General features: G+C 35.7%; 7 protein-coding genes and 2 long non-coding RNA genes across 17 annotated transcripts; 5 read left to right on the top strand and 4 right to left on the bottom strand.

Moving 5' to 3' along the window:
- The first annotated feature begins 2,026 nt into the window (after positions 1–2,026).
- LOC106445651 lies at positions 2,027–5,083 on the top strand. Of its 7 annotated transcripts, none has more exons than XR_007339206.1 (8): positions 2,027–2,365; positions 2,470–2,727; positions 2,948–3,358; positions 3,447–3,539; positions 3,625–3,748; positions 3,828–3,890; positions 3,957–4,130; positions 4,239–4,541. It is a non-coding gene; the product is annotated as an uncharacterized LOC106445651 (long non-coding RNA). The 7 variants fall into 7 exon arrangements; XR_002662842.2 differs by adding an exon at positions 4,811–5,083 and having other exon boundaries at positions 2,056–2,727; positions 2,937–3,358; positions 4,224–4,312; XR_002662839.2 differs by having other exon boundaries at positions 2,056–2,365; positions 2,937–3,358.
- A 1,375-nt stretch (positions 5,084–6,458) lies between these two features.
- Positions 6,459–10,201, bottom strand: LOC106445653 (receptor-like serine/threonine-protein kinase SD1-7). 3 transcript variants are annotated; one of them, XM_048778040.1, is made up of 8 exons: positions 9,732–10,201; positions 8,835–9,650; positions 8,171–8,308; positions 7,894–8,075; positions 7,605–7,815; positions 7,292–7,529; positions 7,047–7,197; positions 6,459–6,955 (listed from the first exon to the last, which is right to left on the bottom strand). In XM_048778040.1, the coding sequence occupies exons 1-8, from the start codon at positions 10,144–10,146 to the stop codon at positions 6,635–6,637; spliced, it is 2,472 nt and encodes an 823-aa protein (XP_048633997.1). In that variant the 5' UTR covers positions 10,147–10,201; the 3' UTR covers positions 6,459–6,634. The 3 variants fall into 3 exon arrangements, with proteins under 3 accessions (XP_048633997.1, XP_048633996.1, XP_048633998.1); XM_048778039.1 differs by having other exon boundaries at positions 8,835–10,201; XM_048778041.1 differs by lacking the exons at positions 8,171–8,308; positions 8,835–9,650; positions 9,732–10,201 and having other exon boundaries at positions 7,605–7,810; positions 7,894–8,076.
- Positions 10,202–13,774: 3,573 nt separating this feature from the next.
- Positions 13,775–16,371, top strand: LOC106445654 (probable envelope ADP,ATP carrier protein, chloroplastic). The gene is made up of 9 exons (XM_013887244.3): positions 13,775–14,179; positions 14,286–14,342; positions 14,579–14,698; positions 14,867–14,950; positions 15,132–15,200; positions 15,299–15,411; positions 15,494–15,663; positions 15,755–15,833; positions 16,034–16,371. The coding sequence occupies exons 1-9, from the start codon at positions 13,829–13,831 to the stop codon at positions 16,134–16,136; spliced, it is 1,146 nt and encodes a 381-aa protein (XP_013742698.2). The 5' UTR covers positions 13,775–13,828; the 3' UTR covers positions 16,137–16,371.
- A 1,460-nt stretch (positions 16,372–17,831) lies between these two features.
- LOC125608134 (glutathione S-transferase T2-like) lies at positions 17,832–18,916 on the top strand. The gene is made up of 3 exons (XM_048778079.1): positions 17,832–18,363; positions 18,405–18,695; positions 18,897–18,916. Exons 1-3 carry the CDS (start codon positions 17,832–17,834, stop codon positions 18,914–18,916), a joined length of 843 nt encoding a protein of 280 aa, XP_048634036.1.
- Positions 18,917–20,244: 1,328 nt separating this feature from the next.
- LOC125608119 lies at positions 20,245–23,950 on the top strand. Its single transcript, XR_007339205.1, has 4 exons — positions 20,245–22,330; positions 22,420–22,496; positions 22,576–22,656; positions 22,763–23,950. It is a non-coding gene; the product is annotated as an uncharacterized LOC125608119 (long non-coding RNA).
- A 3,964-nt stretch (positions 23,951–27,914) lies between these two features.
- LOC106445655 (clathrin light chain 3) lies at positions 27,915–29,720 on the bottom strand. The gene is made up of 3 exons (XM_013887246.3): positions 29,017–29,720; positions 28,475–28,628; positions 27,915–28,384 (listed from the first exon to the last, which is right to left on the bottom strand). The coding sequence occupies exons 1-3, from the start codon at positions 29,352–29,354 to the stop codon at positions 28,106–28,108; spliced, it is 771 nt and encodes a 256-aa protein (XP_013742700.1). The 5' UTR covers positions 29,355–29,720; the 3' UTR covers positions 27,915–28,105.
- A 4,071-nt stretch (positions 29,721–33,791) lies between these two features.
- On the bottom strand, positions 33,792–43,050 carry LOC106445656. Its single transcript, XM_048778038.1, has 4 exons — positions 40,290–43,050; positions 39,914–39,971; positions 39,771–39,838; positions 33,792–39,064 (listed from the first exon to the last, which is right to left on the bottom strand). Exon 4 carries the CDS (start codon positions 35,931–35,933, stop codon positions 34,755–34,757), a length of 1,179 nt encoding a protein of 392 aa, XP_048633995.1. The 5' UTR covers positions 35,934–39,064; positions 39,771–39,838; positions 39,914–39,971; positions 40,290–43,050; the 3' UTR covers positions 33,792–34,754.
- A 920-nt stretch (positions 43,051–43,970) lies between these two features.
- LOC125608118 (heat stress transcription factor A-7a-like) lies at positions 43,971–51,947 on the top strand. Its single transcript, XM_048778037.1, has 2 exons — positions 43,971–44,549; positions 50,029–51,947. The coding sequence occupies exons 1-2, from the start codon at positions 44,295–44,297 to the stop codon at positions 50,569–50,571; spliced, it is 798 nt and encodes a 265-aa protein (XP_048633994.1). The 5' UTR covers positions 43,971–44,294; the 3' UTR covers positions 50,572–51,947.
- On the bottom strand, positions 51,789–53,046 carry LOC106445657 (calmodulin-like protein 9). Its single transcript, XM_013887247.3, has 4 exons — positions 52,785–53,046; positions 52,507–52,667; positions 52,343–52,420; positions 51,789–52,152 (listed from the first exon to the last, which is right to left on the bottom strand). Exons 1-4 carry the CDS (start codon positions 52,858–52,860, stop codon positions 52,012–52,014), a joined length of 456 nt encoding a protein of 151 aa, XP_013742701.1. The 5' UTR covers positions 52,861–53,046; the 3' UTR covers positions 51,789–52,011.
- Between the last annotated feature and the right edge of the window lie 17,041 nt (positions 53,047–70,087).

Genomic DNA, 70,087 nt, shown 5'->3' with positions numbered 1-70,087 from the left:
CATCGGTTTTGTACAGTACCGGTTACCGTTTTTACTTGATGTACAAATAAACCAGATTGATAGTTTATTTTGATACAATTGTGGTTTTAGAGGTTTAAAATGTTTGTGAAATACTCTTAGGGTTTAAAGTGTAAGTTGACTGCCACCTTAAAAGTTTTTTATGCGATTTTCCCCTGAATAATATACCAGTCAAACATCATAACAAATCTATCCTATTAACCAGTTCGTTTTGTCAGAACATATTGACATCAATAATTAGTCACCTAATATATACATACAAATTAAATAATACAGTATCACATTACAGAAATCAAAATCTGTCATCATGAGTGAACTCCTAACGATGCGAAAACTTTGAAACATATATGAACTTGTCGTGCTCTCTAATGATCCATCGTTCATCAATCATCACCCAAAAAAAATATTATAACAGAAATATTGAATCACCTAATAAATACATACAAAACCATTATTAATGAATCACCTTAAATATTTTAAAATCTGTCATCTCAAAATGAATTCTTTATGGTGCCGCAACCCAACACATAAGAACTTCGTGTGATCTCTAAAATAATCCCACCTTTTTTAAGGGCGGATCAAATCTACTTTAATGCTAATTGTGATAAACCTACGGAATAAATGAGTTGGTTCTCTGATAAACCAAATCAGATTAAAGAATTCATTATGTTAGTTGATGGATAATGGTTCTAATTGTACCTACCCAGCATTTGTAACTAAATATGAGTTATGTGCTCTAAACTATTGTAATGGATCTTGTAGCGGTAATTTGGATAACGGATATCATCCGGAGTTAGGTTTGAGCTTAAACGGATACCTCAAAACTATTTGAAAACCAATGGTTTTAAAACTGAAGTGACAACCACACCGGAAAAACTCTTGTCATACAAAACTTCTAGAAAAAGATATAAAAATATGAAATTTGTTTTTGTATTGTTCTCAAAAAATAAAAATGTCAAAAAAATTTATATAAAAAACTATTTAAGAATTATTTATTTTTATATATCTCTAGAGTAGGGGTATAATTACCATTTAGCTCTTTAGTGAAATTTTGTTTTGGTCATTTTGACTCTTGGAGTTTATTTTGTGACACAATTATTTTTGAACTATTCTAAGGTATTTCTCATGATATAAATTATTATTTATAAATCTTCATGTTGTATATATTATGATTATATACATCTAATATTCTTTATGTTAGAAATGTTTTGATTGTTTAAATAATAGTGTCTTCTAATGATGTGTTTATGTTGGATCACCACCATTCAACTATTAATTTTTAACTTTACCTTAAATTTAGTACTATTTTAAAATTAGCTTTAAATGATAAAAAATTTTCATAAATACCTGTGGTTTATTGTGAAAAAGATAAAATTAACCCTCCTAAGAATTTAATTAGACGATTATGCTATTTAATACAAAATTATTAAAACATTACTTAAATTTGATAAATTTAATCTCCTATACATATTATATGAAGATATTTTTTAAAAAATATAACCTCCTAATATGTATTAATTATATTTTAATTTTGGTGAGTTGTCAACATCTTACATCACTACCATGCTTACATAACAGAGTTACAATTAATTTAGGCAAACCTTAAACCAACCTTTTATTTTTTAAGGAAATTTATTAGCCTCGTATATAATAAGTGATGTCTCTCCTTATGACCACTAATTAATTTTGGTAAGACCCATTAGGGAAAAAAATATTTCTCAACATCACAAAATAAAATATATAAGCATCAATACTAAATTGAGTATTATGTACAAGATTTTCCGTATGTTTGTATGTTAAAGAATATATATATATATATATAGATATAGATATATATCTTTATATCTTATACAATAAAACAGACTTGCCTCTCTCCTCGTTAAGCCACGTCATCAGGTAGGGGAAGGCAAATCTCGACACGTGTCGACACCTGAGTGGTTCCGTGTTTTTTCTCCTGCTTTTGTTTCTTGCGTTGTTGATTACGAGAGTCTGATGTGGGCTTTATGGTATTTGCGCATGAAGCCCAAACCACAATTTCATTAGGGTTTTCTCCATTTTCTTCTCGCGGCGTGAGCTCACCAACGAACCCGCGTATAGGCTCAGATCGCCGTTCCGATATACATAACGCCTCAGATCTTCATAAATGCGTTCTTACCTTCGTCCTCCAATTACCGGCTGAAGGTTCAACTACAAATATCCCACCTTTCGACGATGAATACCACAACTCAAACGAGATCCACAAAAATAGTTTGTTTAAGCAATCGATTCCGACAATGGCGTCTTCATACACTCTCCTTGCCGATTGGAAAGCCAGACGCTGCTCCCGGAGGTTCGGTCGTCTGCTGAGGTTTTGAGAGGCCAGAACCTTTGTTTCCCATTAACCTTGTCGACTATTAGATTCATTCTGATTTACTAATGTTTTATTTTACTCCTTTCCAACACTTATTCAAGGGTCCATTGGTGCGATTCGACAGCTGAGATTTAGATAACGACTTGCAGAAGGCTCTGTGTTCACGCTAAGTGGATTTGATGTTTCGCGCAAAAACCCCAAATTCCGGTTATCTGATGCCCTCCTCTCCATATGGTTCAATGATGGAACTTCTTTCGAAAAGCGAGCAATGACCGTGAGGACCATTCCAACGGAAATGTTTCGATTTCCATCATACGACCAGTTACCAGAACTAGCAAACACCGGCAAACAGCTCCCTGGTATGTATTTGAAGTTTCAGTGTTGAAGTTGGTTTTTGTTAAAGCATGAGTTGACGTAAACCCGTTAGATAATTTATCAGACATCATGGGGGAGCTTAGTGCAATTAGGAGCACAATAATGCTTACTTTGCGTCTAGAAAGGCACTTTAGATTGTGTAATCTTCATTTATTATATATAGATACTTAACAAGTCTGACTTTGTAAGATAGTTTATGTGCAGGGATACAAGCGTTTGTGTTAGTATGTTTGACTCTCTGGCTCTTGCATTCCATAGCAAATTCGATAGCTACGGGAGAGAGCCAAGAATTTTTGCTGTAATAGATATAGTGACATCCTCTGTTGTGTTGATATCAGTGTCGTGGTTGTTGTTATATTAATCATTCAAGCATAAGTCGAGACCTGAATCAGATGTCTGGAGTATGGGTGTCATCACTTGCATTCTTCTCTGTGGAAGAAGACCCTTTTGGGGTAAGACACAAGACGTGATACTGAATGAGTTGTAGACAATAAAACAGGTAATGAGAAGAAAAAACATGACTTCGAAACAAACACACGGGCAACGATTACAAGGAAGCCAAAGATCTTGTGAAGAAGTTGTTGGCAAAGGAGTCATGAGCACGGTTAACAGCAGGTGAAGCACTATGAATGTGATTCTTAATAGCCAATGTTTATGTTTGTAGATTTACAGTTTTTGTATTTGGTTTGTTGGCGTTTTGCAGCACACGCATGGGTGAGAGATTGTAATAGACATCTGTTCTTGTCAACATACATCAGTTTCTGAAGTTAGCCGGCTTAAGCAGATTGCTCTGAAGGTAATCAAAAAGAAACAAAGACAGAGATTGTGTTTCATATTCATGAGTTTTTTACTTAACTGAAGTGTGTTTTTGAACGGTTCAGGAGACGACTAATGATGATGATGAGCTGGATGATCTCATAGACCAGTTTGGAGAAGTTAATATGTAGAGATTCCATATCACACAAAGTCAAGAATGATTCCATTAGTCTTGTGGAGATGAGGCAGGTAAGAAGAAAACAAGACTTGCGATGCAAGTAAGCGATTCAAGGCAATAGTGCGTAAACTCATTAGCCATATTTCACAGGTTCTTGTGAAAGATAGTCCTTGGAAGCTCAATGATGCAAGATTAGCTGCGATTCTTCAAGGAGTAAGTCTGCTCACTTTCCACGTTTTGTTTTAAAAATATTCAAAAATAAAATATCCGTCTTTGCAGATCGATAGCAACACTTATGGGTTAGTGAACTACGCTGAGTTTGTGGTCGTTACTTTACATGTTAGTCAACTGGAGGAGCATGACTCTGACCAGTGGGAGTAGTGGTCATGAGCAGCTTTCGAGAAGTTTGACATTGCCAGAGATGGGTTTATAACATCTGAGGAACAAAAAATGGTCAGGCTCACATCTCTTATATTCACCTCGCTTTTAATTATCGTTTAATCAAGTTTCCACCTTTGCATCAAACGGGTTTGAAACGCTCTATAGAATCACTTCTTGCAGAAGCTGGCGTTAATGAAGATCGGAGAATCAGCATTCATGAGTTTCACAAACTCTTGAGATCTGCAATCCTCCAGGTAAAAAATAGTCAAAAACCATCATGGTTACCAGCTTTCTCGAAAAATGTAAATCACTTTCGCAAATAGAAATATGAATATTAGATTTTCTACTCATAGACACAAAACATTTGTAACAATCACCATATGATTCAAGAAGATCTTATACAGACTAGATGTTATTTTGTATTTGTTACCAAGGAACACCCATGTGGTCAGAAGGTTTGGGATTGTTTTCCCGACTTGAGCAGATGATTTTGTATTTTTTATTTGCTTGTGATGGTAAAATACATAGTTACACATAATTCACATCATCTCAAGTTTGTTTTACTTGAAAGAGAATTTCAGAGCTTATGAACTTAATATGTTACTTACGTTAGCAAAGGAACTATCTTGAATAGCTTGAGATGATGAGTAACTATTAGATGAGATTTCAGTGTTTCCCGAGTTATCTTTCTTCTCTTACGAGAAACATCCTGCATGAAAGCAACTAATACCAGTCCCTGAATATATATATAGGGATGTTCATAGCACATGAAGAACTTGCTGGTCAAACCTAATGAAAAAAGCACTCACCTCTTGATCTGAAGAAGAGGCATGTAATTTAAGCTCAAGCTCTAAACAAACACCATCTTTTTAATCTGATTGGTTACTGTTCCTCATAATATCCAAACCTAAAGAGTTTATTTTACAATCTTGTTTGTTTCAAGCATACACGACCATCGTTTCATTAACATACAGTTTTGGATATTCATTTAATTTTCAAAATAAAAATATAAATATTTTTCCTCATTTCCAAATATTTTCCATAGCCAGAATTAATTTCTTCCCAAAAATAAAATAAGAAGAATATATGAACAAAATTTCGTTACACATTTAAATTCAGTTTAGTGACTTTAGTCTCTAAAATAAAATTTCAAATAATATTCCTTAGATATATTGTCCATATGGTACTTAATAATATAAATATGTTCTTTAAACTAAACATCAGCTTTACTTTATGCTTAAATTCTAACAAAATTAACTCTTATATGTTTATCATCTTTTTATTTACTTTTATTGAATCAATTAGTCACGGCCACTTAGGCTAATCCACTTTCAACTAAGAAACTTCAAAAATAGTTAATACACTATGATCGCTAGCCAAAATCAAATAAATCGGAGGAAAATCATCTTCTTTCAACATATTTTAATTTTCATTTTCTTGAATATATTTTTTTTACTAAAAACATAAAAGAATTATAAATTCAGGTAAAAATAAAACATACAAACCCGGCGCGTAGCGCCGGAATACCACTAATATATAATAGAGTTCTTTCTCTCCTGGTAAGGATATCTAGGATTCCAAGTCAGAAATTCTGTCTCTGTACGCGTGACACGTGTTAAAGGAGAATGAAACTCATCGTTTCATTAATTCTGTATTGTGATGGACTCTGTCGTGGGCTTTAAACGTGAAATTGTGTGTACGGCCCAGACAAATGGATTTTGTCTCTAACCCTAATTCTACAGACGCGAAGCCATGGAGTTCTGATTCCCCCCTTCCTTTTATGGCGGGCAGTGACGCCTGATATATATATATCAAATACTAAGTTTCTTTATATTCCGTATGTTCTTAAAATTCTTTTTCAACCCAAAAATCATTCTTTTTCGACATTACTAAAAAATATTTTTACTCAATTTGGTAACACACACACACACACGAGTGTAGAATCATGTTTCGTCTATATTATTTACAATTTGTTCTCCACTCTCTATTGTATATGTACCTGCAATTCACTCCATTCTTTGTCACATTCACAATCGTAAAGTGATCCGTATGTAAAGCAGTTAGCTAACTTCAATGCTTCGTCACCTACATATAGATTTTTTTTTTTGTTAAAGTCCTACATATAGATATAGTAACAACTAAAGGTTATCATCCTTACATAAACACAACATTAATCAAAATTTCAGTCCTGATATGTTATAATTTCCTTCTCATAACATACGAACATAATGCTTTAAACAGTATATAATAGGTATTATCAGACTTGAATGGATATTGGACAACACGAACGAGGACCTTTCTCGAATTTGATTTACCAAATATGTATTTAAAGTTTTCGGCCGACTATTTTCTAGAATAAAGTTTGGTTCGGCCCATCACTAAGCAAAGTATTTAATCAGATTAGCCAAAAATAAAAAATCATTCGATTTGATAGAAAATTGTATATAATGAACGATCAAATATAGTGTTTGTTTTTTTTAATACAGTGTCCATTATATATTGTTTGCTCCGCTTAAAGCGTGGATTTTGTCCTAGTATACTAGCATATAAACAGATCCGCTTAGTAACTTTCAAATTTACCGAGCGTCGATAACCGAGAGAGTGATTTGGTTCACTGTCCACTCATCGTCACCCAGTTTACTTAATTCAGCGCCAAGAGGACCTCTGCCAACGCAAAATGCTGGCTGTTTAGGCTCAGGAAGAGTCGTAGTTTCGCTTCCAAGCATCACCATTACAGACGACATGGCTGGTCTGTCTTCAGCACGTTCTTGAACACACAAAAGACCGATATGTACACATCTTAAGATTTCATGCATCTTGAACGTTGATGATGCCGAATCTATTATGATTGGATCTATGATGTCTAGCCCTTTTCTTTCCTTCCAATTCCTCCACACCTGTGCATAATAATGGGATCTTTTTTCTTTTTGTAATAATCAGATTAAGAGTACAGAAAAAAAGATCGAATTCAAGAGGTTCTCAGCTTACACAACCGAGGAGACTAAGGTCACCACTTGAGTTGTAAAATCCTGTACTCCTCTTGCCACTTATAATCTCAAGAAGCAAGACCCCGAAGCTAAAGACATCCGACTTCACCGAGAATATCCCATTCATTGCATATTCTGGAGACATGTAGCCACTGCATAATGAAGATTAAACTCATATATTATGAGGTTGTTTTAAGTTTGGATTAAGAAAAAAAATCATTGTTGTTTTGGCGAATTATTTCTTACTAAGTTCCAACCACCTTCCGGGTATTAGCTTCTGTCTCATCCCGTCTAAAGATCCTGGCCATCCCAAAGTCCGAGATCTTTGGAATCATATTTTTATCAAGCAAGATGTTACTTACTTTCAAGTCTCTATGGATGATCCTAAACCGTGAATCTTGGTGAAGATATAATAGTCCTCTTGCAATACCATTTGCAATATCAAATCTCAGTTGCCAATTTAAGTTGGAGCGTCGTTTTTTGTCTACAAATTGGCACAGCGGGAAAACGTGTTAACTTAGATGTTGAATTGTTAAAATAAGATGTTTCAGTCACAAACCAAAGAGATGAGAATCAAGGCTTAGATTCTCCAGGTATTCGTAGATCAACATCTTCTCCCCCTTATCGACGCAACAACCAAGAAGCCGGACAAGGTTTATGTGCTGCAGCCTTGCAATTAGTCTAACCTCATTCTTGAACTCATCTGTCCCTTGCAAAGACATTTTTGATAATCTCTTTACCGCAATTTCTTTCCCGTCAAGTAACCTTCCCTATCACCAGACATTTGACTATGCAATGAAACCTTGTGCCGTGATAATTCTGAATAAATTTTGAATTACTTTTTTTACCTTGTAAACAATACCAAAACCACCTTGTCCAAGCTTGTTGGTGGTAGAAAAATTGTGTGTTGCGGTGGCAATAGCTTCAAAATCCATCAATGGAAGCTCTAGATCTTCTGTTTTCATATCGCCTGATGTGTGTCTCTTGCTTGATATTACCACCTCATTCATTATCGAATCTTGGCTTGTTACTTAATCAAATGTTCCATTCAGACAAAAACAAAATCAAGACATGACTATTAAAATTGACAGATATAAATAAAGGAAATGAAAGTTGTTGACTTACCAATAGGCTTTGGAATTGCTATTGATTGCTTCTGCTTCCTTTTCCAAAAGCGGAAAATGATAAAGCTTAGAAGAAGCAAAATGCTCACCCCAATACTCAAACCTAGTATTATATTTCTCTTTTTGGTTCTCTTGTCCTCTGCAACAAAAAACGAGGCATGCATTTTCTTCTGAGTAGATGTCAACACAAAACGAAACTAATTAAAGAAACAAATCCTACCCAAGTATAGTTTGTTATATTTAATAAAGAAACAAAATACTGCTTTAAGACTTTTCTATCAGAAACAATGGTAAACCTAAATAAAATACTTGTTATTCGATCTAACTTACACCATACTAATCTTAGTTTTTATGAATAATATAGTAATCAGATGTTTTGCTAAGCGCCTCAATTAATATTCATACGTCAACTTCTTGAGAACTTTAAGAAGTGTGTTAGAGGGAGAAAAGAAAACTATAAAACATTTGATTAAATTCAAAGTCTGATAAACAAACAACATTGCAAAATTTAACTCATGTTAATATACTAAAACGTCTTTACTTTAGAAATAATGCAATAGAAAAATGACCAAGCATTAGCAATATACTTGGTTGAGTAAAGCGTTCGGGATCTGGTCAGACACCTCTTGGCCAAAAAATGAAAGAAAAAGAAAAAAAAAACTAACCTAGATCAGCAGCTGCTAGTCTGACAAAGAGATCCTGACCTCCCTTAGCAAAGTTTTTGATATCAAAAATCTCTCCTGTCCAAATCACACAGCCTGACCCGCCATTACGGATATCCGTATTAGCAAATGCCGTACAGTTACAGTCTTTTAGACACCTCTCTTCACATTCTTTCAACCCAATTCCTCTGTCCACAGTTGTCGCCGTGGTATCCGGCAATTTCATCTTCTTTAACCGCACAAACCCATCTCTACCGTCACAGCTCAGCCTTGTCTTTCTAACACAACCAGCGGAATCATCTCTCAAAGTCCAAGGTTGCTCATTTCCAGGGCCAAACCCTTTGATACAATTACAAATCGGTGAAGTGTTTGAATCGCAGTAACCGTAACTCCCACATTCTTTGTAGTTGTCGCATAGATCTTTTGGTGAGTACCATAACTGTTTCCAACTCTGTGCTGTCTCAATCCAAGTTAGTCGTTCAAGTAACCCCGCGGAGCTTAGTCTTACTCTCTCGTAAATATTGGTTTTGGTAATCAGGTATGAGTAACTCACTTCTTCATTAGTCGCTGTGAAATTGTAAATTATGTAGTCAAGTGGTTTTGTCTCAGCTGAGCTGCTAAACCGGACTCCATTCCAAGGACCGCTCCGGTATATTATGGAGTCTTTGCTGCATACGTAAAACTCAGGGAATCCTTTGGTTTTCAGTTTGGTAAAGAAATCTCCGCTTGATGGATCATCTGGAGTTTTCCAGGATCTCAAAAACCTTTCGCGTCCGGTTTTATGATCCCAACCCAATCTCATCTCCGGCAGTAAAGTATCTGTCGGAAAATCGAAACTTTGCCACAAGAACCCATTTGGATTGTTATTAGTATTATTCAAGTGTCTTAGAACAAAATTACCGTTATCGAGAAGCTCGGCAACCACTGGCGATCTTACTTCTTTATCGGTCAGATTGGTCGACCATACAGGTGTATCGGATTGGTCGAATATGACAAGATTATTGTCGGAGATGTTGAGAGTTCCACTGGAACTAAGGAGAGGATTGTCTCTGTTCGCAACCCATACGTAGGTTCTTGTGGAGACTTTCTTGTACCAAATCCCGAGATACCAACGAGAACTTGATGGAGGATTGAAGAAACCAAGCTCGAAGATTTCACTACGAGATAGAATGGTTTTGTTGCTTGAGACAGTGAGAGATTCTGTAGCCGAAAAAGTGTTGGCAGAGACAGAGAAAGCATGAAACAATATTAAAACCAAGAAGATGAACATGAGGACAACGGTGTATGTATTGTAGTAGGTCGATACACTTATCATCTCTCTCTACACCAATTTGATTGTGTTCTTGCCTTTTTTTTCCTTTCAACAAACTTTTATGTACATATATTTGAGAATTTTTATCATTGGAGATTTCGAACATGTCAAATGTGTGAACGTTATTCTCTTTGTAATAATGCCAATAATATTTCCCTGTCAGCTTGACTAACTATTGGTCTTCTTGTTGGCATTTATAATATCAATGGTGTTGACCTAGCAAATGCCGTGTAGTTTTTGTTATTTTTAATTTCTTTCAAACCTTTTTTTATCTAAGTCAAATTGTTGGCATTAGATACGCTTTTTGTGCTTTTAAGAGATAAAATAACTTTACAGATTAAATGGAATGATGGACAGATGGCTATCTAAAAGGGGAAAATAAGTGCTAACTAAATCTATTTTATTAGTGTGAGTGCCATTGCAAAGTCCAGGTAGAGCGTCATCAATCCACCTAAAAGAAGAATGCATTGGGCGTAGTGAAAAAACTTTGTTTGCCAAAAGAAGAGGGTGAAATGGTATTTCGTATGATCTATGAATTTAATCTTGCGCTTCTTGCAAAACAAGTATGACGCTTGGTTCAATTCCAAGATTAGCTAATAGCTCGTGTTTTGAGAGAAAAGTACTCTCAGTACATCATTGCGATAAAGTTCGACAGAAAACCTTTCTTATGTATAGACAAGCATATCAGCAGCAAGGAATCTAATACTGCTCGGAATCAGACACAAGATAAATTCTGGATATGCAGTTAGAGTATGGAAAGATCCTTGGATTCCTACAATACCAGCTAGACCTGCACGGCCAAATGTCCCGATGGCACATCGAAAATGACAATAAGTGGTTCACCGGTTTCTGTTTTTCGGTCTAATGTGGTTTTAGCCAGTTTGATTTCCCTTGGGTTTAATCGTCAACCCAAACCGGCCATGTATCCAGCTCATGGTTGAACCTGGTTCGACCACTACCGGTCTGGTATGGTGTTAAAAACACTGCTAAAACCCGAAGATGGATCCATTCGTGTTTGGATTTTGGTAAGATCACATATTTATGGTGATCAAACCTCTCTTCTAAAGATTGTAAAATATCTATAAAATCCTTTTTCATAATATATTCCTATTTTAAACCATCATGTATGTGGTGTCGTACAAATATCATGGCTTTTACCCTTTCCTCATCCGATAATACTTTTGATTTATTGATGGTTTATAAAAGCCCATTTTCTCTTAGGTGTATTTTTTTTTATCAAACCTTACTTTTAAAAAATTCTTACTCTCTATCAATGGAGAAAGTTATTACAAGGAAGCTAATACAACATAGAAAGATAGGGGCATACAAAGCGCTTAAACAATTAATGATGTCGAGACATCCTCTAATCTCAGCGACCATCGAGCTGTAAAGTGAGATGAAACCTTAAAAATTTGAGACCACAATCAGTGATATAAATCCCAAAATTGAAGCAGCAACAAGTGCACAATCAACAATCTTCAACATGGCTACAAATCCTTTGATTAGAACTTCAATGTTAAAAGTATCTCTAATCTTCAACAGTACATTCCCTACACCAAAGCCACATAAAGTAGATGATGAAATTAGGAGAAGAACAAATTCCATAAAAGCGGAAACCGGGCAGTAAATAACCCGATTCACATGATGATTGAATATGTGAGGAATCAATCCATTAAGCTGCCACTGAGCACAAAAGGACTTCAATACCACAAAATGGAACTGCATACCGCAGTAAAGGCACTGCATACTGCAGTAAAGGGGTGCACCAAAGCGAGAAACAGAGATAAATCAAAGGAGAGTTCAAGATACCAAAGCATTGATATCAACTCATCTCCCAATATTAAGTTAAAAATCTCTGAGATAACACCTGGATTGGAAGAGGAAGAGATACATAGATGGGGATGGGGATTGAGCAACCAATTGTTGAGCCAACAAACACAATGACAAGCATAGTGAACCAAAGAGGAGGAAATATGAAATTGCTGAGAGAGAACCGGTAAGGACTCCAATCAATGCACCAGTAAAGGAACACACTGCATACTGCAGGAGACAAGCACTTTGATACAAAACTTGTGTCATTAACATACATAAGATAAATAACTCCATCAGGTACGTCAGGAGGATCCGGTGGTTTTGGCAGAGAGCGAGCTTCAAGCAGAACAGGGGAAGACGTACTCGGTGGCGGATCAGGAGGAGGACGGAGCTGGAGTCGCGGCGGAGGAGACGGAGGGCGGAGTCGAGACAGAGGGTGGAGTCACGGCAGAGGAGGAGAAGACGGAAGGTGGAGTCGAGATGGAGGGCGGAGTCGCAACAGAAGAGACAGAGACCGGAGTCACGACTGAAAAGACGACATCACCAAAGGAGCCATGAGAAGGTTGAACTGTTTCATACGAGCCTTAGATTGGAGCGACAAGAGGACCGAAGGCAACGACGTTGGCTTCGAGAGAGGAGATCTTCTTCTGCTCCATACATAGTTCAGATGGAAAAAGAGTAAAATGGGAAAAAGATTCAAAATTTGAATCTAGATATAAGATCTGCAGAGAGAATTCTCTCTCTATATTTCCTCTCTTCTCTTTGACTTTTCTTTCTCTTATGTGTATCTTTGCACCTACTGCCTGTCATATAGTCCTATTCAAAAAAGCGGGTGCCTAGCCGATTATCCGGACGCCTAGGCCCTCGACGTTAAGGCACCGTGGAAAATAAGACCAGTTCGGAAACTTAATCAGCCGCTTAAACTAACTAACCGGCCGAATAAAGCAACTAATTGGTTTAATACCACTTCATTTTGACTTTTTACCTATTTGTAATTTTAACTGTTGACAAGTTTTTGGGCTTTTTGAGTTGTCATCATTAAGTTGTAAAAAACTAGGCCTCGCGTACTCTCCAAATATTCTCCGATTTTTTGGTAATTTGCTAGGCCTACTATAGCTGCCCGACTAGCCCCTAGCGTGATTCAGAATAGAGATTTCCAGTAATATTAAAAGAAATTATTTTAAGCTTTGTCAAATTTTAAATGATAATTGTATTCATAAAATAGAAATATAAATATATAATAATAAAAAAATTATATTTCATAATTAAAATGAAGAATTTAAAGGCAGAAATTTAAAATCAGAAATTTAAAAACATAAATTAAAGGTATAATTTAAATAAAAATATTTAAAAGATAAAATTTAAATAATATCTCAGGCAGAATCTACCATATGATCCAAGGAGATATAGTCTATCATATTGATCATTTAATAATTTGTGGAGGCAGAGCCTCCCCTATGATCTGAAAAGAAATAGCTTACAATATTTTGATCATTTCATAATTCACAGAGGAAAAGCCTACCACGTAATCTTTTGATCGTGAAGGTACCTATCATTCCGAAATAATAAACGAGAAGGCAGAACCATCACTCTGTTGGTATGAGACCGTTCATGCTGATAATGTATTATATCAGGTGAGAGTTTATAACTTTTTGTATTTACGAAACCTAACTGTATCCGAACGCCATTCCAATTACTAATCATGCGAATTCTATGTTGGTTTAAAAGCATAGAAGAAGCCCATGAAAGCCCAGTAGAACGCTCGAGCCCTAATGGCATCGCGCCATTTGACGTAACAGAGCAGCCATTTTCTTATTATTTGGGGTTTTTTGAAACAAAACCTTTAGCCTTATCTCTTTCCCTCTTCTACGCCATGGGAGACGAAGACAGAGCTATTCTCACATTTCACCGTATACCTTCCCTAAACTCCTCCATACTCACCTCTTCTCCGTCCAAATCCAACACCGTACAGTTTCGCCGCCGTGTTTTGCGGACTTCAGCTCCGGGAGATGTCGGTTTCGGGAGTAAATTCGCCTGCATTACCATGGCGGAGAAGTGCGAGCAGAGGGAGTTCTCTCCCACGCCGGCGCAGCTCTTGAGCAATCCCCTTGCTATCCTTGCTCTTGTTCCCAAAGATGCCGCCATCTTCGCGGCCGGTGCTATTGCCGGAGCCGCCGCTAAAACGGTTACGGCTCCACTTGACCGTATCAAGCTTCTTATGCAGGTTTAGTGTATTAAATAATTATTACAGTAATAGTTACGGTTTTACGGTTTTACTTATAGCTTAAGTCCGTTCATGCTTCTAACGGAACAATGGTTTTATCTTGTAGACACATGGTATACGAATTGGACATCAGAGTGCAAAGAAGGCAATAGGTTTTGTCGAGGTATGTTCATGTACTTCCGTCTCTGTCTCCTTGACATAGTCTAGTGAAAAATTGGTCTTTTGGCCTAAATGGTTAAATTTACAAAAAAAACAAATTATATATAGCCATTATATTATCTTTAAAAATTATAAAATTATTTATGATCACTAAGATCTCAGGGTTTACCCTGCTCTGTTGCTACTTAGTATTTTCATATTCTACTAACTGATGCAAGAGTTGTTGGAAGTGATTTTCAGGCAATTACTCTGATAGGCAAAGAAGAAGGGATGAAAGGTTACTGGAAGGGAAACTTGCCTCAGGTGATAAGAGTATTGCCTTATAGTGCGGTCCAGCTTTTGGCTTACGAGAGTTACAAGGTGCGTCTGTGTCATCACGAGCTTATGAGCTTCTGTGAGAGTTAATTTGTTTTGTAATTGAAACTAACAACATTCAGTTTAAAGCAAGAAATATACACCTTTTTTGGCTCTTGTCTCTGTAGTCACTTGTATCGTTATACTGATGCTTCCACATTTTTTGAATATCAGAAATTATTCAAAGGTACAGATGATCAGCTCTCCGTGATTGGAAGACTTGCAGCTGGTGCTTGTGCTGGCATGACATCTACCTTGGTGAGTTATTGTTGTTGCTCTTATTTGTTGGGGCTAAATTAGCTGTCATGAATAAGTATATTCTTCATTTTAGTTTTGGCATTCAAGTAACATTTGGTTAAGAGTATGCAATGCTGCATGCTCCTTAAATATAGATATGTTAACTTATCATTTTGATTATTGCTTCTTGATTCCTATGCAGTTGACATACCCACTAGATGTTTTGAGATTGAGACTGGCAGTTGAACCCGGGTACCGAACAATGTCTCAGGTGAAATGGTTTTCCATTTTATCATTCCTCCTTAAGCTCTCATTCTCTAGTCCTTAACAGTCTTGCTCTCTTTTTCCTTGTTGTGCTGATAAATGCAGGTTGCTTTGAGTATGCTCCGGGAAGAAGGGCTTGCATCTTTCTATTACGGCCTTGGACCTTCTCTAGTAGGAATAGCTCCATACATTGCTGTTAACTTTTGTATTTTCGATCTGTGAGTCTACTAAACTTTTCATTCCATATGTGTCAAGTTTAAACCGTGGCTAATATACTTGTTTCTCCATAACTGAGAATAGGGTGAAGAAGTCTTTACCGGAAGAATATCGACAAAAGGCACAATCGTCATTATTCACAGCTGTTCTGTCGGCTGGTATTGCAACACTAACATGTTACCCTCTCGACACTGTGAGACGCCAAATGCAAATGAGAGGAACTCCATACAAATCTATCCCTGAAGCATTTGCTGGTAAATTGATATGTTACAAGCATGTTATTATATATGGAGCAAAAGACTTGAGTTCTGAGCTGATTCAGTTGTTTTACATCTGTCTGTGCAGGAATTATAGACCGTGATGGGCTTATAGGCTTGTACCGTGGCTTTTTACCCAATGCATTGAAAACTCTACCAAACAGCAGGTTAGACATCTTGAACACATAATTAGCAATTGTCAGTGCATTTATTTTTATGCTTCTAGGTTTTGTAGATTGGATCATATTTGGTGATAATAGTTCTGATCATTTCATCATCAATATATATGATATGTCTTAGGAACCTCACATTGCTAATAAGAACATGCCTACTAATTGTCCATTGCCGTTTTATGTTTATTTTGCAGCATTAGGCTTACAACCTTTGATATGGTGAAACGCCTTATCGCCACAAGCGAGAAGCAGCTTCAGAAGATCACCGATGATAATCGGAATCGAGACCAAACTTGACAACCATTTTCTTAACCTTCATTGGAATATGAAAGTTTTGGAGCCGCTAGAATATTTTTCGCTGAGAGCGACTAGTTTTACATTGTATTTTGGCTTTGTTTTTTTTTTCACTTTGCTAGTTCATGTTTGGACCCTGCAGTTATACTTCTGCTTCTAGACCTGTTTTGTTGGAACAAAACTAAGAACTGTTTCGCTTTCTTAGGAAAAAGGAGGAAAAACACACACCATTTCGATCTATAGTTGTCCTTCTCTAGCTGCTCTTCCTACATAGAAACATTAAGCCAACCATATTATTCAGAAACCTAAGAGCACAATTATCGCAGGTGCTTAAGGCCGTTGCTTAGAGTTAATTTCAATTAAAAAAAAAAAATTAAGAAAAGAGAAAACACGGCGCTTAATTAAGCCCGTGAAACAAAGCTGCTTAGTGTGCACGTGTCAAGACAGGGGAGGGATGAGTGAAGGTTACGCGTGAAACAAATCAAACTTGGTTCTCTCTCTCTCTCTCGAATTCTCTCTCGAATCCTCTCTCCCGAAAGGCGAATCGCAATCGTCTCGGTGGCTCTGCTACCCTCGTCTCCCTCGGTGGCTCGGCGTCGACGATCTCGATGGTGGTTCTCCTCGACTGGGACGGAACTCTCGCGACACTGGCTCTCCTCAAATCGAAAGGTAAGCGTCTCTTGTGTTCTTCGATTTTGCATGTGTTTAGATTTTGAATTTTATTGTTCTGATAGGCTATTTTGTGTTTGTTATATATTGGTTAGGTGTATTGCTGGTGATGGAGCTCTCTCTCGGTGGAGACGAAGCCTTTGTTCTGTCTCGTCGATTTGGTGTATCGGTGGCGACGGAGCTCTCCTCGACGGCGACGGAGCTCTCCTCGGCGGCGACGTAGGTGCCGTTCGGCGAAGGTAAAGCTTCCTTCTTTCTCGTTTATTTGTTTGATGCGGTCTGTCCTGAAACGGGTGATGGTTTCATCAATTATGATTGGGTTGCAAGTTTGTTTCAATTAATATGGATGGATTAAAATAGATTTGTTTGTAACTTTGTTTCAACTTGGATTAGTTTCAATTTAGATGGAAGGATCAAATTTTATGTTCTCTCTTCATAAAGTCGTTTAGATATGTTTTCACTCTGTCTATTTAGATATGTTTTGGTTGCAAGTTCGTTTCAATTAAGATGGGTGGATCAAAATCTTTTTTGATTCTGTCTGTTTCAGTTATGAAGCAAAGTTTATTTTTAAGAGTTTTCCATAATTTTTTTTTTGATTACTTTCTGTGTGTTGTGTCTTAACATGCGGAGTAAATTTGGTCGAGGGTAGAAGCATGGAGTACATTTGGTCTTCGCAATACAGGTAAATGTCTACTTCCCATGAATTGATTGCAAGCTTTACGGTTGAGTTAGATAGTTAATGTTTTTATTTAGTGAACTAGGTTGTGGTTGTGGGATAAATAGAAGTGACGGTTAGCTAGAAACCGAGATTCTTGTCAAGCTTTAAATCTGTAATTAATATGGTTGTGTGTTAAATAGAAGTGATGGTTAGCTAGAATACTGGTTGTGTGAGTGATGAATGCATTTATCTTTATATTCTCTATTTAAATGAATGCGTTTAACTTCATCTCTTCCATCTATCTACCTCTCTTATCTTCCATCTCTCTTATCTTCCATCTCTCTTTTCTAATACGTAAGACTTATTCAAAAATGGATTCTAATCCATTTTTGAATGTAAATTTTGTTGATCTTCTCCAAAGTCAACAAAATAGTGGCATAGGTTTAGAATCTTCTCCCATTCCTTTGTTTGGTACGCAAGCCACAGAAGATTCAAACTTCGAGCAAGAGAGTCCACTGCAGCGTAAAGAACGCAGGTCTTGGTCGCAAACAGATGATGAGGTCCTCATCAGCGCTTGGCTTAACACCAGCAAAGATGCGGTTGTTGGGACCGAGCAAAAGTCTGGGGCCTTCTGGAAGAGAATAGCGGACTACTTTGCTGCTAGTCCGAAGCTTGCAGGCCTTGAAAAAAGAGAGCCATTTCACTGCAAGAATAGGTGGCACAAGATCAATGATCTTGTGTCCAAGTTCTGCGGAGCTTATGAAGCCGCAGCAAGACAGAAAACCTCAGGCCAAAATGATCATGATATTCTCAAACAAGCTCACCTTATCTTCTTGAACAACTACAAAAAAAAAAATTCACTCTGGAACATGCGTGGAAGGAGCTTCGCCATGACCAGAAGTGGTGTGATCTATCTACACAGAAAACCTCAAATAAGAGAAAAGGAGAGGACGGGGCTCAAGCCTCAACACCTCGCGCAACTGAGGGGGTGGCTGGTGTCACGGATGATCGGCCCCCTGGTGTTAAGGCTGCCAAGCGTAGTGGTAAGAAGCCAATGGAAGAGGGGAAGGGGCAAGAGGAGTTTGACCGGGTTTGGGCGTATAAGCAGCAGGATTTGTCTAGGAGAGAAAAGCTCTCCAAGATAGGTCTACTTGACCGTCTACTTGCTAGAACAGAGCCACTCCGTGACTATGAAGAAACGCTAAAGAAGAAACTCATCAATGAGTTGTTCTCCAGTTAGTGTAAGGAAGAAGCTCTTCTCTGCTAGTGTCGTATGTTTGTTATCTTTTTCATGCTTGTGTCATCTGTTTGTTATCTGTTTCATGTACTTGTTCTGTTTAAGCAATGAGAATGTTCTTGTTTGTGTGTTCATGTACTTGTTCTGTTCTTGTGTTTCTTGTTGATGTTCTTATGTTTCATATTCTTGTTACTTTCAGGAGCAATGGGAGTGGAATAATCAGAGACGAAGAAGCTCTATTATGCTTGTGTCACGGGAGGAGATAGTCTAGTCGTGTCTTTTGTACTCTAGTGTAGTCTTGTCTTTTGTAAACTTGTGTCAAGTCGTGTCTTTTGTATTATTGGGTCACGGACTGAATGTTTTACGAACGCTTGTGTATGCTTGTGTCACAGACTGAATGATTAATGATAGCTTCTATATGCTTGTGTCACGGACTACACGCTTGTATCATTGTCTATATAAACGTTTCACTCATTTGTAACAAGAGTATTCAAACTGCTTTCTCACCTCTCTCTCTCTCTCTCTCTCTCTCTCTCTCTCTCTCTCTCTCTCTCTCTCTCTTTCTCATCGATATCTTCTCTTCTCTTACCAAACCAATTCACTTACAAATCACAACAAAGACACTTCCCAAACCAAATCACTTTCCAAATCACGTAACCAAACCAAATCACTTCTCAAATTCAAAGCCTTTTCAATCATAAATATGGCATCATCTTCTCACAACAATTTAGAAGAATTGAGTGATCAATATTTTGATCAATATTGTGATCAATATTTTGATCAAACCTTAGCAAATTTAACCGTCGGTCATGAAGAAGAACCAAGGAAACAAAGAAAAAAACGAGCTTATATCGAAAGAAATCGTGAAGAAGGGCACATTCGATTATGGAATGATTATTTCAGTGAAACTCCAACGTATACTGAAAATTTATTCCGACGACGTTTTCGAATGAACAAACCATTGTTCTTGCGCATTGTTGATCGACTCTCTACCGAAGTTGACTTCTTTCGCGAAAAGACAGATGGTCTCGGAAGGTTGGGGTTATCAACACTCCAAAAGTGTACGGCAGCCATTCGTCTATTGGCATATGGTACGGCGGCGGATACGGTAGACGAATACCTCCGGCTCGGCGAAACTACAAGTCGATCATGTTTGGAGAATTTCGTGGAAGGAATCATACAATTATTTGGCGATGAGTACCTAAGAAGTCCAAGTCCAGCTGATCTTCAACGTCTACTTGATATTGGAGAGTACCGTGGATTTCCCGGGATGATAGGAATCATCGATTGTATGCACTGGGAGTGGAAGAATTGTCCCACCGCTTGGAAAGGGCAATATTCTCGTGGTTCGGGTAAACCAACCATTGTTTTAGAGGCAGTTGCTTCCAATGATCTCTGGATTTGGCATGCGTTTTTTGGATCTCCAGGTACCTTAAATGATATAAATGTTCTTGATCGCTCGCTTGTTTTTGATGATATAATAAATGGTCAAGCTCCGCAAGTCACTTACTCTGTCAATGGAAGAGAGTATCACTTGGCTTACTATCTCACCGATGGTATTTATCCGAAATGGGCAATTTTTATCCAATCTATTTCGCTACCACAAGGACCGAAAGCAGTTTTATTTGCTCAAAACCAGGAAGCTGTCCGAAAAGATGTCGAGCGTGCTTTTGGAGTCTTGCAAGCTCGGTTTGCCATCGTTAAAAATCCAGCACTTTTTTGGGATAAAGTCAAAATTGGGAAGATTATGAGAGCATGTATCATACTCCATAATATGATAGTTGAAAACGAACGAGGTGGATACACGCAATTTAGTCTTTCCGAGTTCCAACATGCAGAAGACAACGGAAGTTCACATGTGGATCTCAACTATTCAACAGATATCCCTTCAAATATCGCTAATATGATGGGTGTTCGAACTAGAATTCGTGATAGAAGAATGCATGAACAACTGAAAGCTGATTTGGTTGAACATTTGTGGAGTAAATTCGGAGGTGATGAGGCCAACAATTGAGCTCGAATGTTTCTTTCAAATTATTGTCGATTATTGTACTAATCTTTGTTTTATGTTTTTATTTTGAAATATGTGTTCTAAATGTTATGATTAAATATGTTTTATATAATAAATATATTTAAGCTTATAAAAAACAATGTTTAGTATAATTTTTTTAAGCACCCCAAAATAAGCAACTTCCATTGGAGGTCAAAATATTAGAAGTTGCTTAAAAAAGTGTCTAACACCCATTTAATACTAAAAAAAATGTTTAAGCACCCCAATAGAGTTGTTATGGTTAAAGATGCTCTAAAGCTCACAACAAGACACAATGTGTCGTGTATAAACTTTTAGTTTTGGTGCCTTCCTCTTTCCCTCTTTTTTTAAAAAAAATCAAACATAACCAAAACTTTTAGTTTTATATTAGATACTGATAGAAATCCCTCCCGGGAACCGGCACTCGAAGATTGGTGATGGATAGGCTTTGATCGAAAACTCGAGCAAAGGAAGGTAGAATGGATTATGGAGTCGAAGATGATGAGATGGTCTTCAGAGACTGATTTGTGGAAAGATCAATCCATTGTGTAGAAGTGCCCTTGATCAAGAGAATGAACTATGTTTTCCGATCAAGGGCGAATTGCTTACAGAGAATAAACTCCTAGCATTATGATGTTCCAAAGAACAAATGATTCAACAAATTTAAAAGTAAATTTTATTAAAAAGTTGAATGATTATTACAAAGCTTGCATATGTTTTTATATGATAGGCAATGTGGTAGACAAAAGGTTTAGTCAAAACCTAGAAACTTGAAAACTCATAAATATAAAAGACTTGACCAGAATAATAGATGTCTTTGACTTAACCAAAAGTTTAACGGTTTTTGCTGATTGATTCTTCGGCTGGCCGCGTCCTTTTCGCATGGTTGATCTGTATTGCCGTGAAACTAATATATTATACAACTATGACTTGTATTTTTTTGTTGGGCTTTTTTTTGGGGCTGAAACATGTTCATAAACATATTTTTATAAATCATCAAGCTCATCTTGTGTAAACTCAAGCCCATAAGCCAAACTCTCAATTGATATGTTTGTTGATGAATATGATTGCATCAGATATCACAATCACAAGAGAAACTGCTTTAAAGTAAAAACCTGAGAAATGTTTTCTAATGGATTCCTCTAAGTTATGAAAAATCCAAGTTTTCAGAAATTATTTCTCAGTTTTGATAACGAATAGTAGTCATTGACTATTAGTTCTCTTTTTGTCTGTCTTCTAGATTTGTTCATATAGTTGCATGAGTTTTTTCAGTGATAACTAGCATCTGTTTTTGTTTATGGTTTTTGATTTCTAAAATATTTTAGGAAAAATTAGAAAAATGAGACACTCTCATCTTAGATTTGTCCCAATAAGACTTGTAGAAGATTATTTAGGTAAATAAGATTTATATTCTCTTTAATACCATTATACCCTTATAATTAACCACATTAACCTTAATTAAAATTAATTCGTAATTGATTTAAGTTTTAATTAAAAAAAAACACAAAAGGATTAAAAACTTGTTTACCCTAATATTTTTTTCAATTCTCTTCTTCTCTGTTGTGTACCTTCAAGCCTTCAACCCCTTTTAATGGCAATTTAGGGTAAGTGGAGAATCCTTATTTTTTCATCGTAAATCATCAATTTTTTTTGTCTTTAATCTCCTTTTTCTCTTTCTTCTCTTTGTTCTCAGATACAAATCAGCGAATTGGAGATTTGTTCTTGAATTTGTCGGACGGTCCTCTTCTCTCTTTACGGTTTCGTCGGACGGTATTCTTCTCTCACTACATGTTTCGTCGGACGGTCCCTTCACAGTTTGATCTAAGATCTGGTCTAAACCACGTTGCAGATCAGGCCTGACATCGGAAGGATCGAGAAATGGGTGTTACACACTGCTTTTTATGATGAGAAGAATCCTTATCTACCGAAGGTTTTCTAACAGAGCCATCTTTGAAAAATTCTTCCCTAAGGTTCTACTTCATTCTTTGCCTGAACTGTCTTTGATCTTTGCTCTGGTATGTACATACAATGAGCAGAGCGCTGCTAGAGCTACTGTGCCAGGAGGTCCAAGTGTACCATGTAGTACAGCGAAAGCTGTGGAATGGGACGCTGCTTGGTCACAGAACCTTGACCTGTCGGGTCGTGCGGCTCTTGGAGTTCATGTTGCAGCTTATGAGGAAGATAAAGCCGAAGGTACCCGTCCTAAGAAGCTACAGAAACTAGCAGAGAAAACTGCAGAAGCCATTGTTTGAGGATTAAACAAGGTTTATAACGAATGTTTGCATCACACATTTCTCTTATTTTCTCAAAAGACAATACTTTATCATCTTACCTAGGGTCAATAAGTACCAATAAGTTGTCTTTTTAACTGAATTGTGTTAGGAGTTTTTGAGGATGTACCTAAGTTTTTGCTGATTTTCTATTTGTTTTCCTGAATAAGAATCTTTCTTCTGTTACAAAGTTTCAAATTTTTTTTCTGTATGATGTATCGTTCAACTGTGTTCAGTCTAGATTTGTTTCATTTCAGTTTTGACTTTTGAGAAATTCAGTTTTGGGAATTCATACACCTTTGAATTGTTCAAACTATATTTTGTTTCATTTTTTCTCTATGTTCTTTAATTGGGTTTAAAAGGTCTATAAGCTAAATATATCATACAACAAACAATTAGACTTTGTGGCTCAATGGATAAGGCGCTGGTCTACGATATATCATACAACAAGAGATTATGGGATCGATCCCCAGCAGATTCTCTTTTGTTTTTGTTTTTTAACGCTATCAGCCTCAACATTACTTGAAATACATGGCTCTTTATTGAAATCGTTCCTTTTGATTTATACCAGTACGAAGAGAAAAAGTTTTGAGAAAAATCGTGGGAGGAGGAGAAAAACATGGAAGAAAATATTCTATGAAAGATTTAGGGTATATTCAGTTTAAATTTTGGAAACATCTTTAACCAAATATGGAAGTTTCCATATTTTTCGGATTTGCCTAAAATATATATCTTACCTTACGTAGAACATAGTAGAGTAGATGAGAAACATATTCTTCCTTAAGCGTCACATAAGGTAAAAGGCAGAACAAATTATGACAAATAATATAGATAAGGTATATCATTCCGTTGTAGCTATATGTCGTTATCAAGCTGTAGGTAGATTGAAGACAATTTTCTTGATTATAAAGTAACATATTATAGCCGTGTTAAAATATATAAGAAATGCTAGTTTACGTTGTTTACCCTAGATATATCTATGTATAAAACTTAGTATCCGATTTCTAGGCTAAGTAGATAAACAGAATGAGTATTTTAATTGTAGCTAGAAGATAAAATAAAAAAATGATTCTATTTAAAAAAAAAAAAACTTTTCAATATATATATTGTCACACTTATGTTTCCAATAGTTTTCATATTTTTTTAACATTTTTAAAATTCAGTTTACTATTTTTTCCATGAAAGAAGGGTAAAATATGTCAAGAATTGCCCAAAGTATTAGAAGTCCTATTGTGACAAATAAAAGTTCAAAGTGTCTCATTTTTCCAATTTTCCAAATATTTTAATGAAGATATATGAAAATCAGATGCTAGTGTTTTAATTGAAAAAATAAACTCATTAAGGTAAATGAACAAATATAGAATATACGCAAAAAAAGAACTAATGGTTAACGAATAATTTTCATTATCAAAGAAAACATTTTTCGAAAACCAGAACTATGATGTGACAGTAAAGTTCAGCCAAAGAGGTGAAAGATTGCATTAATCCCTCATCATACTTATTGATTGCAACTCTAAAGAGAAGTAAAAACTCAAATCTAAAGAAAAAGTAAGAAAAATGGTTAGAGAGAAAGAAAGGGATGATGAATGTGTGATTTAAAAAAAAAAACATTCACTAGTTAGTATAAGTTCTATAGATCCCAAATGCTTTTACCTCAAGATATACAATGAAAGAATCAATTGATACAATAAGGATGTGATGGAAGTCACTTGCATGTCTAAGATGGAGCAAGATTTAGCATCCAATAGATGATAAAAATTGAAATTCCAAATTATACCAACACGAGTTTTTTCCAATCCACATCTTATGCATATGCATTAATAACTTGAAATCAAAACCCAAACCCAACACAAAAGTTCAAATTTGATCAGAAATGTAAATCTTGGTTTCAAAGAAATACATTAATGTGGCTTAATGGCTGCTAGTTCATCAGATATCTGAATGAAATCTGAATTAGTATAATAACGAAGGCACTAGATTTGTTAATTTTTTTTATCTAACTTTGTTTATTTTGGATACTTCAGCGTATTTAGAGAGTTTTATATAGGTTTTGGTTGATTTATATGTTTTAAATAATTTTGAATACTTTCGAATAATACTTTCGCTTGATTATTCTGATTTTTGGGGTTTTGATATGAGATCTTTTAAATACGATCCTATCGAATTTGGAAAGAATACGAATTAAAAACTAATCCAAAATTATGTAAATCTGAATAAAGTTTATGGATATGATATCAAAATTCATGAAATTCAAAAGGATCAAATGTCTGCCACTACTAAACTCAAAACCATGATAGTTTGAGTCAGTTTTGGTGAAGAATTGGTAGCATTTTATGTGTATTTTATTTGCAGGCTATATAATATTAAAAATGAAATAGTAGTTTGATTAAGAATTGGTGTCATAGATTATGTTGCTATTAATTTGATTGACACTTATATAAAATCAAACCAAACTGATCACTCCACAAAGCAACGCAGCTGTAATACAATAAATACTGGTGAGTGAACAAACCGTTTTCTTTTGGCAGGACCCTTTTTTTTCTTAACACTGAAAGTTTCATTCATATTTGAGGGTTTAAAACCCAAATAAGGACAAAACCTCAACAAAGGTATGTAGAGTATGAGCTAAGGGACAAAATGAAATCCCAACGAGCAAAATAAAAGGAAAGCATCTACCAGTAGGTAGTATTACAGAAACATCTCAACATAGAAGGAGAGAGCAGGGGACACTAAGAGGTATCAGACCCCGACTCCTGCGAGATTAAGGTCTGAAGCCAAGAGGGGCCACCAGAACCAATATAAGACTGCAGCCGTTGATCCCTCGTCACACTGTTCACAATGAAGGAGGCCACCTTATTGCTCTCGATCAGCACAAGTTCAGTATACCACTCAGAAAAACCATGGAAACGCTGAGTGATCATATTTATCAAAGGGTTTATACCAGGAGACGAGTTAAGGAGGAAAGCCTCTCTTAGGTAAGGCGAAGAAGACTCAAAGATAACTTTATCAACACTCAGATTAGCCATGTCTTCCAAAGTCCATAGTAGAGAGCAAAGATCAGCCTCCACTGGGTTAGGTAAGCTAGGACAGGATCGTCTGCTGTGGAAAATGGCTTTGCCATAGCCATCCCTTACTATCCAAGCTCCACCGCACACACTAGTAGGGTCTAACCACGAAGATGCAAAGTTACACTTAACCCACCCACTAGGTGGCTTTTTCCATTTCCGAGCTTCCTGAGCTACTACCACCTGAGAAGTTCGCTGGGGCGCTGGAACCTGCAATTCTCTCCATACTTCTGCTTCCACCAGTGCTTTATCCAAGACAACAGCAGGGACCAAGCGTATGTGCTCGAAACAGAATGCATTTCTTGCCTTCCATATCTGCCATAGGATCCAGGGAAAAACCAACCCGGTTTCCAGAGCCTGAGACCTTCGCTTCCCACAATTAATCAGGTGAAGAAGGTTTAAGAAGACAGAGCGAGACCACGCCCCTGAAGGAGGCATAGGGATCGACGAGAGAGCCCATACTTCCTGAGCAACAGGACAATGAAAGAGAACATGGCCAATATCCTCAACTCCATTGTTACAAGAAGAACATGTAACATTAAGTTGAATGCCTCTCGATCTCAACCTTTCCTTTACCGCCAAGGCACCAGAGAGAATACGCCAAAGGAAATGTCGCAATTTAGGAGTTGTTTTCGTTTTCCACAAGGAGGACCAGAGCTTCTTTTCTACTGGAGGAATGCTCTCCACCTGAGGGGTATTAATCTCCTCAATAATCTCCAGCAAAGCATACCCACTCTTCGACGTGTACAATGCATTTTTCGACAATCCCCAGACCACACTGTCCGTTTGAGAGATCTCAGGTTTGATTTTCATTATAATCTCAGCATCCTTACGTGTGAAAGTACGATATACTAGCTCCTAGTTCCAAACTCCAGTACCAGGAACCAAAAGATCCTCCACTCTCAGAGTAAGATCAACAACAGACCCTTGTCTAGCTATAATCAGGCACACGAGGGACAGGGTCCGTAATCCAACGATCCCACCACACTACTGAATCAGAGCCAGATCCAATCTTCTTCAACAAACCCTGTTGTAGAAGCTCCCGCCCATGGATAATACTGCATCAAGCGAAGGAAGGTCTGGAGCCCACCCTGCTATCTAGGAAGGAGCTGTTCTTGAAATAGCGATGCTTCAGAACCTGAGCCATTAGAGAGTCTGGATTATCCAACACCCTAGCCGCTTTCTTAGCTAGCAAAGCTTGGTTAAATTTTTCCAGATCCTTAAAACCCAAGCCACCTTTATCTTTAGACTTGCACAGTTTTTGCCAAGCAACCCAAGCGATCTTTTTCCTATTGTTACCACTACTCCACCAGAACTCTGTCAAGGCGCTCCTAAGCCGAGCACAAGTATCCTTAGGAAGCCTGAAGCAAGACATAGAATAAATAGGAAGAGCTAAGCAGATAGACTTGATCAAAATTTCCTTTCCCTTTTGAGAAAGTGATTTCGCAAACCAGCCGTTGAGGCGACTTTGAAGTTTCCTTCTAAGAAAGCTGAGTAGTTGTCTCTTAGACCCACTAAAACACTCAGGCAGACCAAGGTAAGTACCATCACCTCTGTCTTTATCAATGCCTAATGTTTCTTTTACTGCTCTCCTAGCGTCTGATGAGACCTTAGCGCCAAAAATAATGGACGACTTGTCCAAATTGATCTTTTGTCCAGAGGCATCACCATAGGAGTTGAGGCAATTCACAATCTCTGTGGCTTCATTGACATTAGCTCTACACATAAGCAAGCTGTCATCTGCAAATAGGAGATGATGGATAGCAGGACCAGACACGCCGATTTGAATACCGTGCAGATTACCAATAGAAGCCGAGTTATTGAGACAATTAACCAAGACCTCGGCAGGACCATTAGTACAGATATTTTGGTGTGTTTTATTAGAATAGATACATCCAAGTCGAAAACTGTGTGGGAAGCCAACAAGGCTAGGACCAGAGAAACGTAACACACGAAAAGCAAAATTCGAAACTGAACACATGAGGAAGCTAACAAATAACACACGCTTTAGACAAAACAAAGAAAAAGTTAACACAAACACAGACTACACCGTTTCACTCACGGGTCCACTTTCAGATGCTGTGGGTACTTTAGGCTTCATATGAGAAGGTGGATTGTGCTTGAGTCTCGTGATCACTTGACGCATACGAGACAAATCAGTTGGCTTACCTGGTTTTGGCCCCTGTATCACAGTTACGGAAGCTTGCTTCTTCTTGCCTTTCTTCTCTAACACTGGTACTTCACGAGGAATGAGTTCAGCAATAGCCTTCCAGCTGTTTTTGTCAGCTTCAGCATAAAACTTTTCTTGGCTCTCCAAAAACAACTGTCAATCAAAAAGGGTTGAGAGTTCATCACAAAGTTCAAACAAAAATCTTGAATGCTTAAAACACAAGTTTACGGAGAGACAAATCACCTTCTCTTTCTCGCGGTTGGTTTTCCTGTTGTTTTCAATAGTAATGCTACGCTTGCTATAGAACTCAGCCTTGTATTGCTCTGCTGCTTCTATAATCTCCTGAACCATTTCTTTCTCCTTTTTTTCCTTCTCTTCCAATCTCAGAGCATTAAGCCTTGATGAAACACACACAAAACACAACACTTGTCAATATAAGTAATCTAATTAGACATTCAATCATAGATTATGGCTAAGAGGTAAGTGTAATCATATCAACCACAGTTAGTAACAGAGTCACTCACTTGGACTATACTTTTATTGTGACTTAGTTTCGGTCTGAGAAAGATAACTTGTTGAACACACTACAAGACTCCATGGAACTATGTTTAGGTCAACGTTTGGAGTTGAGACTTTTAGTCATTGGGTATTTAACAGAATGGCTAAATTATGGTTAACAGAGAAAATATTAATCTAAATTAGAGTTTTAAGAGCAAAGATTCTTTGCGTGATGAAGCGAAGCAAGTAAACGATCAAAAAGCTGCATGCACGAAGAAAGCTTTTACCTTCGCCACTCCCTGAGAGCAAAACCTTCCTCTTTCTCCATGGCCGATGGAGGAGGCAAGATCGGACCGTTGGTATCATCGGAACTGTTTTTCAACGGCGGAGATTGAGTTTCCGGTAGTTCCCTCTGCGGCGACGAGATATCTTCTTGGTTGGAGTAAGGAGACGAATCGCCGCCGCCTGCTAAGTCTTTCTCGAAGTTGGAGAAAGACGAGTCAAACCGCTGCGACTGGAACCGAGACTCGTAAGCCGTGTAGTTTCCTCCCTCGCCGCCATCTACTTCTGCAGAACGATTTGACTCACCGAGCTGCGAATCGTCGTTGCTCAAAGATGACGACATGGCTTCTCTCTCTTCTGTTTTTCTCGAAAAGTCTTCTTTGCTCTGTTTTGCGTGTTCACACTGTTGTCGTAACGACGAGGTTCTTCTTAGAAACGCTGCGTTGCGTTTTATTATTGGTTAAAGAGTTAAGACCACGGAAGTAGTGAAAACGATGCCATCGTAAGTATCGTGGATCTGACTCTATCTGATTATTCGTACGTGTTTTGTTATAAATGGAGCAGAGTAGCATGCATATGGTGGACCTTGATGTACACGATTATACCAACAGATTTCTTATTGGGCTTTATATGGTGTCCTTTTAGGACATTCAAGTAACCCTTATGTTCTTGGATCAACAGTAAATTGAAAATTCAAGAACTGTTACAAGAAAACTAATTTTTGGTTATCGAGAAGGGTTTTTCACTTTTTCTTTTACATTTTTTTGATATTTGAATTACATCAAACTGTTTGATAAGGAGTCGTCTCAAACGACTTAGAAAAAAAAAGAACTAGACGTTATTAGAGTCTTTGGAGGCTGGTACAGTTCTTAACGTGTGAAGCACGTAGCTACAAGCCTCTACGGCTTCTCCAACCGTCATGAACATCCATTCTTTGTCCAAATTATCACCGATGAATTTGGATCTTGTTAGTTTCTTCACGACCTCTCCTTTTGGATTTACCAATACTAACTGAGCATCAAAAAGGATAATGCGAAGAAATTAATGGCAACATATCCTAAAGAAAGTAGCATATATAGTTCAAAAAAAAAAAAAAGAAAGTAGCATACGGCTACATGATTAAGGAGCGGTCGTTACCTTTAACTTTCTTCTATCCATGATTTTCTTAATTTCCTCCATCATGTTTATACCACTCGTGTCGATATTACCACCAGCTGTTTTGTTTTGTCACTACCACTATTGTGTCAGATAAAATCGAATTATGTAATTAATTACCCGACATATCGAGTATAACATATTGTAAACTGTTTTCTCCTGATGTTTTGACCCTCTCTTCCTCTTCATCGATCCAACTTGTGATTCTGTGTAATGAATGGCAAACATAATTCATAAGGCATCCTGCATCCTTGACATAAATGTATGAATTAGGGTTAAAGTTACCTCTCACGCAAGTAACCAGCATTGGCAAAGTAGATGGGAGCGTCAATCTCCAAGATGAGAAGACCAGGAACGGTTCTTGAGTAAGGATACTGCTCAGTGTTCCTATAAATCGGGCTGTTTGGCATGTTTCCCTACACCGCAGTCCTCGGCCTTGACACGAATAGCAACAACCTTGCTATTGATATAGCCACCTTCATCACAGTTAGCAATCACATTTTTAAGTGTACGTAATTTCCGCAATAAAATATATACTTACTGAATACTGCCCCCAAGTAGGCGCTCATGCAGACGAGGAATCGAATTTGTTTACCCCCAACCCGCATTGCAACCATGATGATGGAGGAGAGGACGACGAGTGGTGTGTAGTAGAAAAGAGGCGTGAGGAAGAGCAGTGTGAACATAACCGCAATTGCCATCACTATGTTCGACACGATGGTCTTGCAACCCGCGTTGAAGTTCACCGCCGATCTCGAAAACGGTCCTAATAGTGTGGTACGTCGTCATTATTATTGAAACACAATTATTTTCACATTACATATACTTAATGTGATAATTTAGAAGCCATATGTGATTGTGTGTATACCAGTTATGAGGTAACAAGATGTGAGGGAACCAACGATGTTCATCATTCCAAACGCTATCATTTCATTGTTTCCGACTATGTTGTAGTTCTTGAACATCGCAAAGCTTCTTCCCACAGCTTATTAGAAGATATGAAGGTGATGAATCGATGAGATGATGAAGAGAAGAAGACGATGAAGAAAGTTTGTTAGAAAATATAAAACTGTATATTATTCAGCTCAATCATGTAACTGTACAAGTGTTTGTATATATATAGCTGGTTTAAGCTAAAGGAAACTAAACCAGTCTAAACCAGATATCAATAACCGGTTATAACTCTAATACCCCCCCTTCAAGATGGAATGAACAAGTGGTGAAGACCCATCTTGAGCGTTAAGTGATGGAATATTGCAGGTTGCACTGCCTTGGTGAATATATCGGCAAGTTGATGAGCTGACTTCACGTGCATCGTCTTTAAGAAACCACTCTGTAGTCTCTCTCTAACCACATGACAATCAAGCTCTATATGCTTTGTCCGCTCGTGGTAGACTGGATTTGACGCAATGTGCAAAGCAGACTGATTGTCACAGAACAATGTCGCCGGGCCAGTGAGAGGACAATGTACATCACGTAGCAGAGAAGCTAACCAGATCAACTCACACGTTGTGTCTGCCATTGAACGATACTCTGCTTCCGAGCTACTACGGGATACTGTAGGTTGTTTCTTTGCACGCCAAGACACAAGAGATTCACCCAAGAAGACACAGTAACCCGTTGTAGATCGCCTAGAGTCGGGACATGAGGCCCAGTCAGCGTCGCAAAATGCAGTCAAGCTGACAGAGGATGAAGCAGAGTAAAATAAGCCCTGAGCTGGATCATTCTTCAAATACCGTAACACACGCTGAGCAGCCTTGAGATGATCCACACGAGGAGCAGACATAAACTGACTGAGTTTATGTACAGCATAGGTGATGTGAGGACGTGTGTGAGTCAAGTAGAGAAGTTTACCCACGATCTTCCGAAAGACTGAAGGATCTTGAAGAAGATCGCCTGATGTATCTGATAGCTTCAAGTTTGGCTCCATTGGTACTGAGACTGGTTTGCATCCAAGATACCCTGCATCCTGAAGTAACTCAAGAGTGTATTTACGTTGGTTTATGGAGATACCAGTCTCATTGCGTGCTATCTCAAATCCAAGAAAATACTTGGCAGGACCAAGATCTCGGAGTTTAAAAGCATTCTTCAGTGAAGTCTTGAACTCATCAATAGCTTCATCACGATCTCCCATGATGAGAATATCATCAAAATAGACAAGAGCCACAAGAAATGAAGACGTAGTCTGACGAACAAAGAGAGAATGATCAGACGGAGCTTGAGTAAAACCAGCTGCGGCAATAACAGAGGTAAGCTTATGATTCCACTGTCGAGACGCCTGCTTGAGGCCATACAAAGATTTATGAAGTCGACACACAGAGTTCGGAGGATAACTTCTACCAGTAAGCTCTGTGTAACCCTGAGGAATCGTCATGTAAATCTCCTCATCGAGATCGCCATTAAGAAAAGCATTGCTGATGTCAAGCTGTTGAATGGACCAATTCTTAGCAGCAGCAAGACTTAAGAGAATCCGGAAAGTTCCCAGCTTAGCTACAGGAGAGAACGTATCTAGATAATCCAGGCCTTCTAATTGCGTGTATCCTTTGGCAACAAGACGTGACTTTGGTCTCTCCACCGTCCCATCAGGATTGAATTTGTAAGTATTCACCCACTTACAACCAACAGGATGCTTCCCTGGAGGTAGTTGACAGATAGACCAAGTGCCAGTTTCTTCTAGAGAATCCATTTCAGATTTCATAGAACCTTTAAACTCATCAAGCAGAATGGCCTCATGAAATGTTTTGGGAGCAGTAACAGTTGTGATTGAAAGAAGAAAATTTCGGTAAGAGGCATCAAATTTGTCATAAGACAGAAATGCTGAGATAGGATAAGAAGTAGTATGGGTTTGATGGGCAGGGAAAGAGGAATTTTGTTTAAGAAGATAGCAATGATACTGGTCAAGATAAGCAGGAGCCTTAGTTTGTCTTCGTGAACGTGTGTTAGAAACATGAGAATCAGTTTGTGATGAATGAGTTGGAGAGTTAGTAGAAACCGTAGGATCCAAAAACGTAGTGGTTTCAGAAAATGGAACAGAAGACTCATCATGAAAACATGTGTTATCACCAAGATCAAAAAATGCAGGGAATGGAGAATCCGGAACAGGCAAAGGAAGAACGTATTGACCAAAAATATCATCATCAGATGAAAGGTTTTCAGAAAAGGGAAAGCTATTTTCATGAAAAACCACATTGCGCGAGATAGAAATCTTGTTTGTGTGTAAATCAAGAACTTTATACCCTTTGTATCCCTGAGGATAACCAAGAAAAACGCAAGGAGATGCACGTGGTGAAAATTTGTGACGATCTTTGAGTAATGTTGAAGTGAAACAGAGACAACCAAACACACGAAGATGATCATAAGAAGGAGGTTTTGACATGAGAACTTCATAAAGGGATTTATCTTTCAAAAGTGGAGTAGGAGTTCGATTTATCAAGTATATGGCAGTTTGTATGCAGTCACCCCAATATTCTAATGGTACGTTAGATTGAAATAAAAGTGATCGTGCAACATTCAATATGTGTTGGTGTTTGCGTTCCACAACAGAGTTCTGCTGTGGCGTGTAAGCGCAAGAAAAGTAGTGATGAATTCCTTTAGAAGCAAGCAATGATGTAAACAAGAGTTCAGGAGCATTATCGGTTCTAATGGCTTTCACAGAAGTTTGAAATTGTGTTTCAATGAAAGTTAAAAATTCTGGGAAAACCGTAGCAACCGAGCTTTTATCTTTCAAGAGATACACCCATGTAACTCGTGAGCAATCATCTACTATTGTTAAGAAATATCTATATCCATCAATAGTTGGAACACGAAAAGGACCCCAAATGTCTAAATGTAACAAGTCAAATGGTAAAGCAGACATTTTATTAGAAGAAGAAAATGACAAGCGTTTCTGTTTAGCCAAAGGACAAATTTTACACAAATGATCATGGCCTATCTTGTTTTTGAAAACCTCTAAACTCTTTGAAAGAATATGAATTTTATTCTGCGAAGGATGTCCCAATCTTTGATGCCATACTTCAAATGAAATTTGAGAAACGTGATGATCTTGAGGTAAAACAGAAGAAGCAGGAGCACATGGATCCAGGATATAGAGATTGTCGAGAAGGTTACCCTTCCCAATCATGTAATCCGGAGTATGCTCCTGAAGAAATTCAAGAGGATTGTAAGACAAAATGTGACATGAACTAGAAGAGAAAAGAACCGAGATAGAAGTGTTTTTAGTTAATGCACTGATGCTTAGAAGATTGAAATGAAAATTAGGAACATAAAGCACCGGATTTAAAATCAAGTTGTCAGTCAAGACAATAGTTCCAGAAGTTGTTACCGCAATCCGTGTTCCATCAGGTAAAGTCACAGTGGTGTTAGTAATTGTTTGCGTTTGAGAAAACATTTTCAAGTTAGAACACACGTGACAACTAGCTCCTGTATCTATGACCCAAGAATCATGCATAAAAGTAAGGCTGTCTTTGATTCCCGCAGAAAAGATAAAGTTTGAGTCATTTAGGAGAGTACCAGAAGAAGAAGGGTGAGAAGACGAAATGGGAACAAGATGTGGTTGAGGTTTGATAGTAGAGACTGAGCCATCTGCAAGTTAAATTGTGCTCCCTGAAATCTGAGAATGATTGTTCTCCTTGCTGTTAGAATTAGCTTTGAGAACACTTAGAAGATGCTGAACTTGTTCTGTCGTCACTGTCTCCAAGTGAGTTCCCTGTTGATCATGCATAGAGATACTCCCAAGATCCTGAGCAACCATATTAGCCACGTTCGTGTTCTTGTTCCATTGTTGAGAACCACCAGTAGGTTTGGGCTGTGATTGATTCTGTCCCTTATAGCTGGAGTTCGAAGCCTTGTAGCCTTGAGGATAACCATGGAGCTTATAGCATCGGTTTACCGTGTGTCCTGCAAGACCACAGTGAGAGCAGATGGGACGAGGCCTCTGTTTATTATAGCCACCAGCATAAGCCGCAACCACTGAGTCCGGAGAAGAAGTCATTTGAGAAGCCTGAAACGCCACACCACTTGTAGACTTCATAGACCGTTGACGTTCTTCTTGAGAGACAATGTTAAACACTTTTGCAAGAAGTGGTTTCGGCTCCATCATCAGAATCTGCCCTCTTGTAGCAGTGAAGCTGTCATTAAGACCCATTAGAAACTTCAGAACACGATCTTGTTCATCCTTTGTGGCAAGCTGCTTATGACTAGCACAATCCAAATGTCCACAGCAACATGTGTACGGATCCTCATGATTCTTAAGCTCCTCCCAAAGCTGTTTGAGACGTGTATAATACTCACTGACGCTCTGTGAACCTTGAGTCTCCGCATATATCTGTTGTTTGATCTCAGCAGTACGAGGGCCATCACTCTGTTTGAACTGGTCGTGAATATCTTGCCACATTTGGCGAGCAGTATCAAGATACATGATACTCTTAGCAATGGACTTATCAACGGCATTCACTATCCACGTGCATACAATGTTGTTGCATCTCGACCAAGAACCAAAATCAGGATGACTCTCATCTAAATCCGGATAGAGTCCCGTAACAAAGACGGCCTTATTGCGAGCACCTAAAGCTAGTAACATCGAGCGACGCCAGCTATTAAAGTTCCCAAGGCCAGTAAGTTTTTCAGAGACAAGAGAGATACCGGCATGATCCGCATTGTGAACGTACAGAGGATTGGAATTTGGATTAGATAATGACGGAATCGAGCTCGAGCGAGCCGGAATCGAAGAAGAAGGCGGCGGAATCGATTCCAGATCTGGAGAAGCCATAGCGAAATCCAATCAAGAAAATATCGATCCAGTCGTAAGCAAGAACACTCGGTTCAATGAGAAACGAGAAAGAGAACGAGAAGAATAAGCTCGTAGACGGCGACGATGAAAGTAGAAAGAAGCTCAAGAAGTTCGACGAGCAGAGGATGTATGAAAACACTCATGATCGGCGGAATGAAGCGAAAACGGAGCTGATAATCGGAAGAGATGAAGCGGAAGAACGAAGATCAGAAAGTCTCTGATACCATATTAGAAGATATGAAGGTGATGAATCGATGAGATGATGAAGAGAAGAAGACGATGAAGAAAGTTTGTTAGAAAATATAAAACTGTATATTATTCAGCTCAATCATGTAACTGTACAAGTGTTTGTATATATATAGCTGGTTTAAGCTAAAGGAAACTAAACCAGTCTAAACCAGATATCAATAACCGGTTATAACTCTAATACAGCTACTACCCCTTCCTACATTTAGACATGAATTTTACTTAAATTTTGATTTTTTTTTTTTCATGATTCAACCTTAAAAACTGCTTATTATGATTTGTATAAGTGCATGTTTTTTGGAGGAGACGTTATGCAGGCATGGATTGTTCAAACCCTGATTATTGCGTTTTCTCCCGAATGAACAAAAGAATGTTTGGTATTAAACTTACAGCGAGAGCTATGATCCCAGTAATGAGGCCAGTTTTGAGAGCTGTCGGCATGTAAGGCGAAGTAAAGACGAGATCTCAGATCAGAAATGGACAGTGGATTCAGCCCTTTCTTAAGGTTCCCTATCTGCACAATCACACACCTTCTTTTACTATAATTCCTCTCCATTTCGGACAATATTAAAAAGGCCAAAAATGCTCATGATCTCACTTCTTTTCCCACAATCTATTTATAAACTAAAATTTCTTGCATGTTGTATCTTTTCTAACCACAATGTTCTACCTACCTTTCTTTTTTTCAGATTTCCGTTGAATATATATATTAAGTTTGTAGATTTTCAGTGAGATGTACGTATATACTTTCTCTTAATAGATTATTTTTGTGGGGTTGTCATTGTAAAATAAAGAGACTGAAAAATACCACTTGAACACCATGTCGCTCAGCGTGAGTGAGGTAAACCAAGAGGCTTCCAAGAATCACTGAGGTCAAAGGAGCCATCGCCGCCACCCAGAAGAATTTTGGTTTCTTCGTGCTCTGTATCATCATTTTAGCTAGATATGTGGTGTCAGAAAAGAAAAATAAAGACACACACACACATTGATTATGAACGTTTTTTCTTATATATTATCTGTAAGTAAAAGATTGATAAACTATAGATTATGACCTTGTGGGAACGTTTTTTTTTTACTATAACGTGTTTTTATTAAGATCTGCCGTGTGTAAAGTTAAGAGGAACTCCAACAATAAGAAACCATATAAGTTTCTAAAAGAAAAAAAAAATTATAGTTAGTCAATTATATATATGTATATATATTTTTTTTTATGTTAGTAAAAACATTAACTTTCTCTTACATGATGACTTTTGTATTTTAGAGTTACTAATAGGTTCTAAAAACTTATAATTTAATTTTTTTTTTGGAGTTACTAATATTTTGATAAAAGGAAAAACGTTTCTCACCTAAACGAGGTTTACCTTAATATGGTGAAAACCATTCAATGTATGAAAATTTATCAATAACTACACAAAGTTTATGTTAATATATGCCACATGTATGAAATAAATGATTATATGGTGGCAACATCATAATTGAGTTTAATTGATTTAAATTTAAGTTAATGAAGTCAATTCATAATTATTAAACTTAACCCCAATTTAACTAACTCCGACCCAACCCAAATTATTAAAACCCGATTTCTTCATTTTCCTTAACCCGGCCCTTGTTCTTGATTTTGCCCCAATTGAAAATTTTAGGGTTCATAACGGAAATCGATTTGGGAGAAACAGAGGTGAGAAATTGCGAGAAAGGGAAGGAGTCGCCACTAGAGACAGAGTGAGAGTCCTGCGAACCCTTAACTAGATAAAACAGAGTGGGATTTTGTATGTCCATGCTTAAGATATAATTGGCGGTAACCCACAAAAACAAAGCACATTGACTTCACTTGCCTTGCCCCTTCGCTTAATGTTGGATCCTCTATTCAATTCCATCGCTCTCTCTCTCTCTATATATATATATGTTTGAAATCGATTTTTTGTTGTTATGAACCCTAATTTCGAAAATTGGGGATCCAAACATGAGACTTAAATCCACAATTGGTCGGGTAAAGGAGCTGGGTCGGGTCAAATTTTGTAAATCATAATTAACTTTCTTATATTACGGATTGACCTCATTAACTTAGCTTAAAATCAATTAAACTGAATTGTGATGTTTCCATCATATAATTATTTACTTCGTACATGTGGTATGTATTAACATAAACTTCGTATAATTGTTGACACATTCTCATACATTGAATGGATTTCACCATATTAGCTGGGAAACATTTTTCATGGATAAAAGGTAGAATGAGAATACTTACGAAATATCTAGTGGAAAGAAGGAAAAAAAGGAAAACACAACCGAGAACGCCACTCTCCCATCTCCACTACACAACAAATAAACACATGTTTATTGTCAAAATACAATTATTACTTTAATTAAAAGAATAATCATCGACATTGGGAATGAGATTTTTGATGTACTAGTGAATAATTTAATTAAAAGAATAACGGAAATGAGAATGTGGCACCCCCGATCATAGATGACCGGAAATGACACCGTCGTTGTTCTCCGAAGGTCGATCCGAGGTTCCCTGAATAATTCCGATCACCTTAGATCAACAAACTGAGAACACCGACGCTCCTATCGGATATCACTTTAGGCTTTTCAACCCGACAAGCAATACTCGATAGTTGGTTTGTCCCGGACAAGGACTAATATCATGTGAGAACTAGTAGTTTATAAAACATACTTTATACCTTATTTATTTACTTTAAACCTTTTACAAACCGTTATAGTTTTATCCTACGGCCTATCGCCCAACAACGTTTACAGTAAATATACATCAAAAGGTTCGTTGCAAGGACAACAAAAACTACCGCTGATTACGCCGTTCCTTCTAGTCCAAAAGAGAAAAGTGTCTCCCGCCTAATGGTTACCTGCACACACGAATGAGTCGTGAGTAACAAATACTCAGTGAATCTAGAATCACAACACAACAAATCAACACAAGCAATCACAATAATGCATTAGTATAATCATTCAAGTACTAGTACATAATCACTATGAATCTCTTCCTATACATCGCTCCATATCACCCGCCCTTAACTCATAATTATATATATATATATTTATTGTATAGGCATATGCTAAATCCGAAACCACAAAAGGCTAAGAACTTAGCGGGTAATAAAAATAATTAAAATAATTAAAATTCATCTCCTTCGGATAATCACTAGATGAACACCCGACACTGGATCGTCACCCAGTACACGGCCCTAGTCTGCAATACCGTAACTCCGTGTCTTCGTACAGCTTGAAACGTCACGTGAACCACGTACGATCAAGCGACGGCTTTTCATATTACGGTGATATTTAGGTAGCGAGTATTGACCAAGACTTCATATGAATATTACTTAAATACTTAACTATATTAATGCATATCAGATTAGTACTTAGAAACAAATACTAGTCACACATAAACCTCCATGAACACTTATGAGTATTTCGTAAGAGTTCACACAAGTTAAACTCTTCACTAATTTTTAAGAATAATTAGACAACACCTAGCCATTCATGACTATTGACTGCAGATAAATCATGCTACACTCATACATGATTTATTATCCAACTATCTAGACTCACCTTAAAATAAGTCTTGAAACCGAAATTTAAGAAAGCTTGGAACTGATCTCGAACAGGCTGAAAGGAACCTGAGAATGGACAACGTTCATTACGGTTACTACGTTTTCTGATCACCACATCCAAACCACTTCATTACAGCTTACCAAGGGAGTACACAGGTACAAGGACGAACTGGAGTGAGTCAGCAAGACCAGCAAGCAGCTGACAAAACAGAACACAAGTACTATCTTTAGATACTTTGTTCGGTTCTGAAGAAGAATTTTAAATAAGATCTTATCAGCTCGATTCAGAACAAGGTTTATCAGTTCAGATCAAGTGAAGTTCATACCACGATAAGATCAGTTCAGATTAAATCAAACTAGTTCATAAAACATGAGCTAATTATTCCAGCAACTGATTTAATCTGAAATATATAAAACTGAAACGATGAAGCTTAAACAACTGATCCATGATAACAGCTTAACTGATCAATATCTGATTCTGATCAAGAGTTGACTGAGGCAAGAAGATTAAGCTTACCACAACAACTGATGGACAGAAGAACTCACTTGATCCTCCCCCTTACACTGAACCTGCTACTGAACTTCTGATATTCTATACAGCAAGGAACTGAAATAGAGGATGAAAGAAAGTCTTCCAAGGTCTTGTCTATTTTCTCTGATTTTTCCTATGATTTTTTTTCCTTCACTTTTTCTCTTCTCTTTCTGTTTTCTCTCTGCAATTTTTTTTTTCTTTCTCTGATCAGTTTGTTCACGACAAGGAGAGAGGGGAAAGGAAGAGTAATCATTTGATGTCAAGCTAAGTGTCTTGAGTTACTCCAAACTTGGTGAACATATGACAGCTGGCAACTTGATTCATAATCATCAACTAAGCAGCTCACTAATTCCTTCCTTTGAAGAAATCTCTCCCAGCCACATAATTTAATTTTAATTAATTAAGCAAGCAAGCACACTGCTTGTGACTATCATGTGGTTTTTTTTTTTTTTTTTTATATGAAGGTCATTACAGAGAAACACCTGGTGAGTTTGGAAGAAGACTGCACGCACGATGGAGATAACATCAGTGGCCTCTGTCAAACGTTTAAGTCCGAAAATATCCTTAAGCTGTTGACGACTCACCACCATCCCTGCTCCTCCCATGAACCCTACTATCGTTGCATGCGATAGAAATCCACTATAAACCTTAACCTGCAAACTTCGTTTCGGTTTCTTTTGATTTTTCTTAAATTAAGTGGGTGTGACTCATTAACGCCTTTTTATTAGCAGTAATTTTTTCAAGTATCAACAACATATTCTACCTTTATATATGCTTTTGAACAAATTAGTTGTGACAAATTAATTAATCTTTATCACCACCATCACTGCAAGAAAACATGTGAAATCCGACGGCCAATTTCGTAGGAACTTCGTCAGGCTATTTCGACAAAATTCCGACGAAAATAGTCGGCGGAATTATTATGTCGGAAAAAAATGTTCGTCGGAAATTCGTCACAAATTTCGACGAAAGCCCGACCAGTACCGACGGATAGAATTCAGACGGATATTCCGCCAATATGTTTCATCGGAAGGATTTCGTCTGCAATTTGTCGGAATAAATTTCTGACAGAGGCGGGCAACAGAAAAAATTTCTGAAGAAATTCCGACGATGTGTTATTCCGATATTCCGATGATACTTGACTCCGTCGGAATTTCCGAGAGACATACATCCGTGGGAGTCCGTGGAAAATTTCCGACGGCCACTGTTCGTCGGAAATTTCCGACGGAACCTGTTTTGTCTGAATCCTTTATTATTTTTCAATTTCAAATACTTTATTTATTTTATCTTTAAATAAATGTGTATTTTAGAAATATGTTTTATAAATCCATAAAAATTGAAATTAAAAATAATATCATACGAATCGTCATCAGAGATTGGCTGAGAAGCTGCCGTAGAATCGTCATCAGAGATTGGCTGAGAAGCTAGGAATTCTGTTTTATTTTTGGTTTGCACCAAGTCTATGACATCTCTCATGAGGGGATCCTGAATTTCGCCCGTCTTCTTGTTAGTGTATGCTTCTCTCATGACATCGACATAATCAACGGGATTACCGCCATTTGCTTGAACCTAAACTACCGGCAAGGACGTATAGTCAACGAAAACTTTGTCATTCTTGAAACACTTATGGTTGGTTCTCTTTTCTTACTCTTTTTTTTTCTTTTGGTAACAAAAGGTATATGTCGTGTATAGTTTGTTTAAATGAATTCAAGGCCATTATATTTACTATAGTTTAAGTCAATAAGTTAATGCTAGTAAATGAATGAAAGTCTTATATTAGTATTTTGTTTTATAACAAAAGATAAACTAACCTGTTAGTTAATAAAGCCAAACCAAAAGTGAAGAACCGACGTAAATATAACTGAAGGAGAATTATTAGCACCACTTGAAAGCTTGTACGCCATTGTGTTTTATACTCTTGGAATATGTCTGATTTTGAAGTTAGGGAACAAAGTTTTACTGCGTCGAAATTCTTCCATATGTGTAGAAAAAGTTGGATATTCTTTAGGTATCAACGCGATCTTTACCAATTGAGAATAATCCATCGCAAAAAAGTTCATCAGATATTTTGGAAGGTCTTCATGCATTCAATTACCAAAATCAGAGCTTTACATGTTGAAGGTAAAGGTGATGGGCTTCGTCGGAGATTCATCGCTCCCATCATCACATCATCTGAATCGATCGTTCGACATAACCATCCTTGACCGGTAAAAACATATTGCTCCCTCCATGTGCCGTGGACATAACAGACTATGGTATGCCCCATAGATTGCCAATCAAGAACCGGCTGGACGTCCCCATGATGTTCATTCACTGATAACTGCATCTCAGCCCAAAGTGCACCTTCTACTTCAGTTATGCGTAGAATTTCCTGCGGATTCTCGTTCTTATTCTTATAAATTTTGTTGTTTATATTCTTCCATATATACCACATGATCCATGAAAAATAGCTGAAATCATCGTCTTTCGGAAGCCTCCAAAAAAAGATAGTCTAAGCTAGTGAAAATCAAAGAGGACGAAAACTTTCCTGGATGAGAAGGAACCCTGTATAAAGCCTAAGTTTGTAATGATGCTGGACATTTGAAGAGGACATGATTTGTGGCTTCCTCCTCTGCCCCACAGATACTACACCATACATCACAATTAATCGCTCTAACATTTTTCATATAAATTAAAAATGATTAAAATGTATTTATGTTCTTATAAGTTACACATACTTAATTAATAATATTTGAGATAAGTAAAATTATTTATAAGATCAATATAGTTGTAATTAATATTAAGCTGAAAGTAATTAAAAATTGCATTAAATTTTAAAATGACAATTTCTGAATAACAAAAGAAAATGTTAAAATGACAATTTTTGTGAAATAAAGAGAGTAATATATCAAATGTTAGAAAAAAATATTTATCGTCATTTTGTTTTAGGTTAAAATCTCATAATAAAACTAAATTTATCATGGTATGAAGGACTAGAGACAATTCATTTATCGTCAATTGATTTTAAATTAGAAGTCCATAATAAATTCAAATTTAACGGTTAATGATATTCTAAAAAATTTGTATCAAATCACAACTAAATTAGTTACCTTTTAAAATAATATTATATGATAATAATAAAAATATTTACATTTGATGAATAACACATAAATAAAAATTTCTAAAATAAGTTTACCTAAAAAAAATTATTTTAGTTTAGTAGTGAGAGTTTAGAGTTTAATTTTTAGGAGCAAAATTATGATGAAAATTTAGGGTTTGAAGTAATCAATTATTTTACTATTTAATTAATGTTATTTTGGGAATCTTTTTCTTGTATCTTATTTTATCATAAATTATTTTTAATATTTTTTTGAGATTTGCTTTATAAAACTAAATATCCTTTAAGTAATTAAATACATACATAGTTGTGATCCAAAACGAAAAAAAAAAAAGAAATCCAATTATGTCACTGACCAACCGGTTTAGACCACAAACCAAATGTCTCTAGATGGACCGACTACCACGTCAACATAAAAACCAGTTAGAAACAACCAGCGAATTGTCATTTCATACAATGTTGTCGAGTTTTATATTCGCAGATAAGTAAAAAGTAAGATGATGGGTAGGTACCCACGTGAAAACCAGACCGTACAGTCGTCAAACTATTGAAGTTCGAGAAGTTTCGAACCCACCCGTTCTCTCTTCGCATTGTTCCGGAACTTTCGAAATCTCTAAGTTGAGAGTACTATATTATTATCTTTATCTTATTTTAATCAATTTAATATCGTCACTAACTTTCTCACTCTTCTTATTTAAGCCACCTCGCATCGCTTACGTGGAGATTACCTTCCCTCCTTTCCTTCTTCTCTACCCAACTGCCATCAACGAACTTAAACCGGCCAGCCGCACAAGACCCATTCTCCTCTAGATTTTTATCAAACCAACCCAAGTCATTGATCCAAGATTGTTGTTTTTTTTTTCTTAATTTTCGATTTGGGTTTCCAGAACTCGATGAATCCGTTTCAGCTCCAAGAAGGTGATCCACCACCAAAACCAGTCGAAGGGTTGCACGAAGTCGGTCCACCACCGTTTCTAATCAAGACATTCGAGATTGTGGAGGATCCAAACACAGACCACATCGTATCTTGGAACAGAGGAGGCACTAGTTTTGTCGTTTGGGATTTGCATTCTTTCTCAACGTTTCTTCTCCCTCGACACTTCAAACACAGCAATTTCTCGAGTTTCATCAGACAACTCAACACTTATGTAAGTCCTTTCTCACTCTTCTTTCTTTTGTCTATGTTGTCTGACCCAAGAAGAAATGAAAAAACAGAGTAATGCTCTGTTTTTCTTGTACTTCCCAAATATTTTTCCCCTTCATCTTATTATAGTTGCTGGAAATGAAGTGAAGTATTGTGGATTCATCGTTTACTTGGTAATGATACCCATACTGAAATTCAATTTATTTCTGTCATTTCTAGAAACATCTAAAATGTAGGATTCCGTAGAATAGAAGAAGGTTCTTTAGTAAGTTCTAGAATCTTGTTTCGTGTCAACTTGGCTTCGAAAACAATTAGTAAGTTCTAGAATCTTGATTCGTGGCAACTTTGCTTCTAAAATAATCTCAAGAACGAGTCATCAATCTTATCCCGATACTCTTTGTTTATTCAATAGTCAGCTTTAAGGTTGCCCACTTGTTCCATTCTTTATATTATCTTCACCAATATAAAAATCAGAGTACACAACTCTCTCAGTAATTGTTGTTGTTTAATCACATATTGAGTATACTAAGCTCTCTAATACTTGTATAGAAACAGAGCCTTAGCATACTTTACTATATACCGTATACTTGTATATAAAGGACACACATTGTACATTCTTCATTAATCTAAGATACACAGTTTAAGTTTTTGTGCTCTCTCTCTCAATATCTTAATATGGTATCAGAGCATAACTAACTTTTCCGCTATTTTTCTTCATTCTTGAGCTTCGATTTTCACCATGAGTGCTTCGATCTCAAATCTTTTCTTTGATTTCCTCATTTCATTGGTGATTCGAGTGCTGGATCTGATTGCTTTCGTTTGTTTCGTCGTCGTTCTTCGTCTCGCGTGCCTCTGAGCTTTGTTTCATCTTCGACTGAGTTCCGATTCGCATCGCAGCTCTCGTTTCTTTGTTCCGGTTCTTCGATTCCGTTTTGCAAACTGCGATTCAGCTCAACTCGACTTTCATCGCTGAGTCGACTCGTTTCTTGACATTCATTCGATGGCGACTTCGCCTTCTACTTCGACTCGCCCACTCGTGGATCAGTATGAGAATCCTTACTATCTTCACAACTCTGATCATGCTGGATTGGCGCTTGTTACAGATCGTCTTGCCTCTGGTGCTGACTTCCATTCTTGGCGTCGTTCCGTTCGTATGGCTCTTAATGTCAGGAACAAACTCGGCTTCATTGACGGTACAATCTTGAAACCTTCTGCTGATCATAGAGACTCTGGTGCTTGGTCTAGGTGCAACGATATGGTCTCTACGTGGCTAATGAATTCGGTTTCTAAGAAGATAGGTCAGAGTTTGCTCTTCATGTCTAGTGCTGAATGTATTTGGAAGAATCTTATGACGAGGTTCAAGCAGGATGATGCTCCTCGCATCTTTGAGATTGAGCAAAAGTTGAGCTCTATCCAGCAAGGTTTTTTGGACATCAGTACTTACTATACGGAACTTGTCACGCTTTGGGAGGAGTATCAAAATTATGTTGATCTCCCTGTGTGTACGTGTGGCAAATGTGAGTGTAGTGCTGCGGCGTCTTGGGAGAAGCTCCAACAAAGGAGTCGTGTCATGAAGTTCTTGATGGGTTTGAATGAGTCCTATGAAGCTACTCGACGTCACATTCTGATGCTGAAACCAATTCCCCCAATTGAGGAAGTTTTCAACTTGGTTACTCAGGATGAGCGTCAGAAGAGTATTAAGCCGGCTACAAGAGTTGATAATGTTGTCTTTCAAAGTTCGACGAGTGAGTTTGATCAGTCTCACTACTCTGGACCAGTTGAGAATGCGGCCTATGCTACTGTGAACAACAATAACTCATATCGGTCTAGGCCACGTCCTATTTGTACACATTGCGGCGTTGCAGGACACATTGTGCATAAATGTTTCAAGTTGCATGGTTATCCGCCTGGTCACAGATTTTACAACAACAACAACTCTCAGCGAAGCAACTCTCAGCATAATCCTCAGTCTGGTTCTTCTCAGAGACCACTTCAAACAAAGCTTGTACAATCTTACTCTAAGCAGAACAATGTTGCTAATGCAACAACTGCTTCCTCGATTGCTCCTCAGGCAGGGACTTTGGATCTGACTGCTTTTCATCCTGATCAAGTTCATCAGCTCATTCAACAGTTACAGTCTCATATGCGACCTCCTGACTCTCTTGCTTCACAGTCATTGGTTAATGCGTCAATCACAGACAAAGGTTTCATGGCTGCTCAATCTTCAAGTGGTATTGTCTCAAATTTCTCTTTTCCTTCCACTAGCCTGCGTTTTGAGCATCAATCTTTAACCTTTCAACACCAAACACTTTCTTCCTTATCTACAAATCTCCCTTTGGGTTCCTGGATAATAGATAGTGGTGCTACTACACATGTTTGTTCTGACTTAGCTCTGTTTAGTTCAGTGTCTCTTGTTTCAGGAGTTACAGTCTCTCTTCCAAATGGTGCTAAGAAACCGATAACTCATACTGGCACAGTGCATTTATCTGATTCACTTGTCTTGTTGAATGTCTTACATGTGCCATCTTTCCGGTTTAATCTCATCAGTGTTAGTAGTCTATTACAACAACATCGCCACTCTGCTCATTTCTTTTTTGATTCATGTCATATACAGGAGCATACTCAGGGCTTGATGATTGGTAGAGGTTCTGTGATTCACAATCTATACATTCTTGATCAACAAATGCTTTCTCCGTCGTTGAACTTCTGTGGATCCTTGAAGGTTGATGGTTCTCTTTGGCATCAACGCCTCGGACATCCATCTTCTGCCAAGTTACAACATCTCTCTGCTGATATTGCTTTAGATAAGTCTTCTTTACTCGAACATGCTAGTTGTCCTGTTTGTCCATTAGCTAAGCAACGTCGTTTACCTTTTCCTCATAAAAATAACATGTCTAAGGAACCATTTGATCTTATTCATATAGACACTTGGGGTCCTTTTAGTGTTGAGTCTGTTGAGGGTTACAAGTACTTTCTTACTATTGTAGATGATCATACTCGTGTAACGTGGATCTATATGATGAAATATAAAAGTGATGTTTCTGTTATCTTACCATCTTTTGTTAAGCTTGTGCGCACTCAATATAAGGTTAATATCAAAATGATTCGTAGTGATAATGCTCAAGAACTTGCCTTTTCAAACCTGATAAGAGAGAATGGTATTATGCATCAATTTTCATGTGCTTACACTCCTCAACAGAACTCTGTTGTTGAGCGTAAGCATCAGCATCTCTTAAACGTTGCACGTGCATTAATGTTTCAATCTAATGTGATTACCATTGTTCTCTCATTTCTATGGATTCTTCTTTGAAAAACCACTATGTTGCTAATATCATTTCCTCTCCTTCATCTGAACCACTCTATCCACTTTCCTCTGTTCTCTCATATGATAACATTTCCTTTTCTTTCAAAGATGCTGTCCTTACCTGTTCTCTTGAGACAGTACCTACATCTTTTAAGCAAGCCGTGAAGTCTGAGTTTTGGACAAAAGCAATGAATGTGGAGTTTGAGGGAATGGATCGTAATGAGACTTTCACTGTTGTTTCTCTGCCCCCGGGTAAAAATGTTGTGGGTTGCAGATGGATTTATACGATCAAATACAATGCAGATGGCACTGTGGAGAGACCGAAAGCATGCCTTGTTGCTAAAGGATATACACAACAAGAGGGTCTTGATTACACAGATACCTTCTCTCCAGTGGCTAAAATGACTAGTGTGAAGCTTATTCTCAGTCTTGCAGCTTCACAAGGTTGGAGTCTGGATCAAATGGATGTCACTAATGCGTTTTTGCATAGTGAGCTTGATGAGGAGATATACATGAGCTTACCATTGGGATATACTCCACCCCCTGGTGTCAGCTTGCCACCAAATCCGGTTTGCCGTCTCAACAAATCGATCTATGGTCTGAAGCAGGCGTCTCGCCAGTGGTACAACTGTTTCTCTTCTGTTCTTCTCGCAAATGGGTTCTCACCTTCTCCAGGAGATCACTCTCTCTTTGTGAAGTCCTCTGGATCATCTTTTATTGCGTTGCTTGTCTACGTTGATGATATTCTCATCACTAGCAATAATCTTCAAGCTGTTCTTGATGTTAAGAAGGTCCTTCATCAAGCTTTCAAGATAAAAGACTTAGGTCCTGCTCGATTCTTTCTTGGTCTGGAGATAGCAAGAAACTCGACAGGCATTTCGGTATCTCAACGGAAGTATGCACTGGATCTCCTTGCGGACACAGGTTTGCTTGCCTCAAAGCCGTGTGCCGTCCCAATGGATCCATCTATTCCTTTGAGTGCCACTACTGGAGTCTCTTTGCCTGATGCTACTCCTTATCGTGAGTTGATTGGACGACTACTCTATCTCACGATAACTCGGCCTGATATTACGTATGTTGTTCATCGGTTGAGTCAGTTTCTATCTGCTCCTACTGATGTTCACTTTCAGGCTGCTCATCGGATCATTCGTTATGTGAAATCTAATCCTGGCCAGGGTTTGTTCTATGCTGCTGACTCGGAGACATGCTTGAATGCCTTTGTTGATGCAGATTGGGCTTCTTGTCCTGACACTCGACGCTCTGTTACTGGCTTCTGTGTCTATCTTGGCAAATCATTGATCAGTTGGAAGTGTAAGAAGCAACAGACAGTGAGTAGAAGCAGTACTGAAGCAGAATATCGCAGCATGGCTTTGGCGACTTGTGAACTCATCTGGTTGCAGCAGTTGCTTACTGATTTGAAGATTACAGTTCAACACACAGCTAAGCTCTTTTGTGACAACAAGTCTGCCATTCACATTGCGACTAATCCGGTATTTCATGAACGCACTAAACATATAGAGATTGATTGTCACACGACGCGTGATCAGGTCAAGAAAGGCTTCATAAGGCTCATACATGTCATCAGTGCTGACAATCATGTGGATATCTTCACCAAGCCGCTACATCCATCTCCTTTTCATCACATCCTCTCTCGTATGTCTGTTTCAAGCCTCTTCACTCCATCATCATCTTCACCTTCTACTTCATCAACTCTACCTTCCATTTCAGAGGCTTGAGAGGGGCGTATTGAATATACTAAGCTCTCTAATACTTGTATAGAAACAGAGGCTTAGCATACTTTACTATATACCGTATACTTGTATATAAAGGACACACATTATACATTCTTCATTAATCTAAGATACACAGTTTAAGTTTTTGTGCTCTCTCTCTCAATATCTTGATATCACATTTGAAACTCTTGCAACATTTCTATTGGAAGGTCTTTAAATCTTAATTATAAGCGGTTCTCATCAGATATTTATGAGAAAACACTTGTTTTATGATATTTTGTAACTAACTCTTAATTATATAATCACATAATTAACAACACTACACAGATGTCAAAAAAAAAAATTAACAACACTAACAGTAAACGTGAATTATTTTTTTTTTTCAATCGTGTTTTAAATAAATATTTGAGATAATTTTTGGATATTAACTTAAAAAAGATTATCAGGGTTTCAGAAAGATAGAATCGGATAGATGGGAATTTGCGAACGATGGGTTCTTGTTAGGACAGAGACAGTTACTGAAGAGCATCAAGAGACGAGCTTCCTTCGGTTCTTCTCCATCGACCAATGATCCTTGCACTGAGCTTCGTAGGGAGAAGCAGTTGTTAATGATGGAGCTGGTGTGTCTGAGACAGCAGCAACAAACCACAAGGAGCTACATCAAAGCCATGGAACAGAGGATCGAAGGAGCAGAGAGGAAACAGAGACAGATGATGTCTTTCTTGGCTAGAGCTATGCGGAGCCCTTCGTTTCTGCATCAGCTGCTGAATAAGAGAGATATGAGACTTAAGGAGCTTGAGGATGAGACGGCAGAGAGGGAAAGAGGTTCTTCGATGTCGGAACTTGAAGCTCTTGCTTTGGAGATGCAAGGCTATGGGAAACAGAGGAATGTGAAGGAAGAAGAAGATATGGTGGTCGAGAGAGAATTGGATGATGGTTTCTGGGAAGAGTTGCTTAGTAATGAGAGTTTGGCTTCTACTTCTAGCTAGTAGATGGATCCTTTTGGTTTTTAGTTGTACTCTGAAGCTTTTATTTTCATTTCTTGCAAACGCCCTTTTTCCTTTGTATCTTTGTTTGTTTCCAGGCATCTCTTGTCAGTTTTAAATTAGTAATAGTGTAAACTACAGAACATTATAATTCTTTCCTGTATGTACATAGATATATGCGTATATGAAATATATTTTCTCATTAGTGCCGGCCCTTTGGGCTTTGAAAATTGTCTTCAGGGGATATGATTCTACCTTCTTTGTACCAGCAAGAACCAAGAATTCTAGATGGTGGAAAGACTCATAGACAAAGAAGAAAACTCCTTTGGCGATGATTGTCAGCTGTTTGCTGCTCGTCTAGGGAAGCAAGACAATGGACTGGGTCAGGGTCCTCGGTTCATCCCTTCGTGTGTCAATGACTGGTTTTGTTTCACAAGATTAATAATTCACATTTCCATGCTCTGCTCTAAAGTTTCTCCCACGGCAGCTTATTTTTGTTCCATGCAATATGAAAACTTTAGACATCTATCTACTTGTGACTCTTGCCTCTTCATTAAAATTGATCTCTAACATGGAGAACCCCTTGCCCTCGGCTTAGCCGATCAAGTATCTAAAGTACATATTCTCCGACAGATATCTAAAATATATACAAATAGTAAAAAATAAATGTCTAAAATATCTATACAATAATTAAAACACCAAAATATTTAAAATATCTATTAATTATTTGTTCAAATATTCGAACAAACCAATTTATATGTTCATATATTTTAGCATACATTATTTAAATTTATATGTTATATCATTTTATTTTTAGATTTTAAAAATCTAGAGTATTTATGAACATTAAAATTTTAGAAACAATTTCAACGGGTTATTCGTATCCGAACCGAACCCGAAAAGATCCGAACTAAACCCGAACCAGAATCTTTAATTTCAAAAACTTGAAATTTGAATGGATCCGAACCGAGCCCGAATGGTACCCAAATCGCCCACCTTGGCTCTTGCCATTTATTTGCATGGTATTATGAAAAAAAATCAACTGTTTGTAATTTCTCTTTTAAGTAGATTCATATAAAATCAAATGTCATTGCATATGAGCTAGCCAAGCAGGGTAGATGTAATTCACAAAATATGTAATCAAATGGACCATGTTATACTTAACTATCAATGAAAGCTGTCGACGACAAAAGAAAGGCTAATTAACTCAAAACAATTCATTGATATGGGACCGACACTTTTATTATATGTTGGGAAAATAATTTAACATACGATTTGATCTGTGTTTTAAGTTTAACATACTGAATAGTAGTTAATAAGTGCTTAAACAAACCCACTTTTTATCATCTGAAGCTTTATTAGAAATTGCAAACTCAAAAGAGCAGAGCATCACCGAAACAAACCCCCTTATATCATAGCTTTTATATAGGGATATATAAAATGCTAATAAGAGGCAGCGATCATCATTTTGGAGAACTCGTGGAAAGAGAGAACACCATCGCCGTCCAGATCCGCTTCTCGCACCATATGCTCCGCCTCTTCCACCGTTATCTTCATCCCCATGTCTTTCATTCCTTCTCCCAACTGCATTTGACCATAAATAAATAGCACACCATCTATATTACCACTTATCAAGTACCTCTTTGTATATTGTCTCTATGTTATGAATTTGAAATATAATATCACCAATGATCAAGTAACTCTTTGTATATTGTTTCTATGCTATATAACTACGTAAGCTTTAGTTTAAAATAGTAAAAGAAGAAAATATTACCTCGAGTGCGGATATGACACCGTCTCCGTCTCTGTCAAACACTCTGAATACTTCTATTAATTCATCCGATGCCGCTTCCTAAACCGATTTTTTCATTTAAATTTTCTGTCTAAGTTTATATATATTAATTTTTCACAGTTTTTTTAGTATTATTTATATTAAACCTGAGAGGTGTTTTGAGCCATTATATACAAGAAGTCATCAAAGGTGATGCCTCCGTTGCCAAAGATGTCGACATGGCTCATCATCTCTTGAAGTTGTTCCTCGTTTGGACTCTTCCCCATAGACTTCATCACCTTCGTTAGTTTCTCCTTCGTTATGAACCCTGTGTTACACGCAACCATATATAAGTCAACTAATCCATCATCACCAGTCCTATGATCGATTCTGATAAAACAAACTGTGTGTTATATAGGACAAAAGATGATAAAATCAGACTGACCATCGGAGTCTTTGTCGATGAGACAGAAGGCTTCGTAGAACTCTTGGATCTGCTCATCGGTGAAAGCATCGGCCATCTTCGTCGATCACAAAGAAAAGTCAAAGATTTTCTTGATGATTAACTTTTCTCTTGTTTTTTTTTTATTGTGAAGGAAGATTATGGGGAAGAAAGAGAGCATTCCATCTGGATTTAAGTAATGACCTCACACATCCCATGGCTCTTGCCGCGTCAAAAGTCAACATAAATGACCTTGCGTTTTCATTATTTTGTGATTTTTTTTTCTGAGGCACGACTCCAAGTCATGGGTCAATGTTCAAACTTCTGACTTCCAAGGCTCATTTTCATAGTTTTTGAATTAGGAATTAATGATGTACGGGATTTCTATAAAAACCTTTGATTACACAGCTTTAAGTTAGTATCTTGAAGTATTGATCACGTCTGACGAGTCAAGTGTTTAAAAGTCTCACAATACGAGCAAGTTGCATTTTAGGTCTCTGGTGTCCTGGTAAGTAATAATAATGCAAATTAGACATGATTAACTACATTTTCAAGAAACACTTTCTTTGAGAAAGAAAATTTGGTTTCAGTTTCTTGATCCCATTAATATTAGTCATTTTTAATAAAACCAATTTGGAACTTCAAATAAATTTTTTAATTCTTTCATTCCAAGATGACTATTATTAATGATGATTGTCAAAATGAATATTTTCAAAACCTATGCAGGAAAGAAAGACTAGCTTTATGGTGATGCATAAAGGAAACAAAAACTATACTCCATCTGTTTCACTAAGATAGATGTTTTGGGAAAAAAATTGTTTTGCAAAGATAAAAATTTTGTATTTTCTATAAAAGATTTGTAAACTTCAATAAAATTAATTGACTTTATTGAATTATTATTGCTTAAAAGTTATTAAAACTTGAAAATTACATAAAATGATATTTTTATTATAGTGATTTAATGTGTTTTATTAATATGTGTGAAAATATGACCCATAACTTGATTTTAAACACAAAGGTATACCCCAAGTTGAATCAAATGAAAAACAAACCCAAAAGGCTAGTGAAATCACAAGTAGCTCCTTGTGACAAAAAAAAAACAAAATGTACTATTACGAATATAACCCTTGGAAGTCTTCTAAGAGCTTTGTAAGTCTTCTGGGAGAATACTTCGAGGAAGTCTTCTCATATTGTAGATCTTAAAAATAATTTATAAATTTTATTAAAAATATTTTGATGGGGGGGGGAAATTGAAATCATGTAATTATAAACATTTGTAAATGATTTAAATTAAGATACAATAAAATTTAAAAAATTTCAACACAGATGAGTGATTGTAGTGAGTCATAGTATTATATGGTTTAGGGTTTGGTAACATATGTTGTAGTATTTTTTTTTTTGTATTTTTAAGGTTAGATTTTGGAAGCTTAACATTTTTTTGTAAAATTAAAATTTTAACATTTTTTTGTAAAATTAAAATTTGACCTATATATGTTTAGTTTCAAGTATATTAAAAAATTTCAAAGTTTATTTTAAGTTTAGTGAATTGTTTTTTCCTATTTAGTTAGTTATTTAAGGGTATAAATTTAAGGTCTAGAAGGGCGAGTAGTATATTTAGAGGTAGAAGACTTCATGAAAGTCGTCTAATAGAAAATTTCTCTTAAAGTCTTCTGAATCGAAAATATTTAACCTAAATAGAAATTTTTGTCTCCATATATAAAGAAAATGTACACATTCTCTCTCTTCCTCTGAAATGGATGCAACAAAAATGTAATGATTCTCACTAAAACTCTTCAACATCTCTCTAATCTATTTGAACTTGAAAACATTAAATTTTATATGAATTTTTCATTTTTTTGTCTCATCTCACTAATTTATCTTGTTTTTGCAGTTTTTATCACATGGTTCTAATCTTCTATTCTTTTAAAGGTAAATCTATAAATTTTGGAGATCTATTTTTTTTTCTATAAAACTAGATATATCTAATCTTCCACTTATTTCTCTTTTTGAAGCCATTTGAACGTTTTTGGATATGCATGTTTTTGAGATATGGGTCAGACTTTTGAAGACTTCTGGGAAGTCTTCTAAAATATTATGTGCCACAAGACTACTTGAAAGTCTTTTGACTTCATGGAAGACTTCCTGAAAGTCTTCTGACTGAGTCTTCTTCCATGTCTCTCATTTCATAACAGATCTAAGCGTTTTGATAAATCTCCATGTTTGATTTTTTTTTTTCATTTGGTAACTTCTTATTGCATAAAGCTCTTACTTTTCCCAAACTAATACTTTCCAACCTCTTTCTAATCTCTTTGAACTTAAAAACATCAAATTTGTTTATTAATTTTTCATTTTTGTCTCATGTTTTTTTTCACTATTTTATCTTATTTTTGTAGATTTTCTATCACATGATTCTCATCTTCTACTCATTTAAAGGTAAATCTATAAATTTTTGATATCTAGTTTTTTTTTATGTTTTATACAGGTAAATCTATTTAATCTTCCATTTATTTTTTCTATTTTGAAGCCAATAAAACGTTTTTGGATATGCATGTTTTTCAGATCTGGTTTTTGAGATCTGGATCTGACTCTCGAAGAAGTCTTCCCGAAAGTCTTCTAAAATATAATGCACCAGAAGACTTCCAGGAAGTCTTCTGACTTCAAGGAAGACTTCCTGGAAGTCTTCTGACTTCATAGAAGACTTCCTGGAAGTCTTCTGACTGAGTTTTCTCTTATGTCTCCTCTTTCATAACAGATTTAAGCGTTTTGGTAAGTCTGCATGTTTGATTTTTCTTCATTAGGTAACATTTTGTTGTATAAAGCTCTTACCTTTTTTCCAAACTAAAACTCTATAACCTTTCTCTAATCTCTTTGAAATTGGAACACCAAACTTTATACCAATTTTTCCTTTTTTTTTGTCTCATGTCTTTCTCCCAAATTTATCTTGTTCTTGTCGGTTATTTATTACATGGTTCTCATCTTCCACTCCTCTAAAGATAGATCTATAAATGTTGGATATCTATTTTGTGTGTTCTATAAATATATATCTATCTACTTTTTCACTCATTTTCTCTGTTTGATGTCATTTGAATTTTTTTGGATATGCAAGTTTTTCAGATCTGATTCAGATTTTGGAAGTCTTTTTGGAAGTCTTCAAAAATATAATGCCTTAGTGTTCTGACAGATTCTGTCAAGTAAAGTCCAAGCTTATCTTTGTGGAGGAATAATCTCTAATTCCATATGTAATAGTTTTATTTATGGCATGTTTTGTGATTTATGTGTGTACTCTTTTAGATGTGAATTCTTTTGTAAATTTGAAAATATATTAATGAAATTTTTAGTAAATATGTTCATGTTTACAATAATATCTTGCCAAAAATACATGAATTTATTGAAGTTATTGATACAATTTCAATAGCAAAACAAAATAACTCAAAATTTTATCCAATTTACTAAAACTACGAGAGAAGACTTTTAGCAAAACTTAGTCAAATTCACAAAATATAAAAATTACATAAGTTCAAACATATAACACTTTCACTAGAAGTCATTTGGCAAGTCTTCCGGGAAATCTTCTAGGAAGTCTTCTCAGAGGACTTAAATTTTAAGCAGGAAATAAAATATAAGCGGAAAATTTAGGCGGGAAACTTTAGTTTTAAATGAAAATTAAAATTTTAAATCTCATGAAAATTAAAAATTATATCTTATGATCTAAGAATACATATTAAACCATATAACTTGATAATCTTGAGAAGACTTCCACATAAGTCGTTCGCCAGAAGACTTCCAGGAAGTCTTCCATTTAGGTTATTCTTACAGTTGACAATTTACAAAGGAATACTTTCATAGAAGTCTACTCTACAGCAAACTTCTTTGGAAATCTTTCTTTGTAAATAACGGCTTGCTCTTGTTTTTAAAAAAATCTCAAAAATATCAGAAAAGACTTACCGGTAAGTCTTCTACGATAAACAATTTAGTTTTGCAATTGACCGAACTGTGTAAGAAATTTTACTTTTTCTAGAAGACTTACATGTAATTCTTCTACCAGAAAAAAAAACTTAAATATTACATTTAACTAGGCGATTTCCATGTACGTCGTCGTCTCAGGTTACTTTTGCATTTGAAAAAAAAACTTAAATATTTAGTTTTAATTAGACGACTTCCATGTAAGTCTTCCGGCAAAAGACTTACACGGAAGTCTTCTCTGATAACCAAGGTTTCACCAGAATCTCGTAATAAAATTCTGGAAGACTTATGTGTAAGTCGTCTTCCGGGAGACTTACATGAAAGTCATTTAATTATAATTAAATATTTAACTTTTATTTTTCAATTACAAAAGTTACTCGAGAAAACTTTCACCAACAGTGAGAAGATTTTCATGGAGAGTTCGGAAGACTTACAGGGAAGTCTTCCGCCGAAAGACTTCCGTGTAAGTCATCTAGAGAAAGTCAAACTTCTGACACAATCCGGTCAATTGCAAAACTAACTTTTGTATCCTTGACGACTTATTTTCTCTGGTATTTTCGAGATTTTTTTTTAACAAAGAAAAGTTGGAAGACTTCTAGAGAAATCATCTCTAAAAACACACATAAAGTCAATTGAAAAAATAACCTTTGTATTCACCAAAAGACTTCCATATAAGTCTTCTACGACGAGAAGACTTACACGGAAATGTTCTGGCGAACATATCTGGAAAAAAAAAATCAATTTCATACTTTCAACCAGTGAGATAACTTGATTAGCTTCTCTTATCACGCAAAACTATACCACGAAACAACCCCACTTGTTGATGACCAAGAATAATGAGTTTGAACCTTACAAAGTTTAGAATCAAAATTTTGGAATTTTTTTGATGAATATAGAGAGAAAGTGAAAGAGATGTAGTTTGTGTGAATAAGTAATGAGATATGAAGAGTGAAAATCGAAACTTTGGGGCATTAAGAGCTTCAAATTGGTTGTTTATGGTGGGTTGGTATATTGATGGCAATGGCAATATTATAAATATTTGATGAAGATGAAGATGATAAAGTAAAACACTCATTTTGGAAAAAAGAAGAAAAAAAGAAATAATGGCATTTTCGTGAATAATCTGAACTTTTAGGGTGAATAAGACAAATAAAAGTTTTAAAAAAAAATTAAGGATTAGTTTTGTGTTTAGCTTTTTTTTTATTTTGAGTCATATTTGAAAAAAGTCCAATAATTGTTTAGGTACACAAAAAAATCATAATCGGGCAAAAAAATCTACATCAACTTCTGTCAAGTTATGAATGATGCCGACCCATTTGGAAAAAGTATGTGTTAATAGTGATTGTTAGATCAGAAAGTTTGAAAAGTTACGAAGATCTCTTGTTACCATATGAAAATGAAAAAAAAAGCCAATCACATTTGTTACAAATGCATTGTCAGTTTATGATTTTTTATTACGCTATAGAGCAGTTATTACTCTTAAAGTAGTTTTTTTGTGATTACAAGCTAACTAAGCTTATTTTTCTACCAAAATAGGTCTCACCGTTTTTAATCTTATTTTTCTTCTCTCTCTCTGTAACAGAAAAAAAAACAATTTTAATGGCAGAGAAATTTAAGAAAAAATCTAGAAAATAATGTCTTTAATGGCAAAAGAAGATGAAGAAACTGAACGGTCATCGTGGTCTTTCTACAGTCATTTTGTCGGATTCTTGTTGCACCGTCCTCACCTGAAGACGGTGTTGATATGAACAAAGCTCTTGCCACAAACGCCTCCCGTCTTCTCATATCTCGGCGAGGGCCCAAATCTGTCGTAGTCTTCTTTGTCATCTCCTCCGATGTGTTGATTCATCAAGTCATCTCTTCCATTGCGTATCAACAAATTTCCTGGCGTCGCGACCTCAGGTCTCTCGCCGTCATGACACTGTAGAGGCTCAAGAATATCAATGGCCACTTTTGGGGTTTTTTGCACTTTTGGTCCTTAAAGTTTTGTATAATTTTTTTAAATCTAAAACTTATTAATTGTACATATGTATACTTAAATTAACCCATAAACTTCTTGATTGGTCATTCCAGTACATTCTCATAATTGCAAGAATTGTCGTTGGTCTTTTGATTGCTTTCATTTTTGCCTCCGAACTTTCAAAATAATCAATTGTCTCTTTGATTTAGCCAAAAATTGACCAATTATATACTACAGCCTCCTCTTAATGCATTGAACAAAAATATGAACATAATTAAATGTAATATAAAATGAATAAAATTAACTAAAATCAAAAGGTAAAAATCATTAGATATGATTAACTTAACACAAAAAAAACTATATGTACACCTATTGTTATGTACACCATCTTCAGTTTGACTTGATATATTTTATTATGTTTGGTATTTTTTAGTAAACAGCCACCAATTCACTTATATGTGTATAACTTCTTGACATATGTTAAAATAACACAAACAAACCACTAAAGTTATACAAAATGCATAAAAATGAAACTATAAATTTAAAAGGCATTTGGTGTATACACTACACCATGTAAACAATTTTTTTATTATACACATGTACAATGATTCACATTTACATCAATTAATTTGTACAATAATACAGGGACACCAGATAATATTTTACATTTATTTGCAATGATTCAAATGTACATTTGATAATCAAGAATACATAACAATGATAGCATGGTCGAAATCACCAATGTGTACACACACACATATATATTTCTTTTTTTTTCTTTGAATTATACATGGGTAATCTGGCCCCACAGAAGTGGTCTAGACTAGTCATGTAAAGACCCTCACGAGCGGATAGGATTTTGGTCGAGAAAAATTCCGCTCGACCAATTCAGAGTTGGTTCGACCAGAATTAAAAATAAAAATCGAGCCGGTAAACTAATGCTTCGACAAGACTGTCTTGTGGTCGAAAGACCATCACTTGATAGTTTTGGTCGAGTCTTATATATTTGGTCGAATTCTTTTTATTTAAGCTGGACGAGATTTTCTGAGAGAATAACGAGGGCTGAAGACAAGGAATATTTGGTTGAAAAATTATTAAAAATTATCAACCAACTTCCTAAATAATTTCAGAACTAAGTTATGTTCACCACCAGCCTGCTTGCTCAGTATTAAATCACATGTTATGCACCTGCCTGCTTGCCTAGCTTCTTCAGTAACAGCACATGCAAGTCACAAGCTGCTTGTTGTGCTTGCTCATTAATTCAGTCACATGATTGTCACCAGCTGCTTGCAGCTTTCGTCTTGGGAGGGAAAGGACAGCAGCTTGTTTTTGGAAGTGCTGAAGCTGCTCTCTACATGTCTTTTCTCAGCCTTGCTTTGTGTAAAGAGAAAACCCTGAGCTGAATCAACCCCATATGGTATAAAACATCTTCTTCTCTCCTCTGGACGTCCTGTTACTGCAAGAAAAACCAGAGAAAAATTCAGAGAGAAAGAGAGAAAGAAGAGAGAAAAATCTGTGAGACAATTTCATGAAAAATTCAGAAAAAAATTCTGGGAAGAGGAGTGAGCATGGACAACCCTTTCTCACCATCCAGTGACTTTAATCAGTGTGTTCTGGTGTGGTTAAGAGCTGAAGGTTTGGCGTCCAAGAGTTTAGAATCACCCAAGTTCTTTAGCCTTGGATTTTATCGGTAAGAACATATGGGTTTGATGAGATCAGTTTTGCTTGAGCTTCAGTTCTTGTTAGGTAACCAAAACGATTTGGTCTGTTTCTGATCTTGAACCTATCATGGATATCTTGTCCTGATCAGGTTAGACATGTGTTCAGCTTGAAGTTTATATCAACCAAGTTCATCTTAAAGCTTGAGGAAATCGGTAAGCCATAGCTACTAGTTCAGAGAAGTTTTGTTTGGAACAAGTGGACTGATTTGTTAAGCTTCATGTCCAGATTAGTTTTTAAACCTGTATGTCGATTGATCTTGGTTCAGTTATGTCTCTTAGAGTTTTTTAAAAGGCTTAGCTGAACTGAATTATCTTTCAACCGAACTGAACTGCTTTGAACTAAGCTGAGTAGAGTTTCTGTTGGAATCGACCTGACTGATAACACATTCTGAATCAGGAGTGAAATGGAGTGTTATTAGTTGAGCTTGAGTCTAGTCTTCCCTAGCCAATCTCATGGAATCAAAGGTGAGTCTAGATAGATGGTTAAAGAGTTATAAATTAGTGTTGCATGATTGAAAATATAGATGATTGATAGGCTTTGTCTCTTGATCAAATATTGAATTGGTGAGGTGTTTACTTAGTGTAAACACTTAATAAATATTTATGAATGTTCGTAGAGGTTTATTCCGAACCTTAGTACTTGTTCTCAAGTACTGATATATTATATTATTAAATATATGAGTATAAATCATGTGAAGCCTTATTGTATACTCACTCTCCTGAAAGTTCCCGCATTACCGTGAATTGGTCCTGCGATATGGAACAAGGTCACGAAGACACGATGATGGGGTCGCACCCTGGAGGCCGTATAACTGCATGCAGCGTTAGATGTTCGATCTTTGAATATCTGATGGTGATGATGACGATGCTAACTCGCTAGACTCGTTTAGCCTTTGTGGTTTCTCAGGTCTGGTATATATATATATAAATATAAATGATATAAGAGACGGGAATAGGAAGTGAGGTATATGATTAGATTCATAATGATGGAAGGATAGGCCTTATATATAAATATTCAGTTATGAAATATATTTCCACTGCATACAAATGAAGTTGATTACTTGAGAATATTATTAATATATGTTGGGGTGAGGGACTAGGCTCACTGAGTAAATTAGTTACTCATGACTCATTTGTGATGCAGGTAACCAGTAGACAGGAGACCTTACTCTAGGACGGGAAGGAACAACATTAGCCAGCGGTAGTTTTATTATCCTTGCAAAGACGTTTTGATATTTCTTAGGTATAAGATTTGTTGACCGAAAACCACAAGGTTAAATTATAAAAAAATTTGTAAGATGCTTTTGAATGATATATAAAGAATGTTTTTAAAGTACGGGTTCCATATGATATTAGTCCTTGTCCGGACGAACTAACTATCAGGTATTGCTTTTTCCGGTTGAAAAGCCTAGAGTGATATCTGATAGGAGCGTTGGTGTTCTTTGGTTCTTGGTCTAAGGCGATCAGAAGTATTCTGAGAACCTCAGATCGACCATCGAGGAACATCAACCGTGTCATTTCTGGTCAACTACGATCGGGGGTGTCACAAGTCACGTGTTACCATGTGTCGGTCTCCTATCCTTGGTGATGCCGAAATGTTAATTTTCAAGTCGCCAGGACTCGAACCCTGGTGGTTTCACCGTATTGGGCTTTTGCCCTCAAGTTAATCACCACCAGTCCACAAGTCATAGTTCAAATATATATATTTCAATGTCCACATGTATATTGTGTTATAAAAACTCACATATACACCGGTCATTTGTACATCAAATAGGTTTTAACATACATTTAGTAGTTTGAATATTAGAATGGACAATATTTTCTTATAGCAACTGAAATCGTTTAGCATAAATAGGAGCGAGACATTTGGGATTTTATGAAATTTTATGATTTTAATGATTTTTAATAACCTATTTTAGTTCATTTTAAACAATTTAAGTTACATTTAAGGTGTATATATTGCATTTCTGTAGTTATATGCATATCACAGGGACTAAAATGCAAATTTAGAAGTTTGGAGGCGAAACTAAAGGGCAATTTGTTAAAGGACTAGATGTGCACAAGTGACATAGTTAGCCATTGTTTCTCTTGAGCTTTTCCAGCTAGTAGGAGGGGCATTAAATAGGAACGAAGGTCATGGCGATGATGAATCACAACGAGAAAAGAGGAGCTGAGACACAACATAGAGGACTGAGGCACATTGAGAGCGTGACGGACTGGATTCAATTGTCGTGTGACACCACGAGGAAAATGAACCTGACAGCTTGGAGATCGAGCTTGGTTGAGGCTCCCATGCGATATTGAAGCATTAACAGAGTACGGTGACGCGAGAAGACATAAACGCCATGGTTGAAGCTTGAATCGATGACAATATTGACGTCGTTGTATACATCATAATTATATCATCATCAGAGATATAGCTTGACATATCTCAAAAGATAGATTGAATAATAAAGATACTGATTCAAAACATATTTTCTTGAAAAAAGTTCGAGAAAACAACATTCATTTTAGAAAGTAAAAAAGAACTCAAGAGGAAGAAACGAAAAATAAAAATACATGGGACCCACTTTATTTTCTTTGCGACAAAGAATTGTGATTAAATCTTGTAGAAATCAGATGTTAAATTAGTTAGGGTGATATCACTTAGTTACAAGCTTATTTAGTTAGTTTATAACTAAAAATTGAGTTTGGCAAGAAAAAAAAACTAATCTAGTAGCAGAAACTGTTTCATAATGTAATATTAAACTAGAAAACTGTCCCAAAGTGTAATATTTTTCTTTAAAATAAGGTATAAAAGGGCTTGACAAAAAAAAAACAAATATGGTATGAAAAATCTGATTTTCTTGTGACTAGGTAGTTTTCAGATAACTCATCACTACTTTGGTACTAAAACTGATTATAGAGGGAAGTGGAGTTTAAGATGTGGTGTAAATATATTCGTACATGGTTGTAAGTCGGCATTGCCATTTTGGTATCTAGATCCATGCCTTGATTTAGATCTGTTCTCTTGTAATAGTACTTACCAAATAAGGACAATTCAACAAATCAAGAAAGAACAAGGGAATGTTTGATTTGGCAGATAAGATATGATTTACTGGAGTCACGTGAACTTACACTCCCACCCCGCTTTAGCTAGTTGGGATATCATTTGTAATTGCTCAACTCTTTACATTTATTTATTTTTCCAGCTATTTTTTAGTGTTGTTAACTAAATGTTCCATCTCCTCACATTAGTTTATGTTTCATTTTAGAGCCCATGTCTTGACTTCCATATAAAATGACAAAACTCCCTGAAAAATTATGTCTTCTCCCACGAATAGTAACTTCATACATGTTACATAGTAGACAAAGAAAGGGGAAAGGCCAAACAGAAAGGGACAATACTAGTACAAGCATCAAATCGATTAAGCTCCATTGATCCGATCTATCAAAGTATAAACAAAAATTAAGCTTACCTATTTTAAATAGTAATATCAATAGATTAGGCTCTCTGAAACTTTTGTGTTCTCTTTCACAGGCTCTGATACCAAACATGAAAACTTGACCGAATAAAGCAGAATCAATTTTATAGACCTTTACATCAACAACTTAACAACTGAACCAACGAGAAACTAGTATCGCTTTCAAATTTAACAAATCCCTAAAGACTAAGCCCTGCTTAACTAAAAATCTAACACAAAACAGAACCGTGATCAGTTCAAATGACTAAATAACCAATATGTGCACATTACCATTTTGGTATTTAGCTCCATGTCTTGATTTAGATCTATTCTCTTGTCATAGTACTTACAAAATACGGACAACTCAAGAAAGAACAAGAAAATGTTTGATTTGGCAGATAAAATCTGTATAATTGGAGTCACGTGAACTTACACCCAGTCCGCTTTAGCTAGTTGCAGATGTTTCATTTGTTTCTCCAAATCTTTACCTTTTATTTATTTTTGCTGCTATTTTATAATTATTGCTAACTAGATGTTACATTTCATCACACTTGTTTATGTTTCATTTTAGAGCCTATGTCTTGATCTCCGTGTTAAATAGCAGAATTCCTTGATAATTCTGTCTTCTCCCACAAATAATAACTTCATGTATGTTACATCGACAAAGAAGGGGAAAAGCCAAACAGAAAGTGAAAATAAAAGTTCGCATCAAACCGATTAGGCTCCATTGATCTGATCTATCAAAACATAAACAAAAATAAGCATATCCTAAATAGTACGATCAATAGATTAAATGTTTCCTAAGTGTCTTTTACCAGTATATTAAACAGCAATAGTAATATCAATATACTGGATGATAATCCGCACGCACGCGGAATGGGTTTTTATACTAATGTTTGTTCATTAAATAGTTTTAACATTTTGCAACACTACAATTTTTATCGATGTAAAATGACGAATACAAATGTTGGTCTCTTAAATGTATCATCGTTGTTGAAGAGTTAACGTATTACAGCTCATTTTAATTATTTTTAAGAAATTAAGTTTTGTGGCTGACACAAATCACCAAAACCAGATAGAGAACATCAATTGTAAAATGACGAAAGAGGATTAGGTTTTATGCTTACGATTTTGTTTACTATTGACTCTCAATAAGTGATTTCATTTTCTACATCTATAAAATTGTGTTTTTGTTCTCGTTTTTGTTTCATTGATATTGATATCTTGTATATTTACATGTTTTAAGCATCATTCTAGTTCATATATAGACCATTTAGATCCATTTAGAGTTTGTTTAGGCTGCATTTGTGTGTTTTCAGGTTTGGAGAAGTGTTAATCAGGTTTTGGAGATTAAGAGGTCATAAAACGTTCAAGATGATGAAGCTTGGTGTGGTAGCAGTCGACAACCGCGACCAACTGGTGCCCGCGAAAGGACAGTATCACCGCGTGCGAAGCGTCGCAGAAAGAAGCTGACCGCAGCAAGATGTCGACGAAATGGAACCCTCACCGCAACCATCTTCTGCGGGGTAGTCATGACCGCGGTAGTATGTCGTCGAAACTGTCCAGTTGATTTTGCAGGTGATGATCGCAGGATGTACTGGTCGCGGCCATTGCATGTGTTTCGTGGGTGAAGATCGCGGGGTGGAGAGGGTTGCAGCCGAGACATTATATAGCTTTGATCCATCTTTTAGTTGGGCTGGCCCAAAATTGTTGGGTTTACCCAATTCGAATTCTAGCTTAATATAAATATGTTTTAGACCTAAAGGATGAGATTATCTTGTTTTCTATCTAAACACAAACCTATTTTGGTGAAATATTCATTTTTTAGCTTCTTTTCATCTTTATATCTTGTGTTTATTGGATTATCTTGATCACTAATCATGATTAACCTTAAATCACCATTGGTTTTTGGGTTTATCATGTCTATTAGTTAGTAGTTACCTTTTGAATCCATAGGTTAGGTAGATCTAGAGTGATTAATGAAGAGTTAAGGTGTTTAATGATTAAATCTCTTTGTTTCTATGCATACTGAGTGTTCTTGATGCTTGATTTGACTTGATCACTCTCATCTTGATAATAAGCTATATTTTATATCCGAAAGGTATTTGTTAAAATGTTTGACTGAACTTAATATTGCTCTAGCTTGAATAATCAAATGGATTTGATGTTAGGCTTGCTAGATGGTTAGTAGACTTGATTATAATACTTGCTTGAATGATTTGAACCAATGGGAATTGATATTTGATTCATGATTGCAAAGGGATCTCTACCTTGGGAAATGATTGATCTTTATTTGTGTTCTAGACCTATAGGAACTTGTGATTGCTTGAAGTTAACATCTTGACTTCGAATTAATTGCCTTGTGTGAATTACCTTAAGTCCATGGGTTCTACTTTTATGATTTGATTGAAAACTCTAGTTATTGCTCTTGTTTGTTTGGTTATTGAATTGAAATCACTTAACTACCTTGATTGCACTTAGATTAAGCATTACTTGCATTCTCTTTGTTTCATGATCACTTAGGATTGGATTGACATCTATCTTTACTACTTTGACATAGGATTGTAAAAGTCCTTATCAAATTTGGTGTCGCCGCCGGAGATCAAACCCGGGTCACCCGCGTGACAGGCGGGAATACTTACCACTATACTACAACCGTTCTCGTTTCCGTTTCATTGATATGAATTTAGTTTTTTTTTCTAAGAATTCGGTGAATTACATAAGTGTCAATTTAAAAAGATTGTCATTTGTAAAAATTAGTTTCACTCTAGATACATATCTAAGAATCAAAATTTTGAAGAAAATCACGGCAAACTCGATTCACAAGTTAGTGTTCAAATCTAATATATCAAGTTGTTATAGAATATAAGTAGAGACTCGAAATATAAATGGTTGTCTAGTATATATTCACTCGTTCTGTCTAAAAATCCTCTAATTTTAGAACAACAAAACAAATAGCTTATTTTTATTAACCTACATTTTTGAGGTTTAGTTACTTAAGAGTATACCGATAAAAAAATATATAATACTTTATCATTCTATGTAAACTATGTATAAACTAAGAACAGTTTTATTTATTAATGATAAACCAAAAAAATTACAATAAATAGTTCAAATCTCTCATTCTTACAATCATAATAACTAGATAAAGTATTATGGAGAAACAAATATTAAATGAATGATTAAATCTTTCATTCTTCGAACAAACTCAAAAGGAGGTGATTGGAATCTTGTCATATTATTTCATTAAAAGCTTTTTATGAATAAAAATCAAAACTAAATTATTTAATCTGAATAAAATAAAATATATAGTGCTCCCGTTATTAATAATCACTTCGATTTGAACAAATATGTTTCTGGGATTGTCAGGATCAAATAACATATTAGAAACCAACTATTTAAAAACAATTTGTGCATTAGATTAAACATATAAATCAAACCAATACATTTTGTTAATTTACAACCATGTTTTCGGTAAGTAAATCAAAACAATCATTTAATTTACTTTATGTTTTCTTTTCAATGTTTGTTAGATATTGAAAGAATTTATTTTTCAAAAAATAGGTTTCAGAATATTTCATTATTTTTGTTTAGATTTTTCAAAGATAATGTGTTTAAATTTTAGTGGCACATTTTATTGTTTTCCACCCACAGTTTGGATCCCTATTTTGTATAGAAAAAATAGATTTAAAATTCATGGGTAATAAATTACAATTGCATGTGTATTAGAACGTTTCATATCAATTTGGATCTAGTGATAATTATAGTATATCAATAGTATTCTAAAGCTAATAAATTGCAAAAAAAAATTGCATGTGTAATCCGATAAACTATAAAAGCCGTAGAGATGTCAGATACAATATATATTGCTCAATATTATAAATTTTGTATTTTATGTATTTTGTGCAGATGCGCCTAAATACTCTAATAGTATTAAATGTTTCATAATATATTTGTCATATAAGGAAGTAGGGTGTAAATAATTATTATCATTAATAAATTTCTAATTAAAAATAAATGACAATGGCATTGCATTGTAATTTTTTAAAAACCAAAGGCGTAATCATACGAGGGATTCTGCTTTAATATAGATGAACAGTCACTTAAGTGACTTTTGATTAGGTGTCAATCATAGATAGAGTTTAAGAAAAATTATTATAATTTGATTGGTTGCAATTTTTAATTATTTTAATTAGATCTAAAATAAAATATAAGTATAGAACTAATTAATATCACTTACCAAATAGCCTAAATGATATTACAAATAATAATTTATGATAACTTATTGCGAGAGAAACTGTAGTAATGTTTGATTATTTATTTTTATAATTATATACTACATAAAATAATTAGTATAACACAATTTATATAAATCAATATTACTCTTATATATTAAATAAGAAGTCACTTAAATGATTTTTGCTTAGGCGTCAATCATAGAGATAATTTAAGAAAAATTGATATAATTTGATTAGCTGAAATGTTTATTTATTTTAATTAGATCTAAAATAGAAGGTAAGTATAAAACGAATTAATATCACTTACCAAATAGCCAAAATGATATTATAAATAATAATTTATGGTAACTAATTGTCAAAATTATAGAAACTGTAGTAATGTTTGATTATTTCTTTTAATATTTATATACTTCATAAAATAATTAGTAGAACACTATTTATAGAAATCGATATAACGATTTCATATTCTTTTATAAAACATTATACTTATATATAAAGAATTATAATAATTATTAATGTCTTATAGTGTCCATATATGTCTTATAAGTCATTAATAATAAATTAAAACATTTATAAAATTATCTATCATGCCTTATAAAATTATTTTATCTTAATTTTAAATTATTTATATGTGTTTATAAAATATTTATAAAAATAAAAAATTCTCCTATATATTAAACGAGAAGTCGCTTACGTGATTTTTTGTCGATCATTTATGAAATATTAAGAAAATTGTTATTATGATTTGTGTGGTCGATAAATTATATTACAAATAATGATTTATGAAACTAATTGTTGAAATTATATAAAGAATAAAAACATTTGATCAATTCTTTTTTCTATTTATAAACTAAATAATAAAATGAACGAAACTTTTGTAATCTTTTAATTAGATCTAAAATAAAAAGTAAGTCTAAAATTAATTATTATTCTTTGCCAAATAATCTAAATTATATTACAAATAATAATTAATGGTAGCTAATTTTCAAAGTTATAGAAAGTATAATAATTTTTTTATCAACTCTTTTTATATTTATATACTACATAAAATAATGAATAGAAAACAGTTTATAGAAATTGATATAATGATTTTATATTCATATAAAAATATAGCTGTATCTATAATAATAATTAATATCTTATAATGTCCATATGCTTCATAAATAATTAGATTTTGAAGATTGGACGGATTATATTTAATGATAATGTGAGAAATTGATTTGAAAAATGTTTGCATTTAAGTCAGATAACATAGTTTTTTTTTTAATCACTAAAAAAAAATGGATTCTAAGATGGATTTTTTTTTATTGATTGTATGTTTTGTCTTACTATTTTTTTTAAAAAGAATATTTAGCAAAAAATATGTAAAAAATTAGCAAAATATTAGTAAAAAGAATGAAATGATATTGAGAAAAATAAAAAAAAAAAGACCGAAGAAGATGCATATTATGTCTTGGTAAAGTTCATTTGATAATTACATATATATTTCCACAAGCATTTGTTATTAATAAATATTCATCAGTTATTTTTACATCAAATTTATAGAAAATTTACGACTGATTTTTAAACTATTTGAAGTTAAAATTTATATTTTAATGTTTCTAATTATTTTTCAAAACTTATATCATTGTATACATAATATATATTTTTATACGACCTGAACCTGAAACTTCCCCTCCTCTATATCAAATCTCTCTATATGACCTGCAGAACTTTCATGAACCTTCAAACACCAACCAAACAGGAGGATGATGCCCAACATTTTCAATGGGAGAATCAGCCTAAACAAGATGCTCAACAATTCCAAATTGAAATACAGCTCGACCAACAACACACCATAAAGAAAACTGTACCGAGCAATTCAGAAACCAGATGTTATCAATCCCATGTTGCTGTAGAATCTGTTGTTGAAGATTGTGTGACCAAATCTTTATCTCTACTAAAAACCAAATATGCATTCGAAAATCTCCGTTATTAGATC

The sequence above is a fragment of the Brassica napus genome, chromosome A4, assembly GCF_020379485.1.
Source record: "Brassica napus cultivar Da-Ae chromosome A4, Da-Ae, whole genome shotgun sequence".
NCBI lineage: Eukaryota > Viridiplantae > Streptophyta > Magnoliopsida > Brassicales > Brassicaceae > Brassica > Brassica napus.
Note: the sequence above shows the minus strand (reverse complement) of the source record. Positions and strands in the feature narration are given on the sequence as shown.

Excerpts from the sequence above, each read along its gene's own strand:
- LOC125608134 (XM_048778079.1), top strand. The coding sequence starts at position 17,832 with ATGGATTCTAATCCATTTTTGAATGTAAATTTTGTTGATCTTCTCCAA. Across the intron at positions 18,364-18,404 it reads CTTCGCCATGACCAGAAGTG|GAGAGGACGGGGCTCAAGCC; the intron begins GTGTGATCTATC and ends ATAAGAGAAAAG. Across the intron at positions 18,696-18,896 it reads CATCAATGAGTTGTTCTCCA|GAGCAATGGGAGTGGAATAA; the intron begins GTTAGTGTAAGG and ends TGTTACTTTCAG.
- LOC106445657 (XM_013887247.3), bottom strand. The coding sequence starts at position 52,860 with ATGGCCGATGCTTTCACCGATGAGCAGATCCAAGAGTTCTACGAAGCC. Across the intron at positions 52,668-52,784 it reads CATCGACAAAGACTCCGATG|GGTTCATAACGAAGGAGAAA; the intron begins GTCAGTCTGATT and ends CGTGTAACACAG. Across the intron at positions 52,421-52,506 it reads TGGCTCAAAACACCTCTCAG|GAAGCGGCATCGGATGAATT; the intron begins GTTTAATATAAA and ends AAATCGGTTTAG.
- LOC106445654 (XM_013887244.3), top strand. The coding sequence starts at position 13,829 with ATGGGAGACGAAGACAGAGCTATTCTCACATTTCACCGTATACCTTCC. Across the intron at positions 14,343-14,578 it reads AGGCAATAGGTTTTGTCGAG|GCAATTACTCTGATAGGCAA; the intron begins GTATGTTCATGT and ends AGTGATTTTCAG. Across the intron at positions 15,664-15,754 it reads TATCCCTGAAGCATTTGCTG|GAATTATAGACCGTGATGGG; the intron begins GTAAATTGATAT and ends CTGTCTGTGCAG.
- LOC106445656 (XM_048778038.1), bottom strand. The coding sequence starts at position 35,933 with ATGGCTTCTCCAGATCTGGAATCGATTCCGCCGCCTTCTTCTTCGATT.
- LOC106445655 (XM_013887246.3), bottom strand. The coding sequence starts at position 29,354 with ATGTCGTCATCTTTGAGCAACGACGATTCGCAGCTCGGTGAGTCAAAT. Across the intron at positions 28,629-29,016 it reads GCTCTCAGGGAGTGGCGAAG|GCTTAATGCTCTGAGATTGG; the intron begins GTAAAAGCTTTC and ends TGTTTCATCAAG. Across the intron at positions 28,385-28,474 it reads CCAACCGCGAGAAAGAGAAG|TTGTTTTTGGAGAGCCAAGA; the intron begins GTGATTTGTCTC and ends TTTGATTGACAG.
- LOC106445653 (XM_048778039.1), bottom strand. The coding sequence starts at position 10,146 with ATGATAAGTGTATCGACCTACTACAATACATACACCGTTGTCCTCATG. Across the intron at positions 8,309-8,834 it reads ACTAGCAGCTGCTGATCTAG|AGGACAAGAGAACCAAAAAG; the intron begins GTTAGTTTTTTT and ends TTTTTGTTGCAG. Across the intron at positions 7,816-7,893 it reads GTTTTGGTATTGTTTACAAG|GGAAGGTTACTTGACGGGAA; the intron begins GTAAAAAAAGTA and ends GTCTGGTGATAG.
- LOC125608118 (XM_048778037.1), top strand. The coding sequence starts at position 44,295 with ATGAATCCGTTTCAGCTCCAAGAAGGTGATCCACCACCAAAACCAGTC. Across the intron at positions 44,550-50,028 it reads TCAGACAACTCAACACTTAT|GGTTTCAGAAAGATAGAATC; the intron begins GTAAGTCCTTTC and ends AAAGATTATCAG.